Source organism: Platalea leucorodia (assembly GCF_965183815.1).
Source record: "Platalea leucorodia genome assembly, chromosome: 9".
In the NCBI taxonomy this organism is placed as follows: Eukaryota; Metazoa; Chordata; class Aves; order Pelecaniformes; family Threskiornithidae; genus Platalea; species Platalea leucorodia.
This window is the reverse complement of record NC_138831.1, coordinates 11,360,849-11,431,908: the sequence shown is the minus strand read 5'-3', so window position 1 is coordinate 11,431,908 and position 71,060 is coordinate 11,360,849. Positions and strand designations below refer to the sequence as shown.

Genomic DNA, 71,060 nt, shown 5'->3' with positions numbered 1-71,060 from the left:
CACGCACGCATCTGCTGCGCGGCGCTGCTGTCCCCAGCTCCAGAAAATGTGGAGCTGCCAGACCTCACCGGCTGGAGGAACGGGAAGGATGGGGAGCGCTGCCTTCCTTATCTGCAGGGCCAGATTGTGAGCAGCTGTGGGCAGATAAAGAGCGATGGAGATCGGCTGGAGGAAGGCGTTTGCTTCCCCTGCAAAGCAAACTTTCTCTCCCTCTTGCCAGCGTACTCTGGCAGCGGCCAGGCTGCCTTCTGGGCAGGGAATCTTCGCCGCCGCAGGGGTAAAAGCAAGAGGATGGATGATGTAAGAGCAGGAACTTGAGTGACTGACTTCAGTTTATTTGTAGACTTCTGCTTTATCTCGTCCTGTTGGGGCTGCTGCTGCTTCCTACCTCCCCGCGCCTGGGATAGGTGTCCGCCACCGAACGGCAGCGTGGCCGGGAGCAGCCCAGCACAAGCTGCTCTGCAGCGGCCAGGCTCAGCTGTGGGCTTTGCTGCAGCGTTGCAATGCTCTTTCATAGGCAGGCTCCATCCTCCTGTAGTGTCCTGTATGGCATTAATTGCAATATGATATTTCTTACCCATTCCAATATACCTTACGTTTCAGGTAAGTTCCATGGTTTTGTGCTGTTTTAATAATTCCAAGCAAGTAATTTTGTTTTCCAGACTTGGATAGTTTCATGCAACTGTTCATTGCAGTCCCTTACAGTTTGGTTTAGTCTCATAATTACTGAGTGATCACAAGGAATCGAGTTGTTTAGAGGAACTGCCTAGAAAGGGATTAATCACAACCAGACCTTGTTAAAATCCCGTTGCCACACCAATTCCCCACACTTACAGAACCTGACCACAGTGTGAAAATTGATATTTATGCTGAGGAGTGTCAATGCACTGCCTGTGCGCCATTCCCTGATTTACTGTCCTTCGGGGTTTGAACTCCGGGGCTGCAGTGAGACACGCTGCTTGATTTCCAAGCCCCAAAAACGAAATAACTGCCCAGCCGGGCCCTTCAGTACCAAGTGTGATCAGCACATTAATGCTGCTAGATTCTGTGGATGATCAGCCTCCAGCTTTAAGTTAAAGTCGCTTGATTTCTTGCAGTCTGATTCCCGCAAACTTGTTGAACTGGATGAAAACAGTAGCAGAACACCCAGATTTTGTGATAGGGATTAGAAGTCTGCTGCTGGGCATGACTTAACTTCATTCCTCCTGGCCTGTGCTCTCCCTCCGTCCTGCTGGCTAATGGAGGACAGCCTCGGCACTCTGGTGACAGATTTCCAAGGAGGCCAAAACTTGGGGAAGTTTTTCCGGAGGCGAGGTGACTCTCCAGGGCTGCTGGGGACCGGTCTTCTCCTCCCCGGGCAGTGCGTCCTGTGGCTGGTTGAAGAGAGCTCCCTCCCCGAGGCCTGGGATGGGTTTCAGAGTTTGTTGAAAATGATAAAAATCTCTCTTGGTTACCAGTAATATGACACAACAAAATAGAAGTTTTTGTGATATTCTCTACAGTGGAAAAACTCTGCGAAAAAGTGTCTGTTGGCTTTGAAAGTCGCTTGTTCCAATACTCTTAACAGATGGACAGCTGCTCGCAGCGATGTGGCTGGTCTGCGCTTGCAACCCTTTAGCTCCCATGCAGACATAAACATTTTGTTAGGAAACAGCAAGTTCTCCTGCCTGAGATCGTGGCCGTGGCCTCTGGGGCGTGGGGGGTGCAGGCAGGAGAGCAGGAGCCCGATGCCCTGTGCCTGGCGGGGCACAGCCTGCCCAGCCCCACGCAGTACCCAAGGCACCAGCACGACATTTGTACTCTGCAGCTCTTCCATGGGCCTGGGTGGAGCGTCTTGCTGAAAAGGATGCCAAGGCACGCTCACTGGAGCGGGGCAATGAGTGCTAATCATTGTAATGATTCTGGTTTGACCAATAATGGATCTGTTAATGTAGTCTCTGCAACTAGGAAAGACAAGTTTATTTCTGTACCTCTCAGGAGAGGGGCTGGAGCTATTATAAAGTTATTAAGCTATTATTATATACAGGTATTAAGGCTGAACGAAGAAGTCGAGTGTTATGAGGGTGTACGAAAGAGAAACCTCCGAGATACACAGGAGAAGTTAGGGGAAGTGATGGTGAGGCATTTGTAGCGGGAAGAGGCTGGTTCAGCTGCAGGACCAACCAAAGCTAGAGAAGATAAACCATAAGTCGCCTTTGAGCTCTCGACAAGGTGCATAAACCATTTTCTTCTGCCATATGGCTGATTTGTGAAGATTCCTACAGGGAGGTGAGCAAGAGAGCTGGCCTTGCGCTGAGGACATCCTGCTCACCAGACCTCTAAATGCTGCTGTGCTCTGCAGCACGAGCACAACAGCCAAGCTCCGAAACTCAGGGAAGAGCCCACCTGTGATTGCGCTTGTTATGGGCCTCTGCAAACATTGTGTTGTAGTCCGCAAAGCTTGTGTACTCGGTGTGAGCGAGTGTGCAACGCTGGTAAGGTCTGAATTCAACCAACCGGCTGGAGGAGAGAGGCTTGGCCAGGTGGAGCTGGCACATGGAGAGGACAACTCAAAACCCAGTGTGGGTAGCGTCCTGGATCTGCTCAGAGCTTAGAAGCTCTAAACACAGTGGGATACAGCAGCTGGATCTTTTTCTGGCAATCTGAACATCCACCACAGGGAACAGAGCCAGGGCTGTGACACACGAGCACAAAACGTTAGTCAGAAAGGACAAATGGAATGTGAAAAACCACCAGAAACTCCCAAAGTGGGTCAAATTCCTTGATGCATCTAACAATAGATGTAGGATGGGAAGGGCAGGGTTGATCTGGTTGCACGCCCTCCTGCGCCTCCTGAAATCTGGGCTCCACTGTGGGCCTAACTCCATCGTGGTGAAATTCAAAGCAGGCGGCTGAAATCGTGGAAGCCAGAGTCTCCGGCTGTGCCTCCTTCACCCGGGCCTGCCTGGCATAATATTAGCTTCATGCCTGAGCGAGGAGGACTTGGCTTATTAAACGTGCAAACCTGCCTTGCGCTAGCCCTTGGGTATTTAGGACTGCCGGGTCTCTGGGGCAGGATGCTCTAATGCTACTTTTACGCCACGTCTACCGCAACGAGGCCTCCTTAATTGGCTTGTGGTTCCCACCAGCACTGCAAGCAAAGAACAAGCGATGGAGAAAAATCTGCCAGGACCACAGCTACCGTTCGGTGCTGGTGCATCATTAGTTCACATGTTGTCTCTTTCCCTAAAGACAAACAACCTGGGTAGCCAAAAAGGTCCGTGGGGAGGATGTGCAGCAAAATCCAAGCACAAGAAGAGGGGGGGGACAGGCAGTCCTTGTCCGCAAGGCATCCCCCTGCCCAGTCTGGTTTCTCCCCTCTGCTGAGTCCTGAGTTTTCAATAGCATGGAGGAAACTTGCAGTGAAATTGTATTCCCCCCCCCCCCCCCCTCTATTTTTAAAAAAAACCAGCCCCCCCCCCCCCCCCCTTCCCTGCTTTAATCACTTTAAAACAACCCTGGAGGAACAAGACTAGGGTAAATAAATGTGGGAACCAGGGGAGTTCTTGAACTGTTAAAGAAATCAATATAAATCACAGAGTAACCTTGCCCTGATATCTTCCTTATCACCTCTGAGGCTCTACCTGCCTTTGTCTAACAACAATCTCAGTTAATTAGATAATTAATCTAATTATCTAATTAGGTGGAATTGCTAATAGCTATTCCACCTAATTAGGCCAGTGGCTGTATCTCAGCAGCAGTGGTTCTCTCCTTCTGGCTTACCCTCCACCTTCTGCCATGCCTGAAACCAGGCACTGACACAATTCACGGCTCTTTGTTTGCTTTAACCAAAACCACCTGGAAACGGTTTTACATTTTGACTTGGGCTTTCCTTGAATGAAAGCAAGGTGGCCAGTTGGAAAGTAGAAAAGGAAGCTCTCAGTACAAGATTAATTTTTTTAGCAATGAATGCAGCAAGCTCTTCATATTTTTTTTAATTTATTCTCCTGGTGTAAGATTAATTTTAGCTCTGAACACAGCAACCTGTTATGTTTGAATTGATCCTAGGGAAACATATTGCTCTGAGGCTGGGGAAACAACGTAAGTAGCTTTTTTTTCCCCTTTTATTTGGACAAGTTTAGCTAACTCATGGCTGCGGTCCCAAACATTGGTCTCTTCCCCTGCAGAAACACGAGTTGTTCTCTGGCTGCAGCTTTCCCAATCCGTCCTATGTGCGATGGCACGAGGAAGCTGGACTGAATTAAAATCAGCCTAAGGCTGTCGGCCCCCCTGGCAGTGCAGTCCCACTGCTCATCTCCACAGGGATGCTGTAGCTGGCAGCACCACGACACTAGTTTTGGACCGGTGACGGCAGCAGCGCTGTCCCCTCAGGAGCTGTGGACGCCTTCGGGGCTGCAAAGCTACCATATGGCACTCACGGTTTTTTTTTTTCCCTTAATGCCTAAATTGGATTTAAGGGCATTTTTGTACGTTCCAAAACAAATCAGCAGGTGTCTGCAAAGCAGGCAGCCAGACTTGGCCCCGAGAAAAGATCGATGTGCTCATGCTTCACACCCAGAGCTCTGCTTTCTCAGGATCTCACCTTACGCACCAGCCCAAACACAAGAAAAGCCATTCAACACCTGAGCAGTCAAGAAGTTAGACTCTTCCAGTCCAAGGAATGTCGGATGGCTCACGCCATCACTATCAGATGCTGGAGAGCGTGGCTGGAGCCACCCCAATGCCTACAGCCGTGGCAGGCTCCACTCGGTGCGGTGCTCAGGGAAGGAGGTGTGGGGCTGAGAAATCAGCGCCGTGTGTCACACAGTCCACGGGAACCCTGGCTGCAGCCTAGAGGAGATAAAATGGCCAGGTAGGTTCTGCAAAAGCATTTCTGTGGTAGACCACTTCTCTCTCCTGGAAATGCTTCCTTCCCATAGTGCTCCCAGGTGAACCTGCGGCAATAGCGCCCAGACCTGCGATCTGGTTCTGGGGAGAGAGTCCTGCTCCTCTCTACATCCTCCTGCATGACTGGACTGATGGGCACCAGATGAATCCATGGCTTTTCATTTTGCTTTCTGCGTGTTTTGTTTTTTTTTTTTTTATGAAGCACCATAAAATGTCTCCTTGGGGTAGTTTGATTTTTCTTTAAAAAAAAAAAAAGTTATATATTATATATATCTTTTTGAACTGCTTGGAGCAAAGTTGTCTCAGCATTCTCATTTTGAAACCCCCATATTGAGGTGTTTATTACAGCATTGTGAAAATTCACATTTAGTTGAAACGTGGCAAATGTTTTTTGGCTTGAAGCAAGTTTTCTTTTGAAGGAGTTTACTGTTAAGTGTTTAAGTTTTTTTTTTTTTTTTTTTCTTTCTCTCTATTTTTCTTTTCAGAAAGCAACACCTTCCAGAACTGGGTTCAGAAGCAGTAGGCCAGCTCTGCAGCAAGTGTGAAAGCTGCGAGTCAAGCACAGGGCTGCAGCCATTCATGCTTTTTTCTGACATCTGTTAAGGGAATGGGAGGAAGGGAATTCAGCTGTACACTACGAGAAAAGAGGCTTTTTTGTTGTTGTTGTTTTGGTGAGTCCTGAGTAGCTGCACTCCCACCAGATGCCAGTGATCCTGATGCCAGCTGCACAGAGCGCAGCATCTCTGATTGCCTGGAGCTGGTCTCTTCACACACCCCAGAGCACGCCAGATTTGCTGTACCTGTAAGAAAACTGCGTGTGTGTCAGGCTTGTTGCTGTTCAATGACTGAGATGTGTACTGAACAACATCCCTGGCAGGGGCTGGGATCATGTCGTTACAGTTCCACTGGAGTAAATGCAGTTACTGCTGATCTGGTTTGTGCTATGGCCTCACTATCGATGACACAGTCTATATTTTGCTTTATACTCACATGCTTTTCTTCTTTTTCAGGTATGCAGACCCATCTGTTTTCAATGTGAGAACGTGCGGGTAGATACATAGGTGTATATAACCCATGCTAGCAAGCTGCACGTCCCACAGAGCCAGGAGTCGCCTACGTGGTCCTCTGTTGGGCAGCAAGCCTTGCTTCATCCTTGCCCTGCGTGGAGGACTCGCTACGAGGCGGCAGGAGTGTGTGCAGAGAGCTCTTGTGGGGAGGTTCTTCCACATCCCATGTTTCTGGGTGCCGGGGTGGGTGTGTGAGGAACAGCCCAGGAACTGGTGTCTGGCACCGGTGGGAAATGGCTGTTGCTGACCAGCGTTGGGTCCCTGGCTGCCCACTGCCAACCTCCTTTGCCCCTTTTCAGTCTGCAGGCTGTGAGATGGGTGGGGATGGACAGAGCAGACAGCCTGATCTCAGGCAACGCATCAGCATGGCCAGTCTTAATGGCCTTGTGTCTCCATATGGAGCTGGGCAAACACCTCCAGAGAGGGCCAGGACCTCCCGCTGCCTGAGAGGGCTCCTAACCCTGAACCCAAATGGGATGTCTTCTGAGATTCTGAAACAGTGTAGACAGAGTTGTTTTTTTTTTTTTTCCCCCCACTTCCAGTTTCTAGCAGCAGCCAGAAGTGGAAGTACCAAGGTCTCGAGACTGAGCCTGTTTTCTCTGGCTTTGTCTTGCAAACTCAGGAAGTTTGAGGGGGCCTGACAATCACCCTTACCCTTGCTTATTTACCAGCTTATTCTCCCCCGCGAGGAGGTTTCCAGCGCCTTACCTGAGACGGCTCTGCTCACACGACCGTGCTGGCTGCCTGCCACAGAATAGGAGAAAATAGCATTGGTACTTTTGGTCCAGTCCTTCTGGTGCTTTTTCTATTTTTGCGCTCCTGTTGAAGTTGCGACAACAGAATTGTGCTTGTGCTGTGAAGATACCAACCTATTACCACCATTTTGTATCGCAGATATGACAATTGCACTGCGATATTTAAGATACCTTGCTGGAATATCTGCATTTGGACAAGTGTGAATTTGGCTTTATCTGTACTGGGGCTTTTCACAGCCTTCCACAATGCAAAATGATTGAATTGCAATGTTGACTTGCTCTTTCCCCCCCTCACGTTATCCTAAATTTCTTTTGGTGTTTTATTAGATATTATTTTTTGACACTGTGCTCCCACGTATCATTGCTATGCAGATGTTACGTAGATCTATTTACCATTTTCCACTTGCTGTGTTTCATTAGTCTGTTCAGCAACTTTGTGTCTTTCCTCGTCGCCGGCTTCAGTGTTTTACAAACTGCGTGGAGCTAGAAGATCAAGGTGCTTTTTCTTGGTTGCCAGCATCTAGCACAAAGCGGGAGGCAGATTTGGAAATGTTGCTTGTTTCTATGGATAATAATCAATAAGACCCATTAGGGAGACAACTACATACATCACTAAACTTTGACCTCTGCTCTCCAGAGCAGTCCCAAGATGCCTATTCATATGCTGGTGACATCCAGATTGCGCTATTGCAAAAGCCTCTTTGCTTGGGAAGGGATTACAGACTTAAATTGCCCAGCCTTTGCTATCTGTAGAATACAGTGTGCAGGATGCTTAGCTAGAGCCTCTAGTTTTTGTTTGCTTTCTTTTCTACTCAGCCGAGTTTTATATTTAACGCTGTTGCACGCAGAGTTTTTTATGCCTCTCTACCTTTTCAGGCTGTTTTCTACTCCTGTCTGTCTGGCATTTTAAGGGTTTGCAGACCTTGGAGATTCTTGGCACTGCCTGTTGCTTGCATATTGCTCCTCATCTTTCAGATCCTTTTTCTACTACATTGCTCTTCGGCAGGCTGTTTCTGATAGAAAGTTTTTGGCTCGCTGTTTGAAGTTCCTGATAGTCGGCATTTGATCACTTGCTAATTCAGTTCTAAAACTATTTTCCAAAGAACCCATGAAAGACTATCTATAAATAGAGTATATAAAAAAAAAAAAAAGGAAAGAAAACTTTAAAAATACCCTTATTTTGCTGAATAGAGGAAGTTCTAAGTTTTTTGGGAGGAAAAACACACATACCAAATTTAGAAGCAAAGTGGAAATCCCTGGGTGTTTGAGAAATCCATTTCTAGGCACAAAAGCTGGATGAAGAGTTTTGCTCTCCCTGTACCTCTCTCTTTCCCTTGAGAGAGCATCTCCTGAAATCTGGTGGTTGGAAACAAGTCAGATGAGATTATTTGGTGTGGGTGGGTGAGGAGGGAGAGACAGGACTCTGATGACAGCAGTAGGGTCTGACCTCAGCAGGATCACAGGGACAGGAGGGGCCGCGAGAGCTGCTCCGCTGTGTGATTCCTTCTGTAAGTGATCAAGGTCCATCTTTACATTGACTGCCTTTGCTCCTCCCATTGCGAGGCTGTTTCTGTTCCTTGCTCCTCTGAAGGTTAGAACCAGATGTCTAGTTTCCAGCCTCCATGTCCAGCATAGATCAGTTGTGCTCTTCTTTCTTGTCTGCTAGCTCTTTTATTGCTGCGATGTGCTGCCTCCTTCCCCAGAGTGGTCTAATCCCCTCCCAGCCTTTGTTTCCCTAGGCTGAGCAAGTTGAGTTTGTAGAGACTTCTTTCATAAAATAGGCTTTCCATTCCTCTGACCATCCTACAAACTCTTCTTGCTTGTGCTTCTCCAAGCACAAAGTCATCATATGTTTCCCTATCTCTGTTCATTAATATGTGTTCTTCTGATACTCTCTGCTTGGCATTGGCCTTTTCAGGAGCTAAAAGTCACACAAGCGGCACACGAACACCTGAGACAGGTCTTTTCCCTCCTGTGTGCCATACCAACGAGCTTCTGCTCTAAGTCAGAAAGTTTTATTACGAGCACCCAGCTGTCTAACTCGGTAACACTGTATTTCATCCCATTTCCATTTTGCTCTCTCTCAAAGTTATTCTCTTCTTTCAATGTGACATTCTGCTTCTCTTCTTCAGGTTATTAGCACAATCCCTCCTTTTCCTAATGGGGTCAAGGAAAATATCAAGTAATGTTCACCCCAAGGCACTTTTTTTTGAGGCGCTCCACCAGTGATCTTCCTCCAGCCTCGTGGTTCTCCTTGCTTCATCCGTTGCCTACTTTGCCATGCCTGTGCTCCCAGCTCAGCTAAAAATATCCCATCTGAACGTGCATCCGAGTCTTTACTGCAGTCTGGAAAATGGCACACTGTGTGGTAACTCTTTCTTATCGTTTGTTTCTCTCCCACAATTATCAGTGCAGTCTCTTAGTGTCCCTGTATTAATCTGAGACACTTGCTAATTCGGTATGTTTTGCCAGAGCATGCATAAATCTCTGCGGTGCACCAGGGCCATCCATCAGCCACTTCTGTGTTTCCACAATCCCTAGCGCAACGCTTTTCCCCAAAAGCTTACCAACTCAGCCTGGGCCACATTTTCAAAGGCGCTGTCAAGTGCTAAGCGAGACTTCCAGGAGTAGTTTCCTCCTGACTTCTCGCTGGCACCGGCACCTGAAGCCAATGGCAGCTAATGCTGTGCTTTGAAAGCAAGAGAGGGTGCGGTTAGCTGGCCACCAGCGTCCCTGGCCAGCGCATGCTTTCTGGTTTGGTATTTTGTTTTGTGGTGAAGACTTCCAGGCTTCTGAGAATAGGCTCCTCCTTCCCTTGCCAAGGATGCTCTCATGGTACAGCAAACATTTTGCTACTTTGTGTGAAGTCCGCCAGCTTTCACTCAGCCTCTTTTTCTTCCACCCCTTGACGTCTTCTCATCCTGGAAGCCTGGGGAGGCCGAACACATTTAATCCCCTTCAGCAGGACACGGTGAAATGAATGCTGGCTCTTAAGGTGCTCTAGTGTAGCTGGTTCACCATTTCTACCCTCAGTTGCTAATTTCCCTTTCCACCCACTTCTTCTACAAGGTGCTAATCGTGTGGTGATACGCAACTTCCCTGCCCCAGAGAGCAGCAGCATCACTTCTGATCCTTTTAGCTCTGGCTAAATGAATAGAGAGACCTGTGTCCTGAGCCTGATTCCAATTCCTGTGTAACAAATTCCTTATTAAATCCACAGAAAAGTAATTTACCAGTGGTTAGACTTCAGGCTGTTCAGGACAGCAGTCACTTCTGAGAAGTTACACACATCTGATGCAAAATTATAAAAATGTGTATTTACCACAGTGACCAATGGGGCCGAGAAGCTCAAGTTAATATTTATATTTGGCATTGAAGCCTACGCACAAATACTGACTTTGGCTGTGCACGTAGCATCCCGGTTTATTTTTAAATCCATTTATACAGGCGGTCTAGGTGCAGGGAATTATCTCTGCGCTCTCAGCACCCCAGGTTTCGGAGGTCTCGCCGGTGCTGAAGAGGCTATTAGCAGGGTGCTTAGCCTGGGGGTGTGCCTCCCCACATCCCTGGCCAGCTGCTCCGGGGAGGGTATGGACCCTCGGTTTGGACCGTCGTCTGTTTTTGGGGCTGAAGCAAAGAAGCAGGAGCAGCTGCAGCGCTGCTGGGGTGAGGAATGGTTCAGGTGAAGGGGACGGGGATGCTGAGCCGGTGCAGAGGGGTAACCATGCTCCCTCTGTCTCATCCCGACATCTCCGTACCTGACATGAAGGACGTACTGATGCACAGCCAAAGCTTTGCTGGGCAAAGCCATTTGCGCTGAGCTCCCAGCATAGGCTGTGGCAGCCAGGTTGGTCTGAGAGGTTCGTGCCCTGCTCTCCCAGCCGCTGTGAGCGTGCCTGCCCCGGTGCCGTGTCTCTGGTCATGCCCTGGAAGCATCTGCAACCAGTGTCTCTTTACAAGGTTATTGTCGTTAAAAATACGCGTGGCGGGGGAAAGGGAGAGGTGGAAAGAAGTGGATTAACAGGATCCTCTTGCAGTTGAGAGTGCTCTCAAGCAAGCAGTTGCACGCAGTTGGCACTGCTGAGAAGGCAGCATCTTCTGGAGGCAAGGGTGGGAATTTCTTCTGCTGGATTTGCCACCAACTGAACAGCACCATGGAGTCTAAAACATTTAGCTGGAACAGGTTTGTTTTGAAAATTGGTGCCATAGATTCACATATGAGTCTAGAAATTTATTCCTTTCACTTTTCAAACCAAGAGTGCTGGAGTTAATGAGAAGAAATGCTAAATGACTTGCCCAAGGCTGCCTTGCAAGCACACAAGGGCCCAACCTCCATTAAAAATCCCCAAATGCTCAGTGGGGTGCACTGCCACACCACCTCGGTGAATTTTGAAGCCGGCAGGATAACTGACTGTGCTAACACCACGGTGTGAAAGAAATACCCCACCAAGGCAGTTGTAATTCAGTTTGACTGTATTTTCAGCCCTGACTTCTGCCAGTGGTTCCTTTCTCGGTGTGTTGGTGTCTGGAGGGGTGAACAGGGAAGCGCTGCCCGCAGGATGCAGCATCCCAAAAACTCCAGCTGGATCAATGCACGAGCCCACCGGTGGCCACGGCACTCCTCCAGGAACGGTCTGTGAAGGTAGAGACACCCGACTGCGGCTTGAAGAGTGTTTAACAAACTGGGAATGATCATTTCCCATTGCATGTACGTGATTGAATGAAGTCATGCTATACTTGGGTTGCCAAGCTTTTAACACGTGACTTTGAAAGCGTTATTTGCTGAGGAAGGAAGGTTTCCAGGGGAATTGATAATAAAGGATGTAGTAGGTTTTTGGAAAGAAAACAACTTTTGCTATGAAAAGAAAACAGCAACCCTGAAACTTTTTTGAGGAGATAAATTGCTTTCTAAAAATGGGCCATAGCTCCTTCGTGTTCCCGCAATAACTTACTCTGCGCCCGTGGTGGCTGTCGCTCTGCTTAACGCGGCAATGGGGAGCTAAGGGAAGCAGCTGTGGCAGAAAACGGGAGTCAGACCGTGCCTAGATCTCCTCCCGAGTCAAAATTTCAGCGCTTTCTGCCTTTCTGTGCTTCTTCTCAGGTTCTTCACTGGCCTTGTCCCCAACCACGGTGTTTCCGTTGTCCCCATAAACATCATTGCCATGAAGTTCTGGAAGCAATTGCACACCAGGACTCTGCGCTTACCAGACCCCGTGAGCACTGCTGAGTTACTGTTCCCACACAGATTCCCGGAGCAAACGTTACTGCTGTAATCTAAAAGAGCAAAAATGTTTGGAAAACAGCAGATGCAATGGGAAAATGACACTTCCTACATGTGATAATTGCACAACCTTAACTCTGCCCTTGGAGTATGTCTGCTTCTCGCTGTATTGTTCGGGAAGTTGCGTGGTGTAGGAAAAAGCCATTGGAAGTCTTTGCCTGTACAAATCGCAGTTAAATCGGTTGGCAGAGGTGCCAGCAAGGGTTAAATTACCTGTGTGGGGCTCGGGGGGCTGGGTAGGGTAAGTGGGTTACATTAAATACCGAGAGGCGACTGTCAGCACGATTTGACTGTTAAAATGGGCAGTGGTGGAGGGAAAAAAACCTCTCTGGCTTGTGAGTGAGTCCAGATCACCAAAGCTTTGAAGCGCAGGACACACTTATGCTTTCCGCCTGTCATGGTAGGAGGGTATCCTGCCTTAAGACACATACATTGGTTTGCTTTTTAGGTAGCAATTTTCTTTATTTTTTTCTTGTATTCAGCAATAGGTTTTGTTCAGATGTCTTCACCCTCGCCCTGCAGAGCCGCTCCCCGGGCACAGCCCCGTGCAGCCCCCAGACGCCCCTCCTGTCTGCGCTTTCTTGCCTGGGGACGAAGTTTGCTCGTCACGGGCGGGAGCTGTTAGCGTGGCTCAGTCGCCACCGAGAAACTGGGGAAGCACGGTGATAAAATGTCTGCCCTGCGAGGCTTGCGCTCAAGACTTGCGTCTTTATTTATCGCTCATTGCCCCATCCTTCCTCAGCTGTTCGCTGCCCCCGTCTCCTCCTGCCGCCGCTGCTGAGGAACCGGCCCCGCACGAGAAGTGGCTCAGCAAAGACGGCAAGGGCTTCTCCTTGGCACGTCGCCGTCCAGCCCGCCATGCCAGCGCTTCTGCAGGCCCCGAGGGGCAGGGGGGAAACTCGGGGCAGGACTGGCGCTTTTTGGGAAATGCCACTTTTTGCCACCTCGGGAGTTTTGCAGAACCACAGCTTGTGCTTTCGGTGGAGTTGATGGATCATTGAGGGATTGATGGGAACGTTTCTGGAGGACTACAGCAGCGCTGTCGAAATGCCTTCGGCTCTGTGCGGGCTAGCGACCTGACCCAATGCGTTAAGGAAATTCACAGAGGTAGCAGCCGAGGTATCCGTGAGGGCACAGGCACCCGGTGCCCGAGGAAAGGGCAGGGAGCAGGAGCCCGCTCCCGGCTGCCCAGCCCTACAGGGCAACTTCCAGCGCAGCCGCACGGCGGGCGCGGCGCGGTTTGGCCGCCCTTCCCCTCCGGGAGCGGGCCTACGCATCCCCCGTCCCCGCCGCCGGTACCTGCTGCCCCTCCCGCCGCCCCAGCCCGCGCCCGCCCCGCGGGCAGGACGGGGCCGCACGGCCGCGCTCTCCCCTCACGGGCTCCCGCCCGCAGCAGGCCCCGGCCGGGGCGCCGCCGGCCTCAGCCCCGCTCCCCCGGGGACGGGCAGGGGACGAGCCCTCTGAGGGGGAAGGGACGGGAAAGGAAGGGGCCACCCGCCAGCGCCGGCTGAGCGGAGCCCGCCCTCCCGCCGCGGCGGGGTCCCGGTGCGGGGGGCAGCGCCCGCGGCGCGGCGGGGAGGGCGGGAGGGCGAGCGGGAGGCGGCCCGCAGGGGCTCCCGGCCGGGGGCGGAGGGCCGCGGCGGGGCGGGGGTGGGACCCGCCGGGGAGGCGGCGCGGCCCGGCGCGGGGGGCGCTCCCCGCTCTCCTCCCCGCCAGGGCTGGCGGCGGGGCCGCCCCCATTGGCCGCGGCGCGGCGGCGAGCTCCGCCCGCCGGAGCGGCGCGGCGCGGGGAGGGAGAGGAGGGAGGAGGAGGAGGAGGAGGGAGGGCGCCGGGCTGCGCTGCGCTGCTAGTCTGGAGCGGAGCCTGGCAGCGGCAGGAGCGGCGGCGCGGGGGTGCGGAGCAGCCGGAGCCTGCTGGACGGAGGCAGCCCCGTCCCCCTCCCCTCCCCCTCGCCTCTTTCTTTGTGCGCAGGGCAGGGGCGGCCCCGATCCATGGTCATGGGCGACAAGAAGAGCCCGACCAGGTGAGCGGGGGCGCGGGGGGCGCGGGCAGAGGCACCTAAGATGGAGGGAGCGCGGCGGGGGCCGCCCCTGCCCGCCCCTGCCCCGCCGGCGGCGGCGGGCCCGGCTCGGCGCTGGCGCGGCGGGAGGGGATGGCGGTGGGTAGGCCCCTGGCTGGTAGTTGCCTGCGTGTGCTCCGCCGCGGGGGAAGGGGGGGCGCGGCGGCGAGGGGCTCCTAAGATGGAGGGAGCCCGCGGGGAGGGGGGCGGCGTGCCCGCCCGCCCCGCCAGGTACGCGGGGGGCCGGGGCGGGGGGGCTGCGGGCGGGGAGGGAAGGAGGGAGGGAGGGAGGGAGCGAGGGAGGGAGGCTGCTAAGATGGAGGGAGCGTGGAAGGGCAGCAGGAGGCGGAGGAGTGCCGGTGTCTCCCTGCCTGCCGCCGGTGCCAGGGCTGGTCTGGTGCGAGAGCAGCCATGGCGGCTCCCCTCGCTCGCACTCCCGCTCCGCGCACTCGCTGCTCCCAGACAAAGGGAGGTTTAACAAGGTGGAGGAGGGAACGCGCCTCCCAGCCTTCAAACTCTCCCACCCACCCTCCCGCCCTCCCTCCCGGGCAGGGGGGCGGCCCCCGCCGCGGTGCGGGGGGCGCCGGGGGACGCGGCCGGCCCGGCCCGGCTGGATTCGGCCCGGCCCGGCTGGGCCCTCCCGCGGCGCGGGGCCGGGGCCGGGGGCGGAGCGCGGCGCCGCACCGCACCTCTCCGGGCGCCGGCCCCGTAGGTGTTTGCCGGCTGCTCCCGGGCGCGGGGGGAGAGCGGCGGCGAGAGCAGGCGCTGGGTTTCGGGGCTCTGTAACATGGTTTCTCATGTGTGTGTTTTCTTTCTCTCCTCCTCCTCCTCCTCTCCCTCCTCCTCCCGCCGCCTCTCTCCTCCTCCCCAAACACACACGTACACACACACGCTTCCCCTCTCCCTCCCCCTCCTCAAGGCCGAAGAGGCAAGCCAAACCTGCAGCCGACGAAGGCTTTTGGGATTGTAGCGTGTGCACCTTCAGGAACAGCGCCGAAGCCTTCAAATGCAGCATCTGCGATGTCAGGAAAGGCACCTCCACAAGGTACGTCCGCACCTTCCGACGCGGCTTTCGCGCCGCGCTGGGCTGCTTCGACTTGTTGATTTTTATTTTTTTTCTTTTTGCTATTGCCTGCATGTCACCTGGTGGCACCCCCTCTTCCCCCCGATGCCGTCCCTTTTGTCCCTGTTCAAAAGCTTGTGGATTTTCAAAATTCTCTTTCAAGCGTTTAATTGGAGCTGGAAGACATGTTTTGTGGATGTGGCAGTGACCTGAATCTTTGTTGTTCTGTGCTTTTTTGTCGCCGATGTACAGAGGACCTCTCGGAGATGCGTAGGCAGCCAGAAGCGTTCCGACTGTGGTTTGGGGCAGATGGTTTTCTGTGGTTTGGGTGGAGATTTACCTGTGTTTTCTACAGGAGTAGAAATGATTGAGGATTAGGGAGCGAGAAGGGAAACGGCTGAAACTAAAGATGCCATGAGAACAACAGCTCCCTTCCTGAGACGGTGATCTCTTGGTGCCTGTTGTTATCCGAAAGGAATCGGCTTTGTGCTCAGTGTGGGAATGGTGCAGATTTCTGAAAGCTTTAGCTGTCAGGTCTCTCCGATTGCCTTGTGCCAAGTAACTGTTGAAGTCTTTATGAGATGGCAAAGATGACATACAATGGTTAATTTAATTAAACTCCCCTCCCCAAAACTTGCACTCTCGCAGTTCATGGGTTCAGAAAGTTTGTCCTAGAAATACCAGTTGGCACTAAAACAGGCATGTGGTGCTCTGCTTTTTCTCTCTTCTTCTGATTTGTGCTGCCATGTTGACTTCTGATTTTGTTCATATTGTATGTTCCAAATGTGAGTTGCTGTTGCTCTGCTCTGCCAAAGAAGCAGTCCGTAGGATTTCCATTGTGAAAGGCATCATTTTCCTCCTTTGGGTGAAGCAGTGCATTGAGATGCTCTCGTCAGCAGGCTGTTTGCATGACTTGGCTGTCTTGACTTGATTGACAAAGGAGGTGAAAGCGTGTTTGGTTGGTTATTGTCTAAAGCACAGTGCGAACAATGTGAAGTGCCTACATTTTTAATGGGGAGCATGCTTTTGGGCCATTGAAACTCTCTGAGTTGCAGCAACAGAGTGCTGTAGTGCTTCACTGTGTGTTTTATGATGCATGTCGGTTACAAGTATCCCTACGCTTTTTACAAAACACACACGGGTGTTGAACTTAATTTTAAATAGCATAGTTATAGCACTGAATAAGGTTGAGCTTTTGGGACAGTAGTATTCTGTATGCACCTAGAGCTGATTCTTCACTTGTTTTGTTCAATCTTATTTTGTCATGCAACTGAACCTTCACAGCATGCTTGGTTTCTGTGGTTTTCTGTTTCCTTGGCTTCCCCGTTGGCTCAGGTGAAACACGTTGATCCTGCAGTCACCCGGTGTTTAACTGTGCTACTACAGCGCGCAGCCTTGCAGTCACCGAGAGTTCTTGCAGCATCACGTCAAGCATGTGCACGGGTGTTTGTAGGAGGAGAGTCTTAATGAGATGTAGGAGCCCATATGGGTTGTATCTTGTATCAGACTTGATCATTTTAATTTGGCCACCATGCTGATGTTCATTTTGAGAGCAGCAGCTTTCTCTCGTGTGCCTTTTTTTTTTTTTTTTTAAATGATAATTTTCAAACTGTTTGTAGAGGTAGTAGGATGTTTTGTCTTTTAAAGGACCCTTAAGAGGGATAGCAGTTGGTGATTTCAGGTTAAGAGCTGTAGCCTTACTTGCAGATGTGATCCTCGGGTCTAGAACATTGTACTTCTGTTTAGCTTTTAATGGACCCTTATGAATGGCTTCTAATTTTAATTCATTTAATTCATCAGCTTTCTATTCATTTTTGCTGCTTTTTAAATTGCTTTTGTTTGTAGAATTTGAGAAAGTATTTAAAATATTCAATGGACCATCACGTCTCCTTGCATATTTATATCATTTATGAATAAATGTAACCAAAAGCAGGAGTGATTGAATGTTGTGAGTGAGCGTCCTATGTTGGGAAGACCTGGGAGGTCAGAATTCTTTGTTGTGGTATTGCTTTGAGTGTTACAGTATGTGGCGTATGAGTCGATGCTGTGGAAATTCTTCAGAATTTTTTAAATAAATGGCTGATGTAAAGATACTTAACGAGTTATGACTGATAATTTATTACTTGAAATATAAGGTGTCTGATGAGCTTGACTTTTAAGTCGCAATTTGACAAGTTGATGACACTTTTCCACATTTAAAACTGCCTTGCTTCATTAAGGCTTACTTCAATAACGCTTATTGGAAATTTATCAAACTCACTTCTTAAAAAACTCAACAAAGTAGTGAAAGACACCATAGATGTGGTGAGGCAACTGGTTTTCATCAAATTATTGTGTGCAATTACAGTATGCCCATTTTTTTTTATTAAGATCTGGTGTGACCTATTCTGCCCCCCCTCCCTGCCATGAAGTCAGTTGTTTGCTGTAGAATTTACTTTGGCTGATAAATATTCTCTGGTTTGAGAACTAGTTAGGATGTTAGCTAGTTCTCACCGTGCGTATATTTCTTCAGACTCGATATAATCTGTTGGTGTGTGGGAGGGGTGGCTGGCAGCAGTTAGAAGTTTTACTTTCTCAGACCCAACTATCCCCTTTCCTTAGGATCTCATGAAAGGAGCTTCAAACACAGTGAGTTTGAGAGTTGACATGCCAAGTCAAAATCTCTGTAGATGCTAAACAGTTAAATTGCACCTGAATACTTTTCAAGGGGCTGTTTATAAATATTTCAGTTGCACTTTTAAATAAAAATGAGGTCAAATCCATCTCAAGAGAATTGGGAGTTGTTGTGCAAAGATTACATTAAACCTGTAGTACTTGCCTGAATACTGGATTTGTTACAGTATGTCACTAACTCCCTTTCCTCAACTTTATTCTTGCTATTTTATGGTTAAACTTTATTATGCTCTATTTAGGCAAGTATGTTGAGTTTTTCTACAGTTTTCCTTCTGTGAGGGTCACGGCAAAGATAGAAGCTACGTACAACACAGTGTTCAGTTGGGTGAGACAACAATTTCGCTGGCTAGCTTGGGAGTGAGCAATGGTAATGTGTTTGTTGGGGTGTACAATACTTTTTTTCTTTCCTGGAGGTTTTTGTATTGATGTAATGGGACAGGGAACTGGTGCTGGCCACTGCTTCCACTTGTGTCCTGCGGCTCTTCTGGTGGTTTGCTCTGGTGTAGCCCCACCAGCTCCTGATAACAGGAGAAGGCTTGAATTAAAACTTCTGCTGGGAAGTTTGCTCCAGGGATGTGTTCCCTTCCAATATCCATTACTACTTCACACGCGGAAGGAAAGTTTACTTTGGATTTCCTAGGAACGTGAGGGCAGAATTCATATTTCCCATTATGGGGAGCTGTGTGTTGCTATTTGAGGGTTGATGGCTCCCTGTTTCCATTTGTTTTTCTTGCCCCTCTTCCCCTTTGGTTCTCTGATGGTTTACATATGTTGTGTTCCTGCACACCTCTTCTTGTAGCTTCCTCTCTCCTCCCAGGCACGGCTGCGCAGAGTGTTTCTGCATGGGATTGCTTTCAGACATCATTGTGAAGGAGAATATTTCCCCCCTCCCTCTGATTTCACAGAGGTAGTTACTATTTTCTGAAGCTTTCCTTTTGGATAAAGAGGCAAGTTGTGCGATGTGGTGGAGCTTCTATGATGTTAATTTTTTGCTAACTTTAGGATAAGTGCTTTTCTTTTCTGAACTTCATATCCTCTATTGTGAATGTGCCTCGATTACAGAGAAATGCACTAAAAAAAAGTCAGTGGAAGATGCGAGAGCAACAACCGCATGTCTGACATGCAAATTAACTAAACAATGGGACTTTTTAGTACAAAATTAACAAGTTGTCGTGTGTGTATGTCCTCTGCAAGGCATGCACTTAATAAGCATTTCTGTTGTATTTGTTGCTAATGCCTGTATGCCTAAAGTGCGTGGCTTGGAGTTTGCATCAGGTGATTTGAAAATAGGTTTCATTGTGGAGTGCTCAAGGAGTGGATGTCAGTAGCGCTTCACTCTTTTGCCATCCTTATTTTTGAGGGGAGGCCGAGCTGAAACTATTAATCATCATTTAAAAATGAATTTTCTCTTGTGTGGAACAGGTGTCTCACATAGGTACTGGCCTTTGTTCCCCTTCAGTTCTCCAGAAAATTCCTTTGCATGTTTGCAGGATCTAAGCTAGCACCTTGAAGGAAGTAAACTACTACCATTGAAAAGTATTCTCTTGTTCTGCATCCAAGCTGGGCTGACCAGAATAGACACCAGATAGTCCTGCTATTCCTGGAATGAGGAATCAGGCTCGTGATCCTGTCCTCCGTACAGCTAATATATGCCCTGGTTATTTGCCATGTATTTGCAGGACTGTTCTTCTAAAAGTGCTTGCTTTGGTGTGTAGCTGTGGTGTGGGTTGGAAGCAAAGTGGTTTCATTCGGTTCTTTTAAGTTAAATAGCTTTCACCTGCATTAAGGTGGGTTTTATTTAACATCATAGCTGGCCTTTAAGTGGGTTATTTTCTATAAAAATGCAGTATGTGACTTGTCTGGAAAAAGCTGTTGTGGAAGGGACGTTGGTGCCTTTACTCTGGAATATTCATTTTCCTAATTGGCCATTTAGATCTATGGTTAAATCATCCCTATTTTTCCCATTGATTGCTGAAGGTAGATGACAGTTGGATCAGGTGGAGCGGAGTGTGGGCCGTACCAGCCTGGAGTCGTGCCAGTGCTCCACGGGGCCATCCAGATCCTGAGGACGTGTCCCCTCGGGGACTGCTTTGTTGGTGATGGATGATAACAGCGTAACTCTGCCTAGGTAGTTCTGAGTGCTGGAATGCACGATACCTGTTGGCAAAGTGTTTGCCCACATGCAAGGAGTTCTTCAGACCTCTGTTGTCTCATACCTGGTTTACCAGCACTGTCTAAAAGTAATTAGCTGTTACTTCCTGAATTTGTAGATGAGGAGTACTTTAGCTAGGTCTGGCAAGCCCACCAGGGCATGGGAGCTAAGGACAGGAGGAGCTTTTTGCAAACCTAGCATTTTACAAGCAGACAATGCTGATGGTTCGCAGCCAGCCCTGAATTCTGGGGCTGTGGTTTGACGATACACTAAGTTTAACTTCATGACTTGTATTACTGGACCCCGGGTGCCACAGCCACGTGGCTTTGGGGTATAATCCATTATAAACTGACTACTGGTACATGTTCATGCTACGCTTTTTTTTAAGTAGCATAGAGTTAGTCTGTGAAACTTCATCTGAGCAGATGAAGCTGTTCAGCTTCAGATCGGCTATTATCTGTCATCCTGGTGCAAGCAAAACACTGGCATAAGATCTGCATCTTGTACTTCGGCTGTTTGAAAGAATTAAGAGTTGTGTCCTGATTTGCTCTTTGCTAGTGTTTGGCTCTGGCATTAATGATCTCATTACCATCACCCCAGGATTTCTCTTGGGTCCAGCACCTCTGGGAAATCATTCTCAGCAGGGAGGATCCTCAGTATTGACGTGCAGCACCTTGGCAATACCCCTTCACTATGGTTGCCAAATTTGGGTGCCTGAAATGCTGTAGGTGACAAGCACGGTAGGTACTGTGGTGGCTGCTGTGACTCGCTGTGCTTCTGCCACTTGGGTAGGATCCTATTAAGGAATAATAGCTATACCTGTTGTGGTGCTTTATTGGGGGGGGGGGGGGGAAGTCTTTATGTTAGATAACATAGTAAAGTCTGTGTTACAGTTTTCACATGGATTACCCATTTGGGTTAAATGATTGTGGATGGTAGGGTTTAAAGATCAATGTCTGATTTCTCTTGGAGACTGTATAAAGATCTAATAGATAAAGTACGACACAGAGTGTGTTAATCTATCACTGATAATATGCAGCATGGATATTATTCATTTTTTCCCTTCCTCCATAGACTGCTTTTTGGGAGACGGGAATCTAAATCAAAGTATGTATGCGTGTGTAGGAGGAGAGGGCATGTAGCTTTCTTTTATTGCTGTGAACAGACGTTGAGTCCACTGGGATACTGGCCCTCGCTCTCGGCAGGCCCTTGTGGGGAACTGGTAGGCAGAGGAATGCTGAGCAACTTTCTCTGCGTGCCTTTCTTAATTGCCCTGATTGTTTCATGTTCCCGTCAGCTGGCTGCGGAGGGGCTGCTGCATTTGCACGATGGGTGTCTGTATTTGCACGCTGACGTGGGTTCGTCTACTAAGCGGAACCTTGTATGAACTGGAAATAGAAAAGTGTTTGTGCAGTGTTGACCGGTGCAATGGCTGAGAAGAGGGAGGTGGTGGATGCGAAGCGTGGTTCTCTGCGGCCACCCTCAGCTCCTGCGGCATCTTGGCTGACTGTCCTGTGCTGCCTGTTAGTGTTCCCCAGCAGCTCGTAGTGCTGTGGGGCTCTGTTTTGGCCGAGCAGTCAGGTCCCTGAAAGCACTGCGTGGGACCCAAGACCAATGAGGACTGAAGGTTGGCAGGTAATGTGCTGTGGGCTGGATGGGTTATTTTGGCTGGCCATATCCAGCTTTTCTGCTGTAGCCTGGGTGCCCCTGCCGTAACTCCAGGCTGATCATGAACCAGGTGTCACTTGTACTCCAGCTGCTGTGAGACCTGCTTTGCGTTAGCAATGTGAATTAAACAGCTTTGCCGCTGGTAGGCTCACCCTTCCTTGCTGTGGTGCTGCTCCCTTTCTTCCTGCTCCATTGGGCTTGAATGAGCAGATGGGTCCTTCCATGGTCCCTTGGTGAGAAGCACAGGCGTTCACGGCAGTTCTGGGGAGTCCTGCCGGTGTGCAGGAATGTGGCAGCAGGGTGAGAGATCACGGCTTGCAGAGTGCTCCAGCGTTAGGCGAAGGATGCGCTCTGCTTGTCCTTTATTATATGCATCTCTCCTTGTCTGCGTAATTCTTCTTACGAGGAAACCCGCTGACCTATTTTGCGGGATTTCGGGTGGTTCTGTAGGTTAGTGGGTTTCAGTCCCACAATGTAGGTCACTCACAAGGTGCGCTGGAGTTTCGTAACGCATAGCTCTGACCTGAAATAAGATTCATACAGACTCTCTCTGTGGCTGTGTCTTGCAGCTGTACTTTACGTCTCTCTTTGCACTGGCCTCCTTCACAAGGTAAAAGGAGAAATCTGGGTGTTTCCAGAGGGAAGGGGTCTTACAGGATTTATTTTTTTGAGGATTTATTTAAAGTGTGCATGTTCCAGACAGGTAAGGGAAAGTTATTGTTATTGCCACTTTGTGTTTATTAAGGGCATGGCAAAAAAAGCTGACCACGAAATACTGAGTAACCTGTACGTGCTACCCTAAACAGATGTCCAGGATTACACAATATGACAGAAATAATGTGGAAATGCCTCCATTGCATTTATGTAAGTTCCTTTTACAGCTGACACATGCTAAATACATTGATTGTCTCTTTGTGCAGACAGATTTTCTTTACGTCAACCAGAGCTCCTTTCACACTTTTTTGGTACATCTGGAGGTACGACCAAATCCTTAACATCGCTCTTCCCATAAGCCAGCTATTAATTAGGAGCATGTTCTTTGTAGCAGAGTGCTAATTGGTACATCAACAAATTCACTGCCTGTTAAACACGGGAAAGATTGTAATTCTGACTGGCTCAAATATAAATGAGAGGGGAAAAGCATCACTTCTGCTTGCTGGCCTGGTGGGTTTTGTTTGACTGTTCAGTAACTTGGTATCTTCAGAGTCAGGTAAATCTCAACTCCTTCCTAGAAAAAACAACACTAACTGGGTGGAACTGGGCATTGTTTTGATGGTATTTTATTATTGAAGTGCTGCCTGTGTTTCTGAAAGTTAAAAGTACACCCACAGCCAATCTTCTGTTAAATAATACTGGAAATGCATGAGAAAAAGGGGCTGTATGGATGGTGAAACCAGGAGACCTGATTTTGAACTGTATGTGGTGTTATTTGAGACACTGGCCTGGGATTGTGGAGTAACCCCCTATGCTACAAGGATCAAAATACTAAACAATTACAATTATGTTATTTACCACAGAAACAGAAGTCCTGTAATAGTCAAATTGATTTTAATCTTCTGACTGATAAACATTTTGAAGCATACATTGTGTGGCAATTTGCTGAGAGCTGAAATGTTCCGTGTTTAAGTAAGCACAGTGTATGCTTTATGTCAGTTGCTATATGGAGGTGCAAACTTCCAGAAACTATATTTACAACTTACATGGGAATATGTTCACGAGTTCTAGAAACTTTAGTTTGAGGATCTTATCAGATTGGGTGCCTTTAAATAAAATGGAAGCAAAACAAGTCAGTTTTGGATTCTGTTTAGGGGTAAAGAAGGAATAAATGTTTAGACGTGTTTTCTCAAGCCGATTGTTCTCTGGGATTTCAGAGTTATGATAGATTGCTTGTAACATGCAGAGGTGCTAAGTGAGACAAAATATCTTGCCCGAGATAAAGCTGCCTTCTTCAGATTTATATTGTTGAGTAGACAGACATGAGACTGATGATAATCTGAAATATTTTTCCTGAACTAAATTATTTTTGTGCGGGTGGAACTATGTCTGGGTAATTCATGTGCAACTTAACATGGTCGATTCGGGGAGGTGGATAGAGGATGTAGAAGTAGTAGGATTTGGTGGCTTCAGAGATGTTGCAAAGTTGATCTGAATGCTGCCCGATGAGTGTTGAGTGTGGGTTACCCCCTGCGCCCTGGTCCCGCTCCCAGATGTGCACCGTTTTTGGAATTAAAGGGGTTGTTCTTAATTGAATAGGATTACTCCCTTTTTTAAAATTTTATTATCTGTGTACTAAATAGACGCATGGAAGGATTTGTATTTCTTTCACTTCTATTTGCGGGTGTCAGTGGGGATAGTGTGATGTTAGTGTGATTTAAGCCGTGTAAAAGAGGCTGGAACTCACCCTTTAGCAAATCAGCTAGCTAAATATCCTCAAGTTGCTATTCTTTAATCTATATGGTTGTATTCACTGTCTGTGTTCTAATTTGACCAAGAAATTTATGTCTATGGGAGGTGTTTCATTCCTTTGTTTAAAAAAAAAAAAAAATCATCTAGATTAGCAGAAGGACATAAATCTTATTTGTCCTGGTTGGACAAAGCATGCATATATGTTCAGGTTGTTGGAAATGTGTGTTTCTGCTGAAGCATTTGGCTCTAATTATATATCTTGGAGCTCTTATTCTGAAAGTGCTTTCACTGTTTTTTCGGAAGTGGTACTGAGCACTTTCTCTTCCCAAGATGAGATTTCAATAAGAGAGGCAATACATTGATGGACGATGGCCCTGTGATGGAGTCAATCAGCCAGTGCAGTCATTTGTCTCCTGGGGATACAGGGTAGAGCACATCATTAGCAGCAGAAGGGGAGGCTTTCCTCTGTAATGCTAACAGGGCGAGGAAGCTCTGGCTGGTGCCTTTGCTGCTATTGCTCAGTTATTACAGGTGCCTTACAGAGAAACAAAACTGTTTTCATTTGTTATCTGTAACAGTCATGGGTGTGGATCAATTTAACAAAAATATTTCATAAGCTCTAGGAAATGTTTACAATTCATCATGGTATCAGCAATTGGTAAACCTATATTGCCTAAAACTGCTTGTTAAAAAAATGGTGAATTATGTTGGGGGAATTATGTGTGTTTTATTGGTTTTACACAGAAGTAGCTTGACTTGTGTGGGAAAGACTGGCAGCTGCTTGATGCCAGCGTGGGATTCGAAGGATGGTGTGTCTTAATCAGAGGAGGAATATTGAAAGCGAATCTGGTGGGTTGCAGAGGTTACTCTAATAGTATCTGACGGCGTCGGGTTTCCATCGAACCTAAAGGGAAAGCACGCGGTAGCGACAGCGGGTGGCTTGTCCGAGGGATGGCTGGGTGGTGTGCTGTTGTGTGGCGACAGTAATGAGTTAGCTTACAGGTAGCTTGGTGTGCTCCAGGTGGTGGGCATCATCCAGCCTTTCCCAGGGAGGATGAGTTAACCTGCAAGTGGCTGTTCCTCCATGGCTTCTTTTGGGGCTTTTGCCTGTTGGTAGGGGTGCCATAGCAGTGCTCCCATTGGGAACGACTGTGGGCTTGCCCTGGGCTGGGCAGGAGCACTCCTGTTGTGGGATACAGAGCTGCAAACCTTGCATAAGCAGTATCTTGGTGTCCAGAGATGATGAATTCCCATGTGACACATGATGCAACTATAAATGTTGGCAGAAAAGCGTTATTCTGGATGGCTGGCAGGTGTTTCTGTGTACCCGTCAGCGCTGCGAGCAGGGAGGTGGCACCCAGGGCACTGCTTCTTGTGGGGACCTTTTTCTCCTGCTTCTAACTCGCTGTGACTCTGGACAGTTAGGTAACTCACGTGCATAGGTTTCACTGTCTGTAAAGCAAATGTAGTAAGAAGTCCCTATCACATGTGGCTTACAGGAGGTTAAGTTAACTTTTGAAAAACGCTTTGAAATCCTGAAATGTCTTCTCAAAAACTGCACGTGAAGTCAGACTTAAAAAACAATGTTTATCTTCCTTTCTCCGAACTGTATAGATAATTGTTTAAAAATAAGAGCAAGGGCAGCAAGAAAACAGATGATGATACAACTGCTGGAACGGCGTGGTGGGTAGACTTTGTACACTTCATTTCACTGTCATGTACAGCAGCATCTTTGCTCCTAAAGCATTGGAGGAATGGCACAGCTGTGTGCTGTATGGGTACTAAAGGCACGGGATTGTTAGAATTTGTCATGGTTTAATCCCCAGCTGGCAACAAAGCCCCACCTAGCATCCCGGTGGGATGGGGGAGAGAATTGGAAGGGTAGAAGTGAGAAAACTCAGGGGTTGATATTAAAGACAGTTTAATAGGTAAAGTAAAAGCAGCACATGCAAGCAAAGCAAACCAAGGAATTCATTCACTCCTTCCCATTGGCAGGCAGGTGTTCAGCCATCGCCAGGAAAGCAGGGCTCCATCACGCGTAACAGTGACTTGGGAAGACAAACGCCATCACTCCAAACACCCCTGCTTCCTTCTTCTTCCCCTAGCTTTATATACTGAGCATCATATGGTGTGGGATATCCCTTTGGTCAGTTGGGGTCAGCTGTCCCAGCTGTGTCCCCTCCCAGCTTCTTGTGCACCCCCAGCCTTCTCGCTGGTGGGGTGGGGTGAGAGGCAGAAGAGGCCTTGACTCTGTGTAAGCGCTGCTCAGCAATAGCAAAAACATCCCTGTGTTATCAACACTGTTTTCAGCGCAAATCCAAAACACAGCCCCATACTAGCTACTATGAAGAAAATTAACTCTATCCCAGCCAAAACCAGCACAGAATTGCACAATTTTACGTGTGGGTTAGCAGCGTAAGGAACATGCTTAATCATGGGTATGGGAATACAGTAACTGTGGCAGTAATTAAGAGCCATTAATTAGAAGTACTTATTACCGGATGTGACTCAAGTTAGTTGTAAGTTGCTTAACTTCTGAGGTCAGAAAGATCTAATTCATCTGAGACGAGTGTTACTAGCATCCATGGGACTGCGGGGCTATCCACAGGGACAGTCTGTAATACCAGAGCTCAAACTGTGAAATTTTGAGGTTAATTAAATGACTTATTGACAGTGACAGTTTCACAGCGCCTCTGCAAGCTGGGACCACGTGTTTGCATTCAAAAGTTTAGACCTATGAAGGGTTCGTTTAGACTCCTAGGTTGCATTGACTGGGAATGTACAAGTAGGTACTGGGAATTTACACTGCTATGCTGAGATTCCCTATTATTCAACCAGCATTCAAATAAGCGATAGTGAAACTCTTTTATAAACCAAAGTTTCCGTGCTTGTATGAAGAAGATGACATTTTTTTTCCAGGTACAAATTAACCAATTGATACAAAAATCAACACCAAACAGGGCAGTAGAACATCATGTCTGTATGCCGCATACCTGCTCTATAAGTGCATGGGAGATCGCACCTTAATGTTCAGTGTATGCATTTATAAAGATTTAAAATGTGAGGACAGTCTTATGGCTTGTGCTTGGAAGAGGCATTACTTCTGCCAGTGGCCAGCCATGTCAAGCAAATAATGGAAAACGGTCCATAATAAGGTACCTGTTACAGTTCTGTGCCAGTTCTTGGGGCTTTTCCTAATGTGCAGGGAGTGAGGGATGACACCTAGCAGTAGTTTGGTTTTATTTCCATCTCTTTAGTTTTTCCCCTCTTGCCTTTTTTTTTTGCGTTGTAAGCCAGACCGACTTTCCCACTGGCACTCTGAATTCAAAGCTATGAAATTGTACAGCTAGGTACTACACTTACTTGTTTTCAAAAGCCAGACACAGGCATGAGTAGTATTTTTTTTTTTTTTTTTTTTTACACAAAGGCATGTAGCGTAAGGAACAGGTTTACTTAGTCATGGGAGTGAGAATATGGACACCGAAATTAGGCTAATAACAGTGGGTTGCTTTATTTCTGAGTGTGCTAGCATTTGTGAATCTGTCTTGGTTCGACAGGTAATTGATGCTTGTGGAGAACATGGCCTTTTGCTCTTTGCATTGGTTTTTCTGAATCGTGTCCAGAGGCTGCAGAAGTCAGTGCAAGGGCTGGATCAGGCCTCGGAGACTGATGCGTCAAGAAGAAAGGGAATAAGTTGACGTGAAACTTAACACGGTTATCCTTTGTGATCTTGCTTTGTTCCAAGACTGTTTTTTTCCAGGGAGATTTTTTTAATAGATAAAAAAGAATTGAGAAATGAGTTGTATTGTATAAAGCCCTAAATGAGTTCTCGTGGGGAGAACTTGGTCTGTGTCCATGTAAGCAGAGGACTCCTCAGACCGCTCATTGCTCTTGGTCGTCCGGGAGCCTCTAAAGTTTGAACTGGGGCTGAGACTGATAAAACTTTGGATCTGTTTTTTTTAAAGTAAGTGTCATAGATGGTGACCAAACATTTTCTTGTTTTTAAGCAGAAAGAAACAAAATACCCATAAAGTCCAACATACTCAGCAAATTTTGCAGGGCTGTAGTTCTCAATGAGTCTCATCTGCCTGAAGTTTAGTCTTTCTACTGCCAACTGCATAAAATTCTTGGTTTTTATGTTAGTGTACAAATATGCTAGTCCTCGTATACCTATGTGCTCACTTAGATCAAAAAGATTCTATTCCTTCTCCGTGGAGTTGTATCCATGCCTTTGCTTATAGAGCTGGCAGACTATTAGTAGTTAAGATGGGTCAATTATCAGTGGCTTGCTGCTTTTCCTCCCTGCTCTAGTTCAGAGTATTATCATTAGCAGCTTTTAAAGTAAGGCTCCTCCTGGAAGAATTTCTGGCTCCAGGCAGAAAAAGTTTTCTTACCAGTTTTGAATTGCTGGGACTATTGTGCTTTTTGAAATCCTATTCATTGCTTCACAAAACTTCTACAAGTAAATCTTGAATCATGCATAGCCTGAAGAATATCCTGGGGGGAGGGAGACATAAATAATTGTTTAATTGGGCTGCTCTGCTGTGTAGCTTATATCATGTTGAGTTTATAGAAAGGACTGATTTTATTTAGTGTTTTACTGTAACAATTCTCTGAGTCCTAAGCCGAGCGTTTATCTTAGTGAAATTTAATGTGGTGTTAAGCAAGACATGCAAATGTGTTTTGACTTAAGCTTTTAGTTTGTGAATAAAAATGTCACAGATCTCTCACCTTTCAAACGTTTGGTAGTTGTGCTAACTGAAGTCTTACAAAGGAGAGTCTTACAAGGAAAACAACATCCTATTGGAAGGGAAAGAACTTTGTGATTAACACTTATAAATAGTTAATAACTATTTTTATATTTCATTTGATTTATGAAAAAAACATGTCTTCAGTGGTTGTTAGCAGAGATGGCAAAAATCTGAGTAATACATCAACATTGTTTTAATTAAAAATACATTGATATTCTCCTAAAAATTCCCTTTTGACATCCAGCTCTTAGGCTTAAAATGAATGTAAAACTTAGCTCTTTATACTCCAGGAAAATATGCTCTTGCACTCAAAACATGCAGCAAAAGCGATCCCATGAAAATCAATTAGAATAATAGAGTACAGCCATTGCAAAATATCATTACAATAGTTAAGTAATTATCCCACTGCATGACTTAGCAAGAGGGATAAATAATGCATGTAGAATTGTGTTGGAGCTTGCAAGGAAGATTCATGCTGGCAGAGTGGGTGGGAAGGGCAAAGGCAGAGCACGCCATCCGAGGAGGGGGTCTGCTGGGTCTGGTAGCTGATGACTGAAACCTTTCAGTGCCCGTGATAACGAAGATGCAAAAGGGACCCACTTTTCTGGTTTTCTTAGAATTTCAAGACTGCCTTTGGGAAGAGGCAGTGCCTTTGCTGTGTTAGCACAGCTTGACTCCAGCTGCTTCTTGGAGCCACCCAGCTGGTCCTTAATTAGGTGGATGTTGGGCTTTGGGGTGCGAGCATGGCCATCCTTTGGAGGGTTGCCTTTCGGAGCAGTGGAGCGGGTGCCCAGCCGGGGTCCAGCTGTGCTGTCGGAAGGGTGGAAAACTCCCGAGGTGGCACCGCATCAGGGTGCCGATCGCAGCAGCTCGCTGCCTTGCCTGGCATACTTCTCTGTATTTCACCCACATTCTGTATTTTACCGCTCTCTAGGTCTGGGCTGCTCCTCATCTGCCATTCACTGGGCTGAGAGAGCTGCTTAGCACATTAATGCAAGGCTTGGAGTCCCATCGGCAGCGTGTCCCAGCCCCTGACTGAGCTGTGTGTCTGGTCAGCGGGAATATTGGCTGTTTTTGCAGTGGACAGATGAGGTTTTTGATTTTTCTTTCTTTCAGCTAGAACTGAATACTCCAAATCTGTCAGTTGCTGTCAAGAGGATTGTACTTTGGATTACTGAGCTACTGGAAGCAGTTTGAATCATTGCAGTTAAAAGCATGCCGAGCAGCGGTGTAATTAATAGTTATATAATGTCACCAACAAGCTTAGGAAAGTAGGATGTAGCTTGGAAGGAAATACAGCCCCATGCATCCTGCATCGCCTAAGGACCACTGTGCATTTAAAGGATGATGCTTTTCTTCCCGGGACCGTTATGATCAAGGCAGGTCTGTTGCTGTTGTGTTGCTTCCATCACAAGACTTATGGAAGCACCTTTCTGTGCCTTTCCCCTTCCTTTCTTTTTCTCTGATGTCCTTCTGATCAGGACCCGGTCAAACCAAGAGCCCTGCTCATCTTAGGCTTGTTGGAGCCATTCTTTGCTTCTGTGATTGCAGAAGTCTTCAATTGCTGCGTAATTATGGATGCTACATGAAATAAATCTTCAGCTCATGAGAATAATACGCATTTTTGTTGTTGTGTTTTTGAATAGAAATTTCAGCGAAATTATGCAATACCTTTCTGTTATACAGTACTAGTAAAACTTTGTCAGCCCTTTACCACTTGTGTTTTTAGGGAAGCTGAAAAATGGTTATTGAGAGTAGTTCCTGTTTTGTGACAAGCTAAAACCTGTCTGAAAAAGCTGTGTATTTCAGTGAGGCAGCAGGTGAGACTGTGCACCTGAGACCTCCCGTCTTGTAGGTATTGAACTGGAGGTGTAATGCTTTCAAGTTGTTCATATTAACTTCTGTGAATATCTTAAGTACACAGAGGTGGTGATCAAAATTCTGAGGTGTTGCTGTAATTCTGGGCGAGTTTGATAAAAAATTAATTATTATTCCCTTGGCTGACTAGATGCTTCAGTTTTCTTAAACCCTTACACTCCAACATTTAAAAATACTTTTTTCTCTTAGTTGACGTGTAGATGCAGCACTTAGGGACATGGTTTAGTGGTGGACTTGGCAGTGTTAGGTTGATGGTTGGACTAAATGATTCTATGAAAAAGGGGAAATTATGCTGGTACAGAACTTGGTATTTCTGTTTCTAAAAAGGTACCTTATTGAACATATTGATTGGTGATTAATTAGAAAGTAATTCTCAGGTCTAAGAAGAGCAATTTATGTTAAAATGTGATAGTACTGCAAAGCAAATGTAAGGCTGCCTGCCCTCCAGTTTTGTATCTACATTGCTTCCCCAAGTGTCAGTTTGCTCAATACTCGCTGCCATTGACCTTGGATAATTAAGAAAAAAGTCTGCTGTTCTGAGGAGATAAATGCAGCTTATGTTTGGAACATGGCTGATTAGCTGCGTTGTGAAAGTGTAATTGTATGTCTGTAGTTTCTGGCAGGATGGATGCTAACCTTTGCAAAACTTGATGTCCCTCTTTTCTGCTCTGTGATGCCCAGTTGAAGTTGGTGAAAATCTTCCAGGACTCCAAGATCTGAAACTTGCAATGGACTTCTTCAGTTTTCAGGGAAAAGGAATTTAAACTAATATGGGCTGCTTTTACTTACTGAATCACCTTTTCACTTTCAGCCTCTTTCCAGTGCAAATGCAAGGCTGAAGTTGTGCACTGGGTGGGGGTTTGAGATTCCCGGCCAGTGCGGTGGCTGGAGCAGGGCTTGGTGCACGTGGACTTCCCTCTCAGGGTCGGTGTCGGTGTTGGCTGTCGAGAGCTGGAGTGTGCCGGGACCACGAGCACTGTGTGCTGGAGGCCCAGTGGAGGTTAGAGAAACACCAGTCGAGGGGGAAGGCCAAATCATAAAAGCAACAAAAAATTAAGGAGAAGCAAAATTTTTTCAGGCCTGTGAAAGTTATTTGTCAAAATATGAAGGTAGGGGACTGGTGGGCACTGGGATCTGCTTGCCAAATCCTTTGCTGTTTTATTTTGATCTGTGCTGGCACTTTGACTTCCTTTTTTGCTTCTGTGTTTGCTCTTCATGAATTACTTGGACCATTTGTGACTTAAAAGTACATGCTTGTTTGCAGTGCCAGGGCTGGCTGTTTTTTAAACATCGCCATGATGATCCCTTGGGTTGCATGGTATTTCGGTGGGGTTTTTTTTCTTAGAGTAGGTTTTCCACTTGAGATGCTCTACTCCAGTATTTTGTGCTGGCAAAGTACTCTGGGCTGAAGATGGCTAATAAAGTTAAAGTTGTGGTGTTGTTTGTTTTTTTTTTTTAATTATTATTATTATTATTATTATTATTATTATTTACTAAAACTATCTTAGGACCAGAAGAAGCTATTCAAACGAAAGCACAGCTTTATAAGGGCAGCTGCATCCATGCTAGGTTTTTTTTAGAGCTCGTGTCAACCTCTTTACATTCTTGAGAGATGGTACTGTGCTGGTAAATCGTGTATTTTGCCAGGTTGTCCTTTGTTAATGCACAGTGGGGCACTCTTCCTGATGGGATCTTCGGGTGCTGAGGTGGTGTCAATAATTATCAGGAAGATTTCGGATGGCATGTGGTTTTTACGGACTGTTTGCTTTTGAAGCCAAATCTGCAGCCTTGAAAATCTTCAGGACTTTGTAATCTTCCCCCCTACAAGGGTATTATTTATTTGGGAAATTGCATAATACTTGTTATGCAAGCAGTCTCTTTTCAGCCACTGTGTAGAGTGTATTATAGAAAAAAGCGTAATGTTGTGGGCTTTTTTTAATTCAGGCAGCAAGTGGCACAAAATAAACCCTGCAACTGAGAAGTTTTAATGAAGAGAGGTTTTAATGAAGGTTGTATTCTGTTTATAACAGAGGTAAGGCAGAACTGAATGCAGCTCCAACAATCATTCATGCAACAATCAATTCCCACTATGCATCTGATTCTGAGAAGGGGTGATTGAGTGGACAGGCTGCGTTGTGGATAAAATCAGCATAGGTCTATTAAATTGAAATACATGTTTCCTGTAGTATTTCTAGTAAACAACATCTTATGTGAAATCTATCCATACCTTACGTTATAGCACCTCATTTAAGGATTTACTACTTATAATAAGTTCTAGGTCCTTTTTCACAGGTCTGTGCATGTCCTGGAATAACTCATTTTGTAGACGTCTCTCCTTTACCTGTGCAGGCTGGTGGATGGTCTTGTGTTTGAGTTTCCCTGGAATCTGGTTTTAAAACAGCAGGAGTTGATACAGTGGAGTATCTCTAGCGTTATAGGACGACACTGGCGCCCTCGTCCCCGTCACACTTTCTGTGCGTGTAGGCAGGACTGACGAGGCTCGGACTCCACCGCGTTAAAATACAGTGTGGCTGCTTCCCAGCGTTGGGGGCCTTACAGGTTTTACACTCAGGTTTTAGCTGTGTGCCTTGAGTATATCTGTTTAGTTGAGAAAGGGTTGTTCCATGTAGTAAGTCTGAGTAGAAGAGTTATTCACTTGAACAAGAGAGACTTAAAATGAAGCTGTTAATTGTCACAGCTGGTGACTTTTTTCTTTGCGTAGCTGCCAACTGAGAGAGTTTTAAACTTGCATCCGAGGTATGAGAAGACCAGCACCTCTTATCTGCACCTCCCTGAGTAAGGAAAGCAGTCATTCAATTATTCTCTATAATTAGTGTACTTCAGTGGGTAGGCAGGTGTTAGTTATTCATGGCCTCGTTCACAGTGTCTTACTTTTCCAGGAGTTTTTGCCTACCAGTCTTCTGCCATCGCCTCTGTCCCGAGGCATTGGGGATGATCCTTGCCCACTCAGACCTGTGTAATGGGTGGGCTGCTCCTGAGAGTTGTGAAAATGGGGGGAAGTTTAGATGAGTACGAAAATCAGTCCAGCTGATGTAAAAATTTCTTATCCAGGTTGAAAGGATTTGAGAGATGCTGTGATTGCAATAATGTATGAAGTAGTTAGAATAACTTGTCCAGTTTTGTGTGATTGCCCTGAAAGCAGGCTTGCAAGCCTGAGGGTCAGTTTTTTTAACTACATGGGGCTGGTTTAGCCTAAGCTTATATCTTCCTGTAGAAACTGTTGAACTTAAAACCATCATGACCCTAGTACTGCTGTTGCCGCTGCTTTCTCTAAAATGCAGTTGAAGGTATTGCAGCATCCAAAAGGTTTACTCATCACTGAGCACCTGTAACCCAGGCAAGTTGTTTGTGTGCCTGTGTACCGTGTGGAGGGTGTGCGCGTATAGGATTGAAATAGTTTAACCGCACGGAGAACTTCCTTCACCTTTCTGTAGAATTCTGAAAAAAACCTTAGACTCCATGTTACGTGAATGATTTTCTCCTGTGAATGGACCAGAGGGGAATAAATGACCCAAAGTTCTTGCTGAAACAAAGAAAAGACATGTGAAAGAGGATTTTGTTGCTGGAACCTGTTTTAAAAAAGCAGCAGATGAGCATGCCTGTGAAGCTGCTGTGGTGGTTTTATTTGTTTTTGAAGCAGTGAAGAAATGATTTGTGAAAGGCCGGGGTCCTGGTTTTGCAGTGGGCACTGTGCGTGGGCAAGCTTTGTCTGCTGCTCATTAGTGGGCCAGCTTCGTTAAACTTGATGATTCAAGGTTCTTTTTATAAGCTTATTTTCAGGTGTTTTATGTCACTACATGTCAGTCATTGAAATGGTAGCCTTTAAGAGACAACATCTGTTTAAATTAAAAATCCACTTCTCTGAGAAACACCTTCTCTTGGTGACTTCTTTTATGGAATACTTTGATGGGAGTCTGTTTTGGTGAAACTCTTGTTTTAGCTGGTCCTGCAAAGACCTTTTCTCAAGAGGAGCACACGCTGGCACAGGCTCTGCTGTGGTCAGTGTGGGGCTTTGAAGTCCTGTCCTGATGACAGGCGTGTTAGATCCCAGTGCTGCTACTGTTAGCCACATTACAATATCACAGATAGCGCGGTGTTTCATATACATTGCAATCCCATTCCTTTTTTTGCTGCCTAGGTGTACCTGAGATTAGGAGAACAATAGACCTGGATTTACACCTTAATGCAAGCACACCATTCCCAAAGGAAGTAGAGCAAGACTTGCACTCTGTCAAAATGCCAGCTTTCTGTGGAAATCCCTGTAGAAGAGTTGATATCAAAATGAGAATACTTACTTGCAAAGGATGTTCAGTATCCAGGTTTCCTGCTACAAATGTGTCTTTAAAAAGTTCAGGTTATTACTCTTCCTTCAGCCTGGATCCCTCAGTAAGTCAGTCCTTTGCCTGTGTAAGTCATTCACTTGAAGTTGGTGGAATTGGTATCACTTGAGGTTAAACTTCAGTGTAAGATGGATCATCTGAAATGCCACTGAAGCGTATTTGTGCATAAGCGGAGAAGTCTGATGCTTCCCAAGCATTTGGTGACCGTACCAGCGTCTCCAGGAAACGTCTGCAGCCTCCAGGGAAGGAGCAGAGACTTCTCTTACAACTTGTGCTGGTGGTTTTTCAACAGTTGTGTAAGTAGCATTTAAGCTACATTGAGCTTAGACTGTGTAACTCATTGGCTTTTCCCTCTTCACCTTCACTACCTTCTTTCAGCTTGATATGACACCTGGAAAAAAACAGGATTTTTTTTTTTTTTTTTTTTTTTTTGAGCAAGCTCTGAGGTGACTTGCTACCTTTTCCTTTAGAAAAAACTTGAAGCTTCTTCCAAGTTCAGAAGGACATAGCTACCTGTGTTTTGAAGAGCAGCGTGGATCGGCTGTCGGGGGTGAAGACTGTTTGTTGGTTTTGGATGAAGCCACTTGCCCGGCGCTGCCCTGGCTGCCACTGGGAGAGGAAAGAAGCTGAATAAACAGGGAAACTGTGAAATAAACAGAAACAAACCCAAACCTAGCCCCTGCCTTGGGGCGTGGGCTTGAGTCAGCGAAGCAGCTGTTTCAAAATTAGACTTTCTTTTGTTAAAAGAAGGCACGTAGAAGCTTTTCTGCTTTTGTTTTTGTGCCGTCATGATAATTTCCATGTGTTTTTCTGTGTTATTTGATTGCTTTCTGTTTCTTCTGAAGAAACTTACTTGAAAAGTAAGCAGTTATGTTATTGCAGCATTAAGGTGGTTGCTTCAACCTTTTCTACCTTGCATACCGCCAAGTTTTCTAGGAGAAGTGACCATTTTCAGGTAGCGAACTTAAGCCTCCATGTGTTTCTAAGTTGCCACTCAGTCTTCAGAGATGTTAAATAGCCTTTTGGGGTTCCAGGTCAGGCTGGGAATACTCATGCTGGGGCTTTAGCGCCCACGACGTTCCTCGTCGCTGTTCACTGTGAGCGCTGGAGCTGCTGCTGCACCGGTGTCGACCCAGCTGGTTTTGTGGCTGTGTTGAGAGCTGGCAAGGGGGAATAGGTGGCTTTGGAAAAGCTGGTGGCAGGAGTGGGGCTCCCACAGGGAGTGGGGCAGGGCTGTCTCACGTGGGCAGTGCAGGCGGACGGGGAGGCTTTGCGATGATTTGAATCCGGGCACTTGCTGCTGCAGCAATTGACCCCAGAGATTCTTAAAGGAGATGATGATGAGCAAATATTTTCTGTTTTTCCCTCTTGATGACCTGTATGTGTGTAATTGCTCACAAAGTTATGCTAGCCCCGAAAGCTTTTGCTCGTTCTACTCCCCAGTTTTGGTGCAGAGCGAGGGTACGAGCTCCTTAGGAAGTGGTTGCTCAGCTCAGTCCCTGCTGTTTTCTGTAACGCGTTTGAGTAAAAACAAGGTTCTGTTTTTAGCTTGCTTTAACTTGGAAATTCTGGTGATAAGCAATTAACTGCACAAATCCAGGAAGAAATTAGAAGAGGAAGCAACGTAAAATAGTAGACTCTCACTGAGTCATTTGTGCAAATCTCTAGAAGCGAGTAATTTCTCTAACCTGGTAGATGTATATCACCAGCGTGGTGTAGTCCTTGGGCTCAGAAAGACTTCATTTATTTTCTTCTATTGTAGTCATCCTCAAGCAAGCAAGTTGCTGTTTGTCACAGTTTCTCTGTGGTTCAATGGAAATAAGCTTAACCAAGGGGTGTCTTGATAAATACACCCAAGACCGAGGTGCCTGGATATTGTGATGTGGAAAGCTGGATGATATGCTTAAACCAGAACCAAGCCCAGTGCAGTTGGGCTGCTTAGTAGTGCTTTTCAAGACTTTCTTTTAGTTGTTCTATTATTGTGTTTGCTATTATAAAATAATCAGTATGTTTTTATTAGCAGAAAAATAGGTTTGTAATAGGTTGTCTAAAAATCCCTGTATTTAGTTATGTAGTTGGTAATCTTTATCTTTCTCTGTTCAGATGATAATTCACAAAAAATCTGTAATCTGACATCAGATATAAAGTAGAAAATCTTGGGTGTGTATGGACAGTGTGTGGTGTCTGAGGAGGTTGTAGAGGACGTGCCATGTGCTGTGATTGAGCTTTCTGTTGTATTTTGTTACATAGAGGAAGTGAAACTTCAGCTGTATTTTGCGTGTTCTTTTCTTCCATTTCCAAGTAAGATCTCTGCTGGCTTCTGTATTTCATTCATCTACAAACCAGTTTCACTTTCATTACACTTCTTAGTTAAGCATGATGTTAAATTTGCATTTATTTGATATTTGCACTTTGTGTGGTATTTCCTTCGGTATATTCATCCTGTAAGAATTTACAGAGGGATTTACAGGGCTGATGTATTGCCTCATTCTTGAAAATTTCTCAGTATATCTTTTATATAGAAAAAATGCCCAAGCCTCATTTTTTTCTGCCCTGACTAAATGCCGGGCATAGGTACAATTTAATAGCAACCTCTTAAACTGGTGAGTGACAGCTGGCTTGGTCACAACTCATTTTTGAGCTTGTATCTCTGAATTTTCACTGTCATTATTCAGTTAACTGAAGGTGGGTTATGTGAAAAAAAGTTTACTCAAATCCAGAATCTTTACGTGCAAATTTTGAGTCATTGCAAGACAACAATCAAGTAAGGACGGATGTTTTGTACGGGAAAGCCCTGTGTTGACTCTCCAGCCTTTGGTTAAAGGATCGTGCTGAATGCTATTGCTCTTACCTTGCGTATTTGCCTCTCAGAAAGCAAGCGGTGGCAAACGCCCAGATGCTCCCTTCTGTATCTGTTTCTCCACCGGCACTGGAAAGCGTAGTAGCTGGAAGTTTTGGGAGCCGTCGCCCGTTGCTATGTGGACACTGCTGGGTCCTGCTTTGTCCTGAGACTCTCCAGATGACATAGTGCATTAGGCTGACAAACCCACACGTGTTGCGGGTCAGGCAGGCTGCCAAGCGCTCAGCGCTCAGCCAGCGGGGAGAAAAGGCATTAGGAATCCCAATAATCCGCACATCAGTCTCCGTGTGCTGCTTGGTCAGTGGAGACCGAGCGAGTGAGCTGTGGAGAGATTGTGGGTATTAAGTGGGACGGGTAATGAAAGGCTGTGCTGGCGCTGATGGGAGACTCTTTAAATGGAAAATGACTTTAAATGATGGTGCCAGGGCAGTTGGAGCGATTTGCAGCTGGCACAGGTTCACAGTGTAACTGGTAGTTTTCAGTGAGACTAACCCCTTCTTTCGGATGGAGCACCAGAACTGTTTTGAAGAATTAAAAAAAAAAAAAAAGAAAAAGAACTTTTAACTGAATTTGCTTGCTTTCCCTCTGTGGGGCTTGTACAGAATGATGGCAATTCAGGATTTTCGCTGTGCGTGTGCGTCTGCATGCATATAGATAAATGCAAGCCATGTCAGTGTATGCAAAACTGCAAAATAGTAGTTATCAGGATAACAGTGTTAGGACACTCGAGAATACAATAAAATGAGGATTTTAGGTTCAAGATTATCTTATCTGAGAGCTTTCTTTAAAAAGAATAGTTTTGTGTGGGCAAGTCGTTATCATTGTGATCTGCAGATCAGAAGTTGGCTTGCAGAGGACTTGGAAATGCTTCTGTTATTTGAATTATTTATTCTTGACTTTTTGTTATGTAGGATAGCGCGCTCTGCTAGTTTTTATAAAGGTAGTTGAGTTTCCCTATCCTACAGCGTGCTAGGCACATGTAGGTAACTTGCACTGTTACTCCAAGTAGGGAGCCAACAGTTTACTAAGTAGGTTTCTTCTAAGGCTTTCTAGTTAGGGGGAGGAAGAGCTTCTAAACTGAGTATTGTAACATTATTTCCTGGCAAATTTTGAAACCATGTGGGTCAGTTCCTCATGCCCAGGAGTAATAATTCTGAAAGAAAAAGTTTCTGTGCTGGCGGGCCGTGTTGTTCCCACGATGCTTGAACAGCAGCTATCAATGGCAGCCCCGCGCCTGATTTCTCCTCCGGCTTTCCTGGGCAGCGGGGCATGCATGTGCAGGAATGCTGCGCGTTGTGCTGCCTGGATGGAGCTGGACACCCCCAAAGTGTCACTTGTACATCTGTGTTCAGTTATCAGGTTGGGTTCAGAAGACAAAATGGGGGGGGAAAAGCTCCTCTGAGCACACGGTGGCCTTTTGAACATGCATCTGCCAGCCTCATCATCCTTCAGTGTCTTTTATTTCTTCTTGTGTTTAAGAAAGCAAACTGGTTTCCTAAACAGTAGGGTTTCCTCTTAAACCGTTGACGATGACTGTTTCACTGCAGATTGTACTGGGACAGAGGTATGAAGGAATAGGTGGGTACCACTTACTGCTGCCAGTGGGTACCAGCCGCCCGTGCTGCTGCCCGGTGCTGTGTTGGCTTCCCGGGCAGCGCTGGGGAGCAGGGGAGCAGCGTCCGCTCCGCATCGCGGCAGCCCTGGGGTGTCTCTTAAGTGGCATAGCTGCTGCAGGCTGGAGCTTTGTCGGCAAAGCTACGTTCCTGGTTGTTCCAAGGACTCTTGAAATGTCACTTTCATATGAAAGGAAATCCTTTGGGGTTTTTTGTTGGGTTTTTTGTTTTGTTTTGTTTTTAAACAAAAAGGAGATTTTGTTCGCTGGAAAAACTCAATTTCTGTCTTTAAGGTAAAGCCTGCCGTTTCTGATGTAGCTGAATTAAAATTACTGCCTTGCTCGATTGGCTGCCTTTTTTTAATGGCATCCCTAGAGATTTAGGGCCCTTTGAGACTATTCAGCATCTGTTGTAGAATTGATAGTTTCTCATTTTGCTTCTATGTGAACTTAGCCTGGTTGGTAAATGATAAAGAAGTCTTTTTTTTTTTTTTTTTTTTTTTCTTTCTCCTAAGTGCACAGTGTTCCAGTGTCATGCAATCACAGTGAAATTTTACTCTGGTAAACCAGCACATCCCTGCATTGCCAGGGGACTCCGCAAAATTGTTACTCAGAAATTTCTTCTTTGTTTTTAAGCAAAGCTATCATGCCTCTGTATCCGCAGGTTAGGTGTTCGGATTATCTGCATTTCTCAAAGAGTAAGTGTTATGTAAATTTAAGCATTATGCTTGAAGTGACTGGAAACCCTGTTACGTAGTTCTTGCTAGTGACCACTGCTCACAGGTTCGGAGGCTGCGTCAGTCCTGTCGGTACTGATCTTAGGACAGTGTTTGAAAGGGTGACGGTGATAAAAAAATTACTCTTGCTCTCTCCACATCAGAGCACTTCTGGACTGATGATACTGGTGTGCAGCTTCAAAACCTCAAAATCTCATTCAACTCTAGCTGTACAACAGGTGGTGTTTTAGACCCATTACTTAAATGTTGATTTTTTGCATACATAGATTAACCATTTCTCTTCCTTAAAAAAAATACTGACAGGCTTCTTTAGAATGGTATTATATGTGATGCTACATTATGAGGCATTATATGTCTCTGATATGTATTCAAATTTGGAGATGCTTGAGCACGTTTAAAGAGAGAATACTCTTAAAACTCATCTTCCTACAAAAGTACGGGTTATTCTTTGTGTTTACCTAATAACATACTTCTAAGAAGGATGCTTTTGGAAATTATTTTACTTTTTAGTACAAACTTTTGGGGAGGGGATCAACTTCAGAATTTAACGGATGTATCTTTTTTGGTAGGAAGCTCCTCTTCCTCAGCATCGTTCCTTTTTCTCGGTTGTTTTCCAAGTTTGGTCTCTCTCCTGCTGTGATTTTGAAGCGTGAAACTTAAGTATCCCAAAACCTGGAGGCAGATGCTCCCAGATCGGACATGTCAAGCTATATTAAAGGATGGTGTATACATGACAATTTCTGTTACTACTCAAGATTTCAGTGTCTGAAATGGCAATATATATAGTAGCAGCAGTGATAAAGCACTTTTGTAACCAAGTCTGGTATTCCTAGTTTTTAGCTTCAGTTAGAGTTGCTAAAACTATTATTTTCCTCGTATTTGCATTATTTTAATTTATAATACAATAATCCTAAGCAGTTGCTTTGGAGAATCTACATGTTAAATTTTCATCAGACTCATTTATGCCCTCATGCTGCCAACTGCACCTTGTTACTCGCCAGGAAGTTTTGAGCCTGTTCACCATCCTCAGGATTATACATAGCTTAATAAACAGTCAAATAGGAAGAGGTATTTAAGTAACTGGTTTTGTTGTAAATCTGAGTATTTTATTATACACATCTTGGTTGCTGCCAGCTCTATGAACTGTTTTCAAATTTTTGCTAGTGAGAGCAGCTTATTTTTGACAAGCAAGTAAAATTGTCTTAGTTTTATCATCATTCCGGTGGTAGTAGGCAAGTAAATTTTGTGCTGAGACCAGTGAATTTTCCATAACAATTTTGTAAGTCTTTGTAAATCATGGAACATTTGCTATTTTGCCATTTAGCAGTAAGGTGTGTCCGTAGATAAAAACACAGAAGCAGCTGCACAACAAATGTTACCATTTTGGTGTACAACCTGCTGAAGTACTGATTTGAGTTTTCAGTGATGGATAAACCTGAAGCTCTGAGTGGATCAGCGGATGGGTCAATAGCATGATGAGGGCAGTTGCAGTAAGTTTCTAGAAATGAAGCTTGTGCAGCACCTGCAACATAAGACTAAAATTACTGGTAACCAAAGAAATTCACATACCTAAGAAAAATGATTTGGCAATCTCAAGGCCATCTTTACATTTACGGTTGCATCTCATTTCATAAACACTCGGTTGTGGATTTTCTCTATATTAGCACAGTTTTTCTACTGTTGTAGAACTTCTTCCCTACAAATGCAATAAATGAATAGGAGGCAGTGCTTTTTTCTGAATGCTTAGCTGTGGACCTAACCACTGCTGGTGGTAAGCAAATGCTTAGGCAGAGAGCAAGAAGGGGAGTTGTAAAGTTGTTCTTGTTCAGCTGGAATTTAGGGTGATGTTGCAATTGGGAGTTGATGTTATTTTAATCCATTACGTATGGCAGATTTTGTTTTAAGCAGGAGAGATGTAGTGTGCTCTTTTTTCTTAATTTCTGATTTTTTTTTTTTAAATGGGCCATTAAAAAAATCTTAGTAGAAAATGTAAAATAGTGGAGCAAGGAGGCATCTTAAAAACTGTAATTCTGGCTATGTACTTTTGTCTTAGATTTTTATATATATAGTCATGAATCAGAAGTAGCTTTTTAATATTTGTAAGCATAATAAAGTTGTGATCATTTGGATAGTTCTGCTTCCCCATCAAACAGGACAAAACATGCTTAAAATGTGGTAAATTGGGTGCTTTGTCAATTCTTTATTCATTTTACATGTATTTAGAAGAGTGTTGAACTCCTTATTTAAGGAAATGTGCTTTATTTTGTAATGAAAGCAGAAAAAGGTAATTGAGACTTTTTTTCCATTCTAGTCCTTAAAGGATGTTCCTATTGGAAATAATTCCAGCAGATGAATGCAGGTGCAACTTCAGCACTTCCTTGCTATTGTGTATAAATATATATATAAATATAGCATAAATATGCAATAGCATAAATGTAAAGTGTATAAATATGTGTATATGTATTTATATATATATATACACACACCCCCAAGCTGCTGCAGCGCCTGCTGGCGGGGAGCCGTGCAGGTGGGCCCTGCACAGCCGGGGAGGACAGGCGTGGGGGCTGCAGCCTCCGTTGGTAGCTCCAGGGACGGAGCAGAGAGCGGCCGGGAGCAGTTGCTGTTGTCGGAGCGGGTCTCTGCCAGGGATTCGGACTAGGCAGAGAAAGCAACTGCAGGGCGAGCATCTGCTGGACAGCCTCAGGGCTTTCACTGGCAGTCGTTAGCTGCTGCAGATTAGATATGAAATTATCTCCTGTTGCAGCTCAGATAGGTGCTACAGATGAGAGGATGGGTGAGACTGCCAGCGCTGCTGGAGCTTCCACGCAGGCTCTTACTCTAAAGGGAGAAACAGAGCAGTATTTCTTCCAAAACTTCAGCATGGCTTCTGTTTTGCCTCCTGCAGACATAGTAAGTTAAATTTTACGGTATTAGTGGTTAAGTAAATCTCAAGCTCTCTTCCAATAACTGATACTCAGCATTGTTATTCACTCTTTTCCCTCCATGCTCTGGTATCAAAGAAGCCTGAAGAACAACTTGTGTTGAACTCTTCCTTTTGCCATCTTGTGATTTCAAGTTAAATAGCTGCAAAAGGGGAGAGTTGTTGCTCTTGAGAAGTGCTGTTTTGCAGGGGACCTTGTACAGATGGCTCTTCTCCAGAGCGTACAGGAGCTTTTGTTTGCTGCTGTCTTACGCTACTTGGTATCATGAACGCTCCACAGAGGCACATCAGAATAAACTTGTTGTCCAAAACATGTGCGCCATACAATGTTAGACATCTTTTTTTTAATTATTTTTATAAGGGTGTGTGGTAGAGAAGCACAAAGACCCAGGGCAGTAAGGCAAGCAGAGCCCTGGGTAGAGAAGACTCAGGTTTATGATCAATCTCTGGCTCAGTACTTTTTAACCAGAAAGCCCAGTCTGTGATTTATTGGTTTCCCTTGCAGGGTGGGGGAAGAGGTTTTGTGCAAGCTCTGTATACTTGCAAGAACGCAAGCAGTGGTGCTTCTCCACTGAAAATCTTCCAACAAATTTCCAAATCGCCCCGTTCTCCGCCTTCGGCTCTTGCTGGCAGTCCACCAGGTCCTAAGTCCAGCTGTGCAAGGACCACCATATAAGATGTTTTTTTATTTAATTTGGTATGAGATTAATGGTTGTGATTTGCTTTCACGTTTGGATTTGCGGTAGTGCCTATGTGACCAGTTACAAGAAATGTTATTTGCAGTTTTCAGTTCTGTACTGTATTAGAACGGGTGTTTTGAGAACTTAGGTGACTACTCGCCACTTCGGCATGGCAAAATTCTGGTCAAACTGCTTCCAAAAACATCTTACGGCCCTGACTGTAGACGATTTTGTAATGGGATTATATGAAATAATGTATATTAAAAAAGAACTGTAAAAGTATTGAAAAACCTATTACACTGTGCTATTGAGCAGTCATGCTGAAATAGTTTCATAGATCAAGTCTGGAACTCAGTACTGGATTTGTGATTTTTAGCATATCTTCACTAGAAACATCAGTAATGTGAGCTGCAGAATCTGTGTAGTGGCAACTCTGGGGAGTAAAACTCTTTGATTTGTACACTTGGATTTGTAAATATGCCCAAATAATTAAAAATAAGCAATGTTGAGGCTCCTGTAACAAGTAAGAATTGAGTATTCTTTTTAAGAGGTATCGTTCAAAGAGGCTCAGCTACCCTATGGGGGCACCGAGGCAGTGACTAGCTGCTTTCAAGCAAACAGTAATGCCTGTTGTGTTGTGTAAAGGGAGGTGGCAGCTTGCATTTCATTTAATAACTTTCCCATTCTTAATTTGATTTAAAAAAAAGGGGGGGGGGGGAATTGAAGAAAAGCAGGTTTTCACCCTAAAAGGCAGAGGAGCTGGCAGCTCTGCTGGCAGCTGACCGCTAAATATTAAATAGTGCTAATGATATTGAACTTTTTAAGGTTTAAAAACATAAATACAGTGGGAGGTATTCAAACTGTAAGAAATGACTTGAAGTCTAAAAACTTCTGGTGGACAAACATAAACCTTAAAATACTCTTATTCTGAAATCTGAACAGCTCAAGGTTTGTTGTCGTGGCCAGGAATAGTTACCACAAGCCTGAGGCTCCATTATCTCTGCATTGCCTATTCTTGGCTATTCCAAGGAGATGGGAGACAGCGGGCTGGATGGCCAAGGAGGACATTGGACAGTTTGTTGGAGACTTTCTGGAGGTGGCCATACATTTTTAAATGTACTTAGTTCATTTTCTGACGAACAATTGTTTTGTTTGTGTGAGGCTATTGTTTTCTTTCAGTTTTTTTCCAAAATGTTCAGCCTTAACACTCAGTCTTTCAAACACGTTGCTGTGCCCTTCTGTATGACGTTAGTAGCAAATGCCGTTCTCTTCTTCAGCTGAAAGATAACTGCTGGCGATGCTGTGAAAAACCGACACCTGCAGCCCAGAAGTGGATGTTACTTAGATTAACTTCTTTATTTTTAAACATCTGTCTTCTAAATAAAAGCACAGCATTAGCACATCAGTGGTAAAGGAAAATTCTGTTCTTTCAACAAAATATTGCTCAGTTGCATATTTCTTGCTGTTTGTCCTTCTAGTCGTCTTTTACTGTTTTTATTGTTGCCTTGTGGTCTTGTATTACATGGAGAACTTATCTGATAAATGTATACAGCTTCCATACTGCTTTGCAGTTGTGCACTGGGGACATTTGTCCATTCATCCTTTTTCTTGTTGCTAAAAAGGACCGTGTGGTCATCACAAGTGAGCTGGAAAATATGCATGCAAGAATGAGTGCTCACCCTGTTACGTTTACGGCTTAATTTCTCCAAAGCTTTGGTTATTCTGGATGTAAAATTCTTCTAAGGAGATGTTTTTTTTTTTTTTTTTAATATGTTCATGGGTTAGTTTCTAACCTTGCTTTATAGTATCTCTCAGAAGTATGCTTTTACTGTATTATTGTTCTGGCACTAACTGTTTTATAAACACTCACGTAAATACTTTTGTCTTGTTTCAGCAAAGTTATATTCACGTGTGACTAGGATTATTAAAATAATCATGTACTTCACACTGCACAGCGTATGAAACACATTTCTCAAAGAAACGGCGAGCTGCACAGAGGTCTGTCGGTATCACTGCTTGCATCAAAGCCAGAACAGCATGAAATTATCCAAATCCTCAGTACTTCATGTTACATGAGGCTTTTGACTCTGAAATCCCACTTGATGCCAGTTTCATTCTTCTGATAACGTAGTCGTAGGAAAGTAAAAGCAATTGTAATTAGATCCACGTTTCTGGGGATTGCCGGAGTCCCTCAAGGTCTCTGTGTGTTGCTGTGGGTATAAAGCAAGCCGCTGTCTCTGCTCTGAGTGTGTGCAGGAGGCAGGTGACTTGCCTTTTCTCAAGGCAGTGGGACCAAAGAAATCCCAAACAGATACAGAAATTAAGGTCACGTGAAAAATACAGTGCATCTTACCCTCCTGTATCCCTGTTGAAATCCAGGTCCAAGTAAATACCATGTGTTGGATGTGCAGTGCGATTTATGCTGCTCGACTCCCAAGCCCAGTTGCAGAGGGTAGTTGTGGAGCAGCAGAATTCCTGGGCATCGGTGCTCTGGATTTGGTCCTGAGACAGGCTTTAAAGGGAAGCTTTGAGATACAGAAGAAAATGCAGGTAGTGAAGCACTGCAAGATACTTGCCAGAACCTTAGAAGTACCTATTTTTCCTGTTTTCAGGAGCACAGTAACATAAGCAGTGAGCCCTTCGTGAAGGGTCTTGCTTTTATTCCACTTCCCATAAGCCAAACATCCCAGTGTCACTTAATATGACAATCTTGGGGTATAGTATTTGCAGGCATAATGTTTCTGTGCAGGTCTGTTAATAAAAGGCAGTAAAGAGTATTTGTGCATACCATTCACGATAGTCGATGGTAAAGACCTAGGTGCTAAACCCACACTCGGAATAGACAAATACATTGCAGTGTTTTTATGCATCAGTATGTCCTTGCTGCAAAGATCACTAACTGTTGCACAAATATCTGCTCCGGTGATGTAAACTATAGTTTAACTAATGCGAAACAATTTATTTGGCTGAATGTAACTTTGAAAGCACAGTTTAATTCAGTTTAATTGCTCTTAGTTTTAGAGAGGGAGAAGATATTCTTCTTTATGTTAAAAAAAAAAAAAAAAGATAACGTTCATTTATTTGTCACATCAGGGTTGGATCTCGGTGGTTGAGTCTTTACCCAGGCTGTCGTTTAAATTAGGGGAAAATTGTCCAAGCAAAGCATAACTTTACCTTAATGTTCAGGTAGAAGAAACGTACCTATTTCAGATACTCACATTGAAAATTTGTTCTTAAGATGTTCATCTACTTGGCATTATCTGCTGGCAGGTGTTATAATACTGGCTTCTCTGTTTTTTAAAGCACTCACCTGATACTAGGTGCAGAGTAGGCATTAGTAATGGTGGCCACCAAGGTGTAATAGCACATTTCTATTTGTAGGGACACAGATGGGGGGAATCAAGCAGAGTCTCTTGTAGCAGACGTTGGGCGAGTAGCTGTGGTGCCACCGACCCCGTTGGTGTCAGAGGGGACCCAGCACGGAGCAGGGAACCGATAGGGAAAACGTGCATCATCTTCCTCTCATCGGGAAGACCTGCTGGCCTGCAAGAAGCAGAGCCCCATGGCTCAGTATTTGATGTCTGCTTAGGAATTCAAGAACCAAGTGTAATATTAACTATTACATCTCTTCAAATAGTTTTTTTGGAAGTTGAGACTCGTTAGGTGTGGTTTGTGTGTAATGTTGCTAGTTTAAACCTTCTACTAAATAACAAGATAGTTGTTCCTTAAGTGTGAGCTTTGGTTAGAAAGCTTGGAAGAGGCTGAGTTGGGGTTTGATTTTTGTCGCTCTAGATGCAGTCTTTGTTTATATGGATTGCTTAATGTTAAAGAAAGTAAGCTGATGAGTGGATTTTGGTGGTAAAAATGGTTAATACTTGTTTCTGGGGCTGTTTATTCTTACAAAAAATTTGGAAGGGGCTACAAGTTTCTGTTCAGGATATTCTGCTCAAATGATATATTAAAAAAAAAAAAGCTTACATATTTGGGTTGAAACATCCTCTTTGAAGATTGCCAAAAAAAAGGCCAGTTGAAACAAAATTAGGGGCAGGGAGACTCGGGCACATTATAGTGTTCAAAAACAGAAAAAGAAGAAAGGGATCCTTCTGTTCTTACGAATACAAATTCTGCGGTGGAAGCCGGAGCATGTTAAATAATTGTAGCCCAAGTGGGAGTGAGGCTTGTTTCTCTCCACTGATATTATTTTTCCTTTCCTTGTTCAAATTCTGAAATGGAAGACAACTAGTATCCGCTGCAAAGTATTACTGAATTTACGCTTTTCCTTATTTCTAGAAGGCAATGCAAGCTTACCTGCTGCCACAGCTGGGGAAGAATTCACAACACTCACGAAGAGGGTGGCTGCTGGGACAAACAGCGTGACTAGGACAGGGCACGGATGGCTGTGGAGGCAGGAACGGTGTCTGGAGGGATGGTCGGTGCTGGGGGTGCTAGATCAGATCATCAGCGTTAGCCCTTGAAGTGTGTTTTTGGTAGGCGGGGAAACTTGGAGCAAGTTTTGGATACTGCAGCTACTTTACTCGATTGTGGTTACTATGGTTATAGTTTGCTGTGGTTAAAAATGTGCTGTTCTACTTGCTTTGCTTGGCTGTTTTGTAAAGGGCTTGTAACCAGTGTATCCTGGCTGTAGTGGCAGTGTGGGCCTTACTTGAAGGATTTTACTACTCTTATTATTACTATTAGCATGCCAGTTGCTTAACTGCTTTTTAACCTTCCTAAGCTTGCTGCTAGTGTGAGTGAAATGGCCAGATTAGGAATTGGAAAGCTATTGGGTTATTTGCGTTATTTAAAAGAAATAAAATAAATCCGTTCTAGTAGTACAGCAGATCTTGAAACGTGCTCGGTGTTGACCAAAGTCTCAGCAGCTTTCTGCTCCCTTGCTCTGTGCGGCAGGAGAAAGCCCGTCAGCAGGGCTGGGTCTCCTGCCTGCGCACGCTGCTGCCTGCTCTCTTCGCTTTCAGTTTTGGGTTTGCCCTTACCCTTACAAGCCAGCGTGGCGCGTAAGGAGGAATATGCAAATATGGGGTTTGGAGAAGTTGTGCTCGTTGTGTCGGTGGCTGGCCAGAAAATGATAAAACTTAAATATAGTGTGCCGTCACAGTCACACCTGAGGAGCGGGAGAACAGGGGGCAGGTGTCTCTGCAGGAGCACTTTAAGGCTGGTCTTTTTTGGATTTTAGTCTTCTCTAAGGAAATACAGTTGACTTATTTATGTATTTTTTTAATTTTAGTTTAGTTGCAGTTTCCATTTTAAAATTTGTATCTTCGTTCAAGCACTGCAGCACTCCTGCAACAGGAACGGCAGCTCAGTAGCTGTGGAGGTTGGACGTAAGGCTTGGAAATAACATTGCAAGCACGCACATCAGAGTCGTGCAAAGCAGAAAAACTTTGAAGGTGCTCTCAAATTCTTGAATTGGGATTTTCCATGAATAGCTTGGGTTTCTGAGTTAGCTGGTTGTGTAAACACCAAATAACTGTAAGTCTGGGCAGAAGTGGCAGCTTCAAGCAGTGAGGTTAATCATGTATAATCACGTAGGGAGATGGTATCTGCCCTTTCTTTGAAGATTTCTTGACACTATCTTTTTTTTTTTTTTTTTTTGAGTAGGCAGTTAGCAGGTTGCTTGACACAAGCTAATGTTGTCAGCTTTTAGTGTGGTTGCATCAATCTGAAAAATCTTTTCCTTGTAACCAAAACACCTTTTCTGAAGTGTTTATTCTCAGTCATACAGACAGAAATTGCTGCATATGGGATTTTAAATGCAAGAATGCTAAGTATCTTCACTGTTCTGTGGAACAGGTAACTGCTTGATCTGACCTGCAAAACATTTCAGCATCATAGTTCTTTAAGGCTGAAGAGTAGATCATCTTTGTTCACTCAGAAATGTACGCACATTGTAGCACTAGTTTCTCTGTTGGGTGAAAAATCCAAATGCCAGTGGTGTTGAGGCGGGTCAGGGGCCTGATTACAACCTATTGTATAGACTTTATAATAACCTGTGGTAGTGAAATGAAATATTTGGGTGTATCTGGCTTCAGTAAGAACAGCTTGGTACCATTATACAGAAAACCAGTGCCAAGAGTTGCTTATTAGATACTTGGATTGTCCTGTGACAGGGAGAAGAACTTTGCTGGCTGTTCCATTACCTGTATGTATCATCTCTAAATGCACATGTTACATGTGAGCAGTTAGTGTTTTATACGTTTATTTTTTTAAAAACACATGAAACCACTAAGTAGCTTCTTAAGAAAGTCTCTCTAGGTGTTTGCAGTAAAAACTGGGTGCAGGTACAGAGCTCTGCAGCAGAAACCCTTGGGTTCCCATGTTCCAGTTGTAGACTTAATGATACTTGCCTACTACTTTCATTGACAATCTGTTGTAGTCCAATCTATGAAGAAAATTTGAATCGTATTTGTGACCAATATAACAGCTATGGACAAGCATGAGCAACTGTTGCAATTAGTATTCAGCTCATAATGGAAGACTAATGGGGTTGATAACCTGGTTTTCTCCCCCCCCCTGCAAAGCTGTGTGAACATAGGGAGCATAGGTCTTTCTGGCATGTTGAAGGGGCTGAATGGGTCATGAATAGTGAGAGTATTCGGAGTATAAACTGCTTGGTGATATGCCAGGCCAGGAGGGAGAGGTTTCGAGTTGTTAAGCTGAGAGGAGATGAGAGTTTGGATGAGGAATGCAGCAGAGAGGAAGGTAAAATTTCCATGAGACTATCTGAGGATCAGTAACCAAGGTGTGGGTTACATACGAAGCTAATTTTTTTGTATAAATCATAATTTGAAATGGAAATAGTCTTTGAAGGACAGTTTGCATGAGTATTTTGTCCGAGCACCATTGGGGACTGCAGACAATTGTGCGAAGACGGTGTGTCGGAGGCTGGCACGGCCGTTCCCCCGTGGAAGCGTGAATGCCCGCTTGTCTTCTCTGCTCCTGCCAGTGAGCTTCAGTCCCGGGCCTCGGGACAAAGTCATCTCAGTTACCTCCTCTTGTTCTTTGTTATCTCTGTGAGGTTTGCTGCTTCAGGGAACCAGAAGCTCATTTGAAAAATTAAATTGAAAGATACGAAGGACACAATGTTTATCAGGAAACTTATTTTTATCACTCACTCTGTTCCTCCTCTTAAAGTGTAGCAACAGTGCGTGGCTGACAACTTCTTGAAAGCTGCTTTTTCACTATTGTCCCCCCCCAAATTGGCTGTGATTCCATGACATGGATGGAACAAAGGGAGCATTATACTTAAGAATGTTAGATGAGGCTAAAAACTGATACAACAGCAGTTTGGAGTACTTCTTAATTTTAAAATTTCTATCTTGTTTGGTAGCAGTAGTATTTCACATTAAATAAGGACATCCATTTGGTTCTTCATAAGTGGAGTATTCTTCTGTGGGTGCTGAAACGAATCTTCATGCTGCTTTTGGTGAAGTCATTTTTACTGTGTAAAATTGACCATAGATCTCTCTTTTTGTCGTCATTATAGAAAACCTAGAATAAACTCTCAGTTGGTGGCACAACAAGTTGCCCAGCAATATGCAACTCCACCACCGCCTAAGAAGGAGAAGAAGGAGAAAGTGGAAAAACAAGACAAAGAAAAACCTGACAAAGAGAAGGAAATTAGTCCGAGTGTTACAAAGAAGAACACTAACAAGAAGACTAAGTAAGTTTGGAGGATGCAGTATTAAATGTGGAGTGATTTCAGTAGCACTGTGCATTGATTAATTGTGTGGTTAATCTAACATCATACTCTCCCTCTTCCCTCCAATTCTTACAGACCAAAGTCAGATATTGTGAAAGATCCTCCTAGCGAAGCGAACAGTATACAGTCTGGGAATACTACAACAAAGACCAGCGACTCAAATCACACTTCAAGGTAACTTTAGTATAAAGTTAAGCTCTCGGTACCTGAGAACTGTGTTAAATAGCAGACACTCTTTTTGAGTACTGACAGAGTACTGTCAGTGTTAGTATGGCAAGATCAGCAGCAGCTAGGAGCCTTCTCCATTTATAAGCACTCAAACACTCTGCTGGTGAGGACAGATTCAGGCATTGGAAATATTTGTTCTATTGTCAACTCAGTTTTCATTTCTCTGCTAAAATAATCGTATTGTCAATTGGGCAGTAATGCTTTTTGCTGTAAAACACGGTTGGCAGAAAAAAAAATAACCAGCAATCATAGTGGTCTTTATCAAATTATTATCATCACTCGATAGCAGTAACAAAGGTTACTTTTTTACTTCCTTATCCGTAATTCAGTCACTGTAATTGTCAAGATAATTTTCCAAGTATATGGGAATTAAAAGACTGCATGAACAGATTTGCTAGAATCTTGCTGTCAACAAAAAGCATGGATGGTTGGTTTCATGTTTGTCTTAAGTTTCAAATGAGTAGCTGTCTATGGAGAGAGGTTTATTCCTAGTCTTGCCTATACTGGTACTCCATGCTTGTTTTCTTTGTGGTACCTTGTGCTCTATTTCTTAAATCAAAAATATGGCATCAAAGTACAGTTTTTATATTGTTGAACTCAGAGCTACAAGAGACAGAATTCAACTGGGTGCTTTGCCTATATGGGCTATATAAGAATTGCATCCCTTTTTAAAATGTGCTCTAAGAAGTATTTTATAGTGAAGCCACATGAACTGAAGCAATATTAGTTAGCTGCCAACAGTTGTAAAGCACATGGGAAACATGTTAGCATTAAGGTTGGCAAGACATGACTCTGCAGAAAACTGTTGTCTTGGAATTTTTTAAATAGCATGAAAATGTTTAATAAGAGTGAATATCCTTTACACAGTAACTCACTTGAATGCAGTGAGGGCAGTGTGAGATTTGCGGAGCTGTTTGCAGGGACTGCTGTTAACTCCTCCTCAGCCGCCAAAGACCAAAGTGTCCATTCCTGATTTGATTAGAGAAATATAGCTTTATTGCAATGATAATTTTTTTTGTCCTGTTCTTTTTGAAATGGTACTTATTTTGAGACTTAGGATGCAAGAGACTTGATGCACTTGACTAGTGACATAATATTAAATTGGTAGATTACATCAAATAATTGTTTTTACTCCTTGAAGGAGTCACTCTGTCTACTGCAGAGTCTTTTAGTCCATGTTTTCTGGCAAGCTTCTGTCATTCCTAATCCTTAATAGTATCAGGTCTAGCTGGATATTTTTAAGGGATACATCATCTCCTTCAGTTCTTAAACTATCTTTTTAAGTGTTTAGTTTAGTGGAACTTTTCTTGCAGTTCACTTCCCTCAGGAGTGCTGTCGAGAGTCGTCATAAAGGATCTGATTTTTACGGAGTCACAACTTATCTGCTCAGTTTTTTTCATGCCCAGATTTCTTAACTGTTTTTTTGTAAATTGTCTGTAAGGATCTCTGGATTTTTAAGAAATCCTGTCTGAACTTCTTAATACCATGGCTGTTTCTGACAAAATGTCTTGGTTCATTCCATGCCTTCCTATGCACTTTCAGATTGATTGTTTTGAAACACATTATTTGGCCAAAACCCTTTTTAGCTATAAACATGAAGCGTCAGGTGTTTAATTTTGCAAAATAACGTGAATGGGCGAATCCTTCTATAGGAAGCAAAAACTGTATGCATGTGCTGAAGAGATTGTCTGGAGGTTTCCATCTGTGCTTAATCAGCTCTTTACACAGGGGAGACCCCTAAAACATCCTGCAGAAATGGTTGGAGGGCTCAGTTCTAAAACTGATATTGAGAATATGTTTGTGAGTGGGACTGTTGAGAGATCCTGCACCTCAGCCCTGCTTCTCCCCAGTCCTTCCATGTTACTTTGTCATGGCATTTAAAGATGTGTGGGTAGTTTCATTCAGGCGCTTGATGCATGGCTTATCTCAAAGGCTGCTGGTAGCAGGAGCTTTTCTGGGCAAAACTTAATGCAGCTTAGGCTGTATGAACTCCTTTTTTCTTTCTTTTTTTCTAAATATGACTATCAGTGCTGGCTTTTGGCAAGCAATAGCAGAAGTGCACGCATGTTCAGCCCTGTAGAAAGGTGGAGGCAATAAGGTCTGTTCTGCTGTCTGCGCCAGAGTGGTTTTTTGGCTATTTCTGAGTACAAGAGAGAAGAAATGACCCAGGCAAATTACAGGAAGAACTGGGTTTCCTAGAGGAACTCGGGGCTTAGGGAGGAAAATACGTACGCGTACTACGCTTCTGGGAACGCTTGCTGCCGTGTTTGCTGCTGATGCTTTGGGGGCAGCCTTCATCCGCTGAGATGCTATCTGAAAGCCGATGGAAACCCCAAAACTTGCTGAGCTAGGTGGCCTTTCTTGTTACCCACAAACAAGGTGACATCATTTAATCTAGCCTGTGGTTACGTGTTGAATTTGCCAACTCCTGCGAGCACGTATGTACAACGCATACGTGTGGGCGGGTGTCTCGCTGCTGCGGGAATTCACTAAGCACAGTTTTGGGTTTGAAAAGGCTGGTCACTAAACGACGGGCTGTTTCAAGTAGGAGGTTTTACTGACGGTTATCCCAGCACAGTGGTATTTTAGTTGTATTTTCTATCAGAAATGCTTTTCCTGTGCTACTTGTTAAAAATTGAAGCAGCCTCCTAGGTTAGATATGAAAATACTATTTTTGGTGCAGTAACTTCATTTTTTATAAGGAAGTTTGCAGAAATACAATTGCTCTATTTTTGAAGCTGTACATCTGTCCTTAATACTTTATTCTGTCTAGTTCTAGAATACTATTTGGATAACTACTTCTTTAGGACTTTCCCCTTGTTAACTTACTAGCCATTGAATAGGCAAGGCAAATACAAAGTCAGCTTAATTTCCTCTTTTTTTTTTTATTTTGGCTGCATTAGCCTGGTATGCTGCAGACGAGGAGGAGGAAAGGCAGACTGGTTTAAAAGCTGGAGCTTGATCCCAAAGTAAACTAACCTTCCCTCCATCCCTTGGAATAAGGCAGTTCTCAGCAAGCTGCTTTTCACTGATGTATAAAGACTCTGCTTTTTTATTTCCCTATTGGGAATATTCTGCTGCTTAAGCCTGACCCTTAATTAGGAGCAAAAGCTGTAAATTGCAGCAGTCGCTGCAGCTGACTTGGAATTTGCTGGTAGCTGGAGGACTGTCCAAGGTTTGTTGTATCAGAGCTTTGGACCAGCCCTTGAAATGTGCATGAATGTCAGCTTCCTAGAGTCTAGACCCTTATTAGCTACATTACTAATTGAATGATAGCACAGCATGCAAATTACTGAGATAATCCTGAGCTATAAATACCACTGTGTTCTTTTCTAGTGGATTTGATTTTTTTTTTTCTCCTTCCCCTAACCAAAAGCGCTAGCTGCAAGAAACACCGTTGTACATTCTGGATTTTATTTACAATAGCCTCGATTCCAGAGGGAACGTTTTGAGTGTTTTTATACATAGGCTGATTGGGCATCCGATTTGTATAAGCTCAAAGCAGTTGAAAGAGAAGCCAAGTTGTCCCAGTGCCTGTGTTGTTTGCAGCTGCAGAGTTCCAATATGGGAATGAAAGAGCCATGGTCAAATGCTTTCATGTGGTTTTGTATTGCAGAGTCACAGCCTTGTCTCATAACATCAGGGCACATGATGAGATGGTGAATTTAGATAAGAGAACTCTTTCATCTGCCCCTTGGGGAAGAGATCTTTGGTCTGTCTGGCTCCTGTCCGCTTGGCTCTGCTGTAGTGTCCTCCTTTCTGGCAGAGTTGGATTAGGGATAAGTCTACAGCAGACACCCTTTGCAGAGCTCTGCAAGACAGGTCTCTCCTCTGGGGCTGAGCGTGCTGCTGCAGCCCCCGCAGCCTGGGCTGCCGCAGGGAGCAGGTCAAACCTTCGTCCTCCGCTGTGCAGCACTTACTGCTGCCTCGGTTCTCCTCCCAGTTATTGCCATCTGCGCAGGCGAGCGGAGGACAAGACAGACCAAGTTTGTTGTCAGATGCTTTTTGTAATAAACTTTTCCTTTCTCATTTATTTTTATCCTTTTCGTAAATATTTTCTCATTTATTTTAGACCCAGACTGAAAAATGTGGACAGAAGTACCGCACAGCAGCTGGCAGTCACAGTGGGAAATGTCACAGTAATTATCACAGACTTTAAAGAAAAGACTCGCTCTTCTTCCACATCGTCTTCTACAGTGACCTCCAGTGCAGGATCAGAACAACAGAATCAGAGCAGCTCGGGCTCTGAGAGCACAGACAAGGGCTCGTCCCGTTCCTCCACGCCAAAGGGGGACATGTCGGCAGTCAACGACGAATCTTTCTGAAAATTGCACATGGAGTTGTGGAAACTATGAATCAGGGTATGAAATTCAAACATTCCACCTGCCCATGCTGTTCAAATCCTGGAGAGCCTCTTCTGTGCTTGAACACACACTTTCTCGGACATCGACCTCTTACTGATGCAACCAGGATAATTTCTGCTTGCCGTGGGCATCTGGCCACCAAGGAATTTCTCACCCTAACGATTACTCTTGACACTTTTATGTATTCCATTGTTTTATATGATTTTCCTAACAATCATTTATAATTGGATGTGCTCCTGAATCTACTTTTTTATAATATCTGCTGTGCACAATTTTCCATGAACATTACAACTTTTTGTTTTGGGGTAGGGAGCGGGTGGGGAGGGAAGGGGGCTTTATTTATTGCATTCACAAACTCCATCCTCTTTCAACATATCCTTTTTAAGTTCAGTTCTTCTTCCAGTTATACTGTGTACTATCAGTTTTGATATAAATTATATATAAATATATATAAAAATAAATATATATAAAGGGTTATTTGAAACCAATACATGGAAACGCTGGTGCTTGAAACACTGTGAAGTGAAAAAAAAAAAAAAATTGAACAGTTCAAGATCTGGGACAGTCCCCTTCTGTGAAAGTACTGAAACTGAAATGGAACTGGTCTTACGTGAAAAGTGTTCCTGAAGGTTTGAACCTGGATGGGACCCGTTCTCTCTATTGTTCCTTCCCTGTTTCTTCCCAAACAACGGCTAAAATGTACTGGACACATGGTTTTGATTTTTTTTTTTTTTTTAATAGCTTGGGATCTGGAATGAGAAAAGATTGCTCCAGGTAGCTTGTATTTCCACTAGGGTAACTCAGATTGGTGATGTGCAAGTTTGTGCCCAGCTGGAGCGTAAGTGTTCACAACCAGACTGGTGTCGGCATGCCACGGATTCATGTATTTTGGTAACGTGAGCATCGCTATGTCATGCATAGCCAATCCCACAGACATTTGGTGTTCTTAGATTTAATGAATTTCGTCCACCTGCATCAGTGACCGAGGTAACTTTAGAACTGGAGCAGTTTGCTGTGGGTTGGAAGGCGGCAGGGAGCCGTAGGGCTGGGAGCGATCACGGGTTGAGGGAGCAAAGCTGGTGCTCGTTCCAGCTGGCAGCGCCTGGGTTGGTCGTCGTCAGCCCCCTTCCGTCTGTCCCATCCGTGCTGTTGGGGTGGCTCTTCTTGAAGTCCATCTGTATTCCAAGAGCGGTTTCTGAACAGCGTCTCGTCCAGTGATGACGTTGGGGTTGTCAGCGTTTGGACACTTCTGGGTCTCCTGCTGCGGGAGCAGAAGTAGGGAAAAGCTTTCATGCTGGCAAGTGAGCGACACGTGTGGCTCATGCTCGTGACCAGCATCTCCTTCGTTCTTGCTCTAAAGCTATTCAGACTGTAATTTCTTTTCCTGGCCTGTTAATGTTGCTTTACAGTTTACCTTCCATGCATTATCCTGCTAAAACACTAGGCTGAAGAGGTGAAACAAACTTTTTTAAAAAAACAAAAAACAAAAAAAACCCCAAAAAACAACAATCCAAAACCCCAAACCTCTTTGGCTTTTCATCTTTATTTAGTGGCCCCAGGGTGCTTTGCGGTAGTTTCAGGCACAGAGGCTGTGGCTTCATTTGACATCAAATGCATAACTTCTGGGCGGGATGAAAGGGGGCCACATTTTGACAACTTTGTGCCAGCTTGTTATATTGTGACTTGTTTGCTTAGCAAGAGTAATTTCTCTTTGTGGAGGCAACTGATTTAAGATTTCTTTTAAAACCTGTGTGGTTTTGAGTAGCAGACGTAGGTTCCTTTCACACTGGCGACAGAAATGTGAGTAAGGGATCCGTTACAACCCATGCTCGAAGGTACGTGCAGTGGCAGTGCCTTTGCAGCAGTGGTTTTATTCTGAATATGTTAACATGGGCACCCCGACTTAATTCTGCTTATATTCACAATATAGGCTGTCTTTACCTTTTTAAGCATTTTTAAAGTATTTATTAAAGAACCAAAGGAAACCAGATGCTTCCTATGAGCATCAAGACAATTTATTATACATAGTTTTAAATACTATGAATTTCTCAATCCACATTTTAACATTAGTGGGATATTGCAAAGACATTCCTTTTCCAGTTTTTACTATTCCTTTAAGGGTCTCAGGGAGGGTAAACTGGTCAGCCATATTTATTTATTTTACTGAAATGTATTGGAATAATTTTTTAAGAGAGATTTTTTGAAGATGCCCCTGAACTTGTATATTTTGCACTGCTTTATAAATGATCCATTATCAATTAGGCTTGCGTGCATCTCGGCCGTGATCCAGCGAAGAGTGTGAGCGAATGGCGAGTCCCTCTGGCTTCAGCGGGGCTAATTCTGGTGCTTCAAGTCAAACCCCGCGCTCGCCTTCTTTGTTGGATCTGGGAATTTGTGCAAAAAAAAAAAAAAAAAAAAAAAAGCATTGTGTGTACCAGGAAATTGCTTCTTTTTCAAGTAAAAATGGACCTGTAGATCAGTTAAAAAAGCTTTAACACCGTAACCAGCTACTCATGGCTACTGGTAAAGTCGGTAACATCTGTCTCTTTGGGCGTGCCTCCTCGATAAAGTAGCTTGCTATAAATAAGTGGGAAAATTTCTTTGGAACAAGTGACCTGTAATTCTGCATTCAGTAGAAATTGCTAGCTAAGCATTGAACCTCTCCGGCCTCATCTGTAGCTGTTGTGTTGTGGATTTGAAGGATAGCGTTTGCTTTGACACTTAATTTCTGAAGTTGGCATCCCCACGGCGCGCGTCTGCGGGTGGGATTCCCTCCGCGCCGTGGCCGTGGGTTATCCCGCTGTTGGTGGGGAGCATGTTTAAGAACCGAACCAACCAAAACACTAGCGTAGGGGAAGGACCAGATTCGTGGTGTTCAGTGGCACAGAAAGCAGGTAAGTAAAGCACAGTGTTACATTTGCGAAGTTTCAACTCTTACACAGACACACACAGACACCAACACAGCTTGCCTGACTTGCTCAGTTTGACGTAGTTCTGCAAAGGAAAATTGACAGCGTTTTACACCACCAGGCTATTTATTTTAATTGGAACACTTTGCTTGTTTCAAATTGGACAGATCGAAAATTTGGCAGCAGCTTCCGTGAGTTTATTTCCACTGAGATGTTTTCACCTGCCTTACCAAGATCATTCTCAGTCTACTTTTTTAAGCTCTACCGTAAACTTAAATTATTGAAAATTTATTAATTGCTGACTATATAATAACCTTTGCTTGTATGTAACCGAATGGTTTTAAGAGCCAACATTTAGAGTATGACAATGGAGCTGAACAGTTTTTAATGCGCAAGCAGTTCTGTTCTTGTGTATGACTTGTAACCTTAATTTACTGTGTAAAGATGGTTACATTATTTCCTTAGCTTTGTTTGTTGGAGACAAATATAGAATGCTTGTTTAAGTATGTCAAAACATAATCTTATCTTGTGGATTTTTATGTTAATGTATTATACGAGCTATATTTTTCATTTGCCCAGAAAGACAGCTTGTATAACGCTTTTGAAAGTTTTTCTGCTCTGTAAAGTCTTTAGAGCTGACAGTCCTGTTAGGTTTGTTTTAATCTTCATGCTAAAGTGTCAATGGTGGTTTTGTGAACTGGTCAGAAATTCACAGGTCTTAAATGTTTTCGGGAAATTTATATTGGACACTGCTCTTTGTCTAGCAAATAAAAGATGTTAATATATTCCTGTTACTGGCATGTGCACGACTGTTATTAGAAGCCACTTTATCATTTTCCTGCTTTAAATAGAAATGTCTATTTATGAATTCTGCTTGTAGTTTTTTCACAAATAAAATAGTAAAATTTAATTAAATCTGAAAGCTCTCTTTTTTGGGAGATGCCAGTATTCAGAAAAAGTGGAGAGTCCTGTTGGTGAAGTAGTTTGTCAGTCTGTACGTCTTGTCCATGAGTCACCGCTCGAGCACCGCACTTCTGCAAACACAGGGTTGTGCATGTAGAAAACTTCAGTGAAGTGAGTAAATCCAGTTTCTTCCCTGGGACTAACGACATATGGAAAGTTTGTGGTGGATGTGTCTGCAGAATTTGGGTTCTGGTACGTTTAAATAATAATTTTTCCCCTTTCCATAGCTGCAGAAATGGTGTGGCTCAGTGCAGAGGATTTTAGTGAGAGCCCTTGGGAGTTCCTTCGGCTGTCTTGTGCTAACAAACTCCTGTGAGTAAAATTAATAGAATTTAATTGAGAGCCTAATTGTATTTTTGTAGTGTAAAAACACGGCTATTTTGCAAGAAGTGTTTTGGTCCTTTGCCTAGGAAACAAGGTGATGTGAATTACTGTGCTCTTTCTAGTTCATATTTTTCCCCCCACCTGAGATGGGAGACCTGTGATGTAGCTGTGCAAATACGGAATTGAAATTTGAAAACCAAGCGATAGGTAAAATACAAAGGGGAAAAAATTCTTACTCCAGGGTTTTTTCTCAGGAATATAAGGACAGCTACTAAACTAAAAGCCATTTGGATATTTTTGTGTATGCGTGGGGAAGTGTGTGTTACAACTAGAGATCACTTTAAAAAAAAAAAAACACCAAAAAAACACTCTGCAAACAGACTCTTAAATGCTTTTAACCTCAGCTGGAAACGATTCAAAATCCTTTGTGCCAAGAATAGGAAGAAACAGGAAAGGCAGTGGTTGTTCTACAGACCTGAAAAGCACTTGCTTGGCGTGCCGGACGAGTGAGGAGGGAAAGGGTCCTTGCCTCGAAGAGTGCATGGTCCCCGTCCTCAATCTGCAACCAGCCGAAGGTGCCGGAGCAGCCGCCTGGGCAAAGCAGCAAGAGCTGTGGGGAGTGGAGGAGATGGCCTTCATCTTCATCAGCATCCACCTACTTCATCACCAGGCAGAGGCTTGAATGGAGCCAGCAAATTATTTCCATGCCTGCTCACCGCTTCACCGGGATTTTGGTTGACCGGTCTCCTGGAAATCCCTTGCCTTGGAGCCACATGAGCTGAGAGCTGCGTTTGATGCTGGAGCTGCGGAGTCGGCCCTGCCGCGGGGGAAGGAGGGCGAAGGCTGCGGGGATAACGGCACCCGAGGCTGCTTCAAGGTACGTACTGGGCTGAGGTGGTGTGTTGAAGGGTTTGCGTTTGGTACCTACGGGGAGTACAGAAGGAGCTGGGGAGCTGGGGATGGGGAGCTCTAGTTCATGGCTCCTTAGGGTTTTGTACGCTTTCTGAGCTAAACTGTCAATCGTTTTAAGACTTGAAGGTGTTATAAAAATCAGCATTCACTCGTGTAACTGGGAGAGAGAAGAAAAAACCCTCTGCTCTGTAAGGCTCATGTCAGCTAATTTTTTAAACTATTTTCATTTAAATCTGAACGTACCTCCTTCACACAGCAGTTTAGGGGCAATTAAAATGAGAAGATGCGAACACCCTGCAGCCTGGGAGGAGCTTTAGGAACCCGCGGCAGGACTGTGTATGTTCCTTACCTGCCAGACACGCAGCCCTCGCCGCGATTAGCTGTGTACGTCGGGCAGCATTTTATTGCATTTAAGTCACAATGGGAGTTTCCAGGGGCCAAAGCGAAAAGTTGTCTGCAAAAGACACGATGGATGTGATGAATGGTCGTGCTGGTCCAGCTGTATCCCACGGGAATGCGAGTGCTGAGTGCTGTGCTGAGTCAGCAAAGTGCCCTGAGACAGGGCTTGTGTTTGGATCCCGATGGTGGGCAAACTCTGTCCCATCTCAGAGAGGCCACTACATCAAGACGAAATTGTGTTTGTGATTGCAGAGCTACTGCCGGTCTTTCCTTGTTTGTATGACCAAAACAAAAAGCCAACCCCAAAAAAATGGCTGGAAAACTGGGTGCCACCGACTGCAGGAGTGGCGTATGCAGACGATGCGCTGCTGCGCTTGTGGTTTTGAGCGTGGATTCCTCCAGGCTGCAAATGTTTGGCTTCAGGCAAGTGTCTTGCCTTGCAGCAAGTTAGATGGACTGCTGCAGCCCCATTTATTTGGTTGTTTAAAGGTAAACCTGAGTCTACGATGGTTTAAAGAGAGCAAAGCTGTGAAACTTCACTTGCGATTCACAAACTGAAAAGCTAAAAAAAAAACCCCCAAAACTCAAACAAAACCCCATCAAAACCCCTAAAAAACCCCTAGTTATATAGGTTTCCCCACATGAATCCTTGTTTTGCAGACCTTTTTTCTTCTTTTTCCCTGTGCTTCTTTCCCTTCGCCCCCCAAAAAAGAAATTAAGTATGCAGGAGTGGTAGAGATTGCATTTAATGCGTTTGCTATTTTCTTAAATCCCCTCCTGATGCTCCCCAGCAGCCTGGGTTTCGTGGGGCGGACGCTGTGGCTGTGCAGGCTCCCCGAGCGCGGTTCAAAGCCTTTCAAAGGGAGGGCTGGGAGCCACAGCGGAGCCAGCGTGTCCCGATTACTTGTGGAAAACAGCAGGATCTGGACGGAAGAGGGAGAGCGGCTGCAATTTGCGACACCTGGATTCCTCCCTGGCTTTTCTAGGTGTAATAAGGACAGGGAAATGTCAGGTCTTTCCACCTACCTTTCTCTCAGTTGTTTCTTTCTGGAATATTTACGTGCATGAGTCTTGCTTGTCTTTTTGCTCTTGCAAAAGGTTGGTGCAGTGAGGCTTGTTTGCTGTTTTCCACCTTATGATGCCCGATTGCTTGGTGGTTGTACAGAGCCCTTTTCTAGCAGGGTTGAGGCTAATGCCAATCCCAGCTGAACCGGTCCGATAGGAAGACATCGGAACCTTCTACAGTGTTTTCTCATTGCTGATTTAGGTACCTCTGCAAAGCAAAAGCTGCGTGCAGAAATCAGCAATGACATCAAAAGGCTGTTTCAGAATCAAAGCATTTCAAGCCACACCAATGCAATTATCCCGCTTGCAAAACTCTCCTATGGCACAGCGTGGAAGCTTGCAATGGTGAAGAGCACTCTCTACCGAACTCTGGTCTTCACCTGATACTAATATTGAAGCTAGAAAATAATAGTGTCTTCCTGCAGCCAGGTCTTGCACTGCAAATCTCACAGTACTTGCCCGAAGTCCCCTGTTGCTCCTCAAACGGAGATCGCTCTTTGCAGAGCAGTAAATGATCTGGCAGCCCTGGCTGTGCAGGAAACACGGAAGCCACGAGCCAGTTATGCTGCCTAGATGAGGAATCAAGAAACAAATACTTCTTTGTTCTCCTCTATGTCTCCATACCAAAAAAAAAAAAAAAAAAAAAAGAGAAATTGCTCTCCACCAAGACTATTATTTCCAAGATTCTGAAGATTTCATGACTTTCTAACATTTCTATTTTTTTCCAACTTCTTTTTTTCAGCGTTAGGAGTTGTCAAAACTGTTCCGACGTACTTGAGAGGCCGTTCCAGCACGCACATTGCCTCTTCTCCAAAACCATTCTGAGAAGGACTTAAAACTGCACGGTAACTACTAGGAAGTTACGGTGTGAGAATCCCCGTTGCTCTGCCTCCCCTGCTCTGGCAATCCTCCCTTCCTCCTGCCAGCAGGTGAGGCAGAGGCATTCAAAGCCTGTAACGCCGACAGCGTTCACTTAAATACCATGAAATTCCCAGTGTAATACACACTTGATAACAGCACATCAAAAGCTTTTAGGAAGCATTAATTGGCCACAGCTACTGAAGCTGGCTGGAGTTGGAGGGAGGAGGTATGACGTGTTTAAGCTGCTCTAAGTTGCTCTCAAGTGTCGGAAAAAACAAGTTTGGGAGCTGAATTTGGGTACGAAATATCTCTGTGAGCAAGAAGAAGCTGGCATGCTGCAGACACAGCACATGGTTGCCCAGGTAAGAAGAATGGGAATGAATAAAGCTGATTTTTGCTCCTCCTCAAGCTGTGCTGTCGGGGCTATGTGATTCATGTTGCCTGGGAGGTTTGGCGTGGAGTTGGCAGGAGGAATTTTCCATGTTTGTGTGTGTATTTTAGGAGGGATTAAAGCTCAGAGTAGTGCAGAGAAGCAGGAGAGCCACTGAGGTTTTAATTCTGCCTTCACCCAGAAATTAATACCTATCTAATACATATAATCTATAATATATAATCTTATATATATGTTAGATTTTACATAGGTTGTAGAGATATTCTGTGTGACAGGCTAAAGAAGTGGTGAAGTTTAAAAGCATGACTTGTCAAAAGTTGTCTCTCATAGGGGTTTACTCTTGATGACTCTCTCGAGGAATTGCCAGCATAAGCCAAGCATAAATAGGGCCAGCAATCCCTCCCACCCCTTTTACATGGTTATTACTGTCTTACTCTGCAAATTGACTTCAGCAGCAAGTAGGCTGTCTCTCTCTGTTCATATGCTTTACTTCCCAATGGGGTTTATAAAAATAAGATGAAAAAAGGGAAAGAAAAATGTAGCTTTCCATTAAACTAATTTCTTTCTGATCCAAGAAAAACAAAATTATGGAGCAGCAGGAGGAACCTGGTTAGGGCTCGAGGCTGATGCTACTCTCTGGGAGGGTCAATTTATTTATACATCCAGATTTTTTGCCAGATTTGAAGAGATGTCCATCAGCCTCGAGCTTCCCAGCGGCTGTTGGAAGAGGCTCACGGAGCCTGGATGGAGAAGCTGCCCTGCAGCCGGGAAGCCCAGAGCGTGTGTCTGCCCAGGAGCAAGCGACGTGCATCTTTCAACATTTCTCACGTGAACGTGTTCCCGTTCTTCATTCCCAGCAAGTAGAATCCTCTGCAATCTCCAAATCTCTCTGCGCAGCCTTTGTGAGAGTTTGAGGGTTTGGCGAAGGGTTGAGGCTGCATCCAGACATTAACAAACCTGATAGCACAGAGCCTGGCAGCATCCCTGCAAACCCAGGATTTGTGTTTGCTACCAGGAGACGGAGGGGATGGAAATGTATTTAGCTGCTCCTATTGTTCTCCTTATTCAACAGAAGTTTTGTTGGTGTGAAGTTAAGGAAGGAAAATGTGGACTGGAGTTGTGGAAAAGCTCCCTGGAAAAGGAGTATGGTGATTCCTGAGGGGTTGAATTGCTGCTGCAGCGTGGGGTGTGATGGGTGTGTGACAGCCTCTGACAGCCATCTAATTGGGAGTCACTGCAGTACAATGGCACAGGGAAAAATGAGTGATAGGAAACTTCCCTGATTGCAAACGCTCCCGAATTGTGATGACACTCGGAGGGGAAGAAAGCCTGGGGGGGCAAGAGAGGCGGGTGTGCAGCGAGGCTCCTGGGGGTGCCGGGTTTTGGGAACGGCGTGTAGGTTGGTGGCTCTGACTCAGCCCCAGCTGCTGGCTCTGTTGGCTGCCTCCACCTCCCCGCTGCTCCCAGGAGGGTCTGCCATCCCCTTGGCCTTTGCAGCACGAGCAGGGAGCCTTCTGAAGCAGCAGGAGAGGAGCCTGAATTCAGCGGCTCCATGCCACCGTGTTGCTCCAGCAATTGTGGAGCAGGCCTGGGGAGATGGCCCCACTGGCCACCCCTCACCAACAGATTTGCCAACCTTTACACTTGTTTTCTGCATCGGTTGTTATACCGAGCAGGACCAGCTATGCTTTTGGGCCCTTCTGGGCTCATCTATCCTCTTGCAAGTCCTATTAGAGACACCAATTGTCATTTTCCTTCTGTGAAAAGTTATGAATCCCACAGATTTATATGCCAAAAGGCTTCATCAATCAAAAGACTGAGTTAAAGGCAATGAGTTAGAGCAACTGGGAAGTGACTCTGCGATTCCCCTGCGCGCGGAGCGGCTGGGGGATGAGGGGGCTGCGGTCGCTGATGTGCCCTGTGCAAAGCAGGGGGGTCAGGCCTGGCTGGGCAGCGTGCGTGGATGCAGATGAGAGCCGTGACGAGCTGATACGCACTCTTGTAAAGATGATGATTGCCCTGAGCTGGGTGTAGTGGGCTCACCGTGCTCTGCTTGTCGACCAGACAGCTGTAACCAGTGGAGACAAACGTTTTATCTGAGGAAGGACTGCAAATGATTGGTCCCTTTCCATCCCAAATCTGTACACTGGCTGAGGAGCAGGAGCTGGAAAGAGCAGGACATGCAGCCCTTAGACCCCTGGTCTCCTGGTGGAAACCAGGAGAAGCTAGACCACCATCAGCCCTAGTCTGGAGGAGAAGCCTGTAATGAGCCACTTGAGTTATTCTTGCTGATGTGTTGACTATTGTATTTTACACATGGTTAGGAGTTACGCCTCCCTGTGAGAAGGGGGTCTGTGCCTTGCCCTGCTGGACAACGGGAGATGTTTTCTCAACAGCAGATTAACAGTTTATTTGTAGTGAATTAATGACTCTTCTGGTGCTTAACAGGTTCTCCTGCAAGTTGGGTTTGCCAAATGGGTGTTGGCGTTTGTGAAAGCTGGGATGGTGGAGTTGATCTCAAATATCACTGGATTTAAGTGAGCTTTTTTTTTTCTCACCTTTATCTGGCACTAACAACAATACTCTTAACATCTGGATTAGGGTAAATGGTGGGGATTTTTTAACTTAACCTCTGCATTTGGATGATTTCCAAGTCACTGGCAAAGACGGAGGTCATCTGTTCCTGCAGGGACAGAGACTTGGGAGCCAGGAGCTGGTGACACTGCTGTGAATTCCCCCCCGAAGCAGAGAGTGAGCAGGGGAGGCTGCCCCTCCGTGCCGGCCATCCCCAGGTTGTCGTGAGTGTCTGGACCTTGAGATGCTCCTACTGAGGCTTTCACAAGCTGCGTCTTGTGATTTTGGCCAGTGCAAGTAATGCCACTTGGGAATCTTAAAACTGTGCTGTCTGGGGAGGAGGGGGAGGCAGAGCTCAGCCTGCCAGCTCTGTGTGCATGTAACCATGCTATTCAATGGATTTAAAAAAAAAAATAAAATAAACAGTGGTTCTCTTACCTCAGGCTATCCATTAGGAGTGTGATTTAGTGCAGGGAGGGCTATAAAGGCAGTTGATAAATCTTTCGTGCAGCACAAATAAAATCTCTTATGAGGGGAGAAAGGGCTCTGGATAATGGGGGAAGGCGGGAACAGCCCTTGCCCCCTCACCTAATTAGGCTGCCCAGGAGAAGTTAATATAAAATAATAGATCTGGAAAGCCCAAATTTTCACAACCTTAGGAAGGACTTCATCCCCTTAAATTATGAGGCTAAGACCTCATTCAACAATACTTTGAAGGAGATCAACTGGCAGCGCTATTCACAACGGCTAAGGGCTTGGGCTCCGGCTCTGCATGACTACGGTACCTTCTGAAGAGCTCGCTCCTATTCCCGTTGAATGCTACTATTTTTATCCTCCTTAAATTCTAGAGGGTATTTCCAAGTGGGAAGCAGAGCAGAGAATAGCAGATCTTAACTGTGCTCTGTGTAACAGTTTCTGTGAAAAGGAGGGAGAAACGTTTGAAATAGCTTATATCTATTTTTGATACCAGCAGTGTGGTAGCAAAGCACCTGGAGGTGCCTGCAGCCCCTGGCACGCTGTGTGTGACAGGACATGGCGGGGGGGGTCACTGCTGGCCCTTTCTGCTATGGGGTTCACAGGCTCCTGCCTCTCTGCTTGGAGCCACAGGTACCTGGGGACGTCTCTGAGGGGCTGCAGGGGAAGGGTGATGCTGGCAGGGGGAAAGTGGGGGGGTCTCTGGTTGACCCCCCCCAGCCCAGGAGACCCCTCTTGTCTCACCCTTCCCAGGGCCCCGCTCGCCTTTGCAGTATGGTGGGGAGCGCTTTGATCCTTTCCCCATATGGGAGACAGAAGCACAGAGGGACTTAATTAGGTGCAATTACCTCACCCGCCGCAGCCAGAGCTGCTGGGGTAGTTGGCATAAGGTCAAATAGGAAATCTATGGCCCACCAGGGCCAAAAGTGTAGGTGTCGTGGGGGATGCCTTAGCCCTTGTGCTCTCTCCTGCTGAGCTGCAAAAGGCTCAAAGCCTTCCAGCATAACACCCCGAAAAGGCTGGAGAGCTCGCTCCTGAACATCGCTGACCCCTGGATCACTGTTGGAGCCGCAGGGTGAGGGGAGTGGTTGGGGCAGAGGGTGAGACGGGATGGACCCTCCCTGGAAAATGCAGTCTGGGACTGAGCATCCTGCGAGGGGGCAAATGGGGACTGGGATCTGTGAGTCCTCGTTTCAGTTTGTGAACCTGGCCATGCAGGTTTGCATGCTTAACAGGGCTCTTAGCTTGTGCTTACTCCCTTCTTCGCCAGGGGAAGTTTAGGTTGGATATTAGGAAAAACTTCTTCACTGAAAGGGTAGTCAGGCCCTGGCACAGGCTGCCCAGGGAACTGGTTGAGTCTCCATCCCTGGAGGTATTTAAAAGACGGGTAGACGTAGTGCTTGAGGACATGGTTTAGTGGTGGACTTGGCAGTGACAGGTTAACGGTTGGACTCAATGATCTTAAGGGTCTTTTCCAACCTTAATGATTCTATGATTCTGCAGCCTTGGCTTTTACTTCTGTACATTCCCAGGTTCTCTGAAGCTGCTGAGCACGGTATTGGCATATACAGCTTAGTCTTGTGCTGGGCAGAAGCATCCTGCTTCACTTGAACATGAAATATAAATCAGAGATCAAGTGAATTATTGTGCCATGCTGCTGCTCGGGCAATAGGGAGTCTTTAAATCAATCAGCCCCCAAATAAATAAATAAACGTGCAGCAGACATGCTGGAGTGCATGTCTGATTCCTATCAGAGGCAGTAATTCAAGTCAGATGCTTGCAGTTTCTCTGCTTCCCAGTCCGTGTTACCTGGGCTGCTGAAGGCGCATGAGACAGAAAGCAAAATTGGTTCCCAGCTTTCATTATTGTTGCCAAAGAAACCATTTCATTTGGTTGCCACGTGTGCAGCGAATCTGGTTCAATCCATCTGGATGTCGAGGGATGAAGGAAAAGGGCTTTGGGGAAGGAAGTCTGCAGTGCACAGCCACCTCGATACCCATGATGCTGACCGCATGGATGGGGCCGGGAGCTGGAGGAGGAAGGTGGGTGCTGCTCCTTCAGGGAGGCTTGAAGGATCCTGGCCAGCTTTGCATGTTCGACCTCCATGAGCATCCCCATGGTGGCAGGGATGCCTGGGTGAGCTGAGGCTGAAGGAGCTTCTCATCCCTCACAGACCCTCTGATTGCTGCCCCAGGGAGCAGCACTGCCTGCAGCCAGGGCTGAGAGAGCCCTCCGGCGCTTAAAAGACTTCACTAGTTTTCCTTTCAGCCCACGGCAGTGCTCAGGAGAGAAACGTTTGAAGTGTTTGATCTTTCCGGGCTGCTGTCTCCCTCCTTCAGGCACTGGGCTCCGGAGCACAGCTCCCCAGGGGTCTGCATCTGCCAGGCATCGTCCCGCTCCGTCCTCAGCTGGGGCGGGGGATCGCTGGCACCGGGCGAGTGCGCCCTCACTGGGGACAGGGTTGGGAGCTCTGGGTTACTGTCCCAGTTGCTGCCCAGCCCTGGGAATGGCTTCAACACCCACAATGAATTTGGGCAGCCGAGCCTGGGCTGGGGGTCAGCTGAAAGCCATGGAGGGGACTGGGGTGATGTGGGCTGTGCTAGCCAGGGAGAGCAGCGGCTGTGTGGCTGGCCGTGCTGCCCCAGGAAGATGGCAGTTGGGTTTAGTCCCTTCTCCAGGACAGCTTTGGTCACTCACCGGTAGGCCTGGGCCCCTCTCACCAGTCCCTAAGGCTGGACGTGTACCCCATGTTTGGATTTCACTGGCACTTTGCTTGCAGCTGCAATGCTCTGCCCTGGTGCGTGTCCGTGGATGATGGTGCTTTATAAAGGTAAACAAGCCCTGACGCTGATGTGAGGCCGCCAGCGTGGCGGGGCTTTCCTTTGCACCATTTCAGCTGTCCTGAACAGAGCTGGCAGTGTCATTGACTCAGTGATATTATTTCACTGAGTCAGGTCCTCCTCTTCCTTGAGTTACGCCAGGAGTGTGTTGAGACTGAACCTTGGACGAGTGAAGCTGACGTTTTCCCGACATCTTGCAGTAGAAGATAAAGGTATTGCAACGCTGGGGATTCAGCCTGGGTTTCCAAAGCTTTAGCCCTGGGGGAGAACTGAACTGATGCACGGGTAAATTTTTTTTCTTCTAAAGTTCTGCTTGTGACCCCAAAATAATAAAGGCTGATCAGTTAAATCCACTCAGCGCATACTCCCTTGTCCTTCTGAGTTAACGCAATCTATATAACACTCAGGTATGCTGATACACGTAGTCATGCTGGATATACACGTTGTTTACCCAGCCAAACCGTAACAGGTCCACCTCTCAGGCCTGCACACCATTTTGATGTGTTCCTCCTGCAGCAGTGCATCCCAGCCCTGGACGGCAGTGTAAATCCTTCTTCGCAAATCATTGACCCAATAGGTCATAAAAGTTCCTTTATGGTCTGTCAAGACAAGCTAGGTTCTTTACGTGCACCCTAAGTCAGCACAGTAAAACTTTTATGATGTTTTTAATAACAAGAGCTACTGCACATGAACAGCAACTAATTTTTAAAGCCTTGCTATTTCAGCTGAGATGTTTTTTTTCTCCCTCTATGTTGGAAAAACACTTAGGTCAGTGCTTTCAGAAGTCACTGCCTGGGGTTAACCTCTTTGCCCTGTGGTGGTCTTTCTTCTGCAAACACTGAGCATCCCCTGAAAGGAACTTCTGAAAACCAGGCTGCTTTTCTGGTAGCATCTGTGCAAATGGAGAAGTTGAACTTCAGGTTCATATTTTTAAAATATTTGGACCTTAAGCTGTGCGGTAACATTATGGCTTTAAGAAAGTGAAAATCTTGTTCGGTTGCAAAATTGTCTTAAAGGGTTAATGTGTGGTTATTTAGTAAAACAATTGGCGTAAGGTGAACTAAAAAGCCTTCCTTGTTCAAGGACTTGGGTGCGGAAGGGAGTCAGGGCTGTTTTTGCACCAGACGGAGGGGGCTCCACACTTCCACTTGTTTGTGCCAACTCATTAAGATGCTGTAACTTAATCTCGGGTCTAAGCCTCCAG

The 71,060-nt window shown here is 45.3% G+C and overlaps 1 protein-coding gene across 1 annotated transcript; it reads left to right on the top strand.

Moving 5' to 3' along the window:
* Window positions 1–13,841: 13,841 nt before the first annotated feature.
* Window positions 13,842–56,442, top strand: RYBP (RING1 and YY1 binding protein). The gene is made up of 5 exons (XM_082321493.1): window positions 13,842–14,014; window positions 14,970–15,095; window positions 51,337–51,513; window positions 51,628–51,726; window positions 55,853–56,442. Exons 1-5 carry the CDS (start codon window positions 13,983–13,985, stop codon window positions 56,103–56,105), a joined length of 687 nt encoding a protein of 228 aa, XP_082177619.1. The 5' UTR covers window positions 13,842–13,982; the 3' UTR covers window positions 56,106–56,442.
* Window positions 56,443–71,060: the final 14,618 nt, after the last annotated feature.

What these genes read in the sequence shown, in the direction of transcription:
- RYBP (XM_082321493.1), top strand. Translation starts at nt 13,983, where the DNA reads ATGGTCATGGGCGACAAGAAGAGCCCGACCAG. An exon ending in GACAAGAAGAGCCCGACCAG is followed by an intron (nt 14,015 to 14,969) that starts GTGAGCGGGGGC and finishes CCCCTCCTCAAG; the next exon opens with GCCGAAGAGGCAAGCCAAAC. An exon ending in AGGAAAGGCACCTCCACAAG is followed by an intron (nt 15,096 to 51,336) that starts GTACGTCCGCAC and finishes TCGTCATTATAG; the next exon opens with AAAACCTAGAATAAACTCTC.